Source organism: Nuphar pumila, chromosome 3 (genome assembly GCF_984573655.1).
Source record: "Nuphar pumila chromosome 3, dmNupPumi1.hap1.1, whole genome shotgun sequence".
Classification (NCBI taxonomy): domain Eukaryota; kingdom Viridiplantae; phylum Streptophyta; class Magnoliopsida; order Nymphaeales; family Nymphaeaceae; genus Nuphar; species Nuphar pumila.
This window is the reverse complement of record NC_143251.1, coordinates 29,516,926-29,589,014: the sequence shown is the minus strand read 5'-3', so window position 1 is coordinate 29,589,014 and position 72,089 is coordinate 29,516,926. Positions and strand designations below refer to the sequence as shown.

Here is a 72,089-nt window from a genome sequence, read left to right as displayed (position 1 = left end):
GTAATGTTGAATGATGAATTCTCTCTTTCTCTTTGGTAACAAAAAAAAATTGGAGATTATTGTGACGGGTATGGTTGTTTTCAGCATGGTGGGTGATCTGGACTGAAAAAAATGATATTTTTTTCACGGGCATCAAATTCAATTTTGGAAGGCTACGTGAGCGGGTCAGCAGGTGTGTATCTGGCTCTTAAATTACATAGTAGAGGAGGGGGGAGGTTGGATCTACTTGTACTCTCAACTATGCACAGTCACCACCTACATGATGGTTGTCTTACTCTTATTTATGTCTCTCTCATCCAATATTCTGTTGGATGTATTTTGGTAATGTTGAATGATGATCTCTCACTCTCACTCTATCTCTCTCTGGTAATTTTTGTACATGGCACCAAATCTCCCTATTCACATACACATAAAATAAAAAATAAAAAAAAGGAGGGTAAAAGGGGGGCAAGGTTTCACAAAAAAAATTTATGCATCTTACTAAATCAAGTTACATTACGTCATTTATCTTCACTTTTAAAAGGTGATAGATAAATAACTGATACTAGACAACTAGGTTAGAGTTATATTTAAGAGAAAAATAGAGTTGGAAGAAAAGATGATATGCTTGTTTGGTAGGAGCAGCTAGTGAACGTCACCTTGTGTTGGGACGTTGCAGGTTCAAGTCTGCCTAACCCCATCTTGCCTATAAAAAAAAAAAAGGATGCTACGCTGTAAGATGGCTTTTTTGGACTAGGGCAGTGGGCAAATGTGCACGCACTCCTGCTCAGCCGACAATGGAGAGCCAGGTTACGTACATGACTCATGTATCATACATGTTTGAATCCCCTTGGTAATATCATGATATTTGCGGCATCAATCACATTCACACCTTTTTATCTCCCATACTTCTTCTGCGTGCCATGGGCAAGGATGGTAGGAGAACGAGCAATCATGTTTCCTTCGATTGATTACGACATTTTGTGTCACGTCCAAATTAAACGAATAGTAATTTACATATAAGTGCCGAATACACTGTGAATTGACATTTAACTACTTTAGGTTTTGAATATCCAAGGGAAATGCCACACTTTTTTAATGATTGTTCGTCTGGCAGCTTTGTGTTACTTTTAATTCTTTGAAATTATTTATCCGCCATTAACTCTACCCATAAAAAACAAGAAATTATAAAAGGTAATATCTAATAACTAAAAGAAGAAATTATCATTTTCAAGAGTTAACTAGAGTTGCATGAATCAAGAAGTGATTGAAGCGGTGATCTGAACAGTTTCTTTAAAAAAAAAAATTAGGTTTTCATTTTAAGTACTTAAAACATGAAATGAGTAAACATAAATTTATAATACGTTAGGTGCTGGTTCAAGTGTCAATTATAGGGATGGCAGTGGACCGGGGGAAAGCGGGACCCGCCCCGTCTCGCCCCGTTTGGACCGGGGATGAAGGGTATGAAACGAGGATGAAGGCGGGGACGAAGGTTAAAATCCATCCCCGTCTGGGGGTGGAGGCAGGGATGGACATGCACTTTTCCCCATCCCGCCCTGTCCCCGCCACGATCCCCGCCCCCAACCACCTTTCCCCGCAATATCTCTGCCCTGCCCCGCCTCATCCCCGTTTGAATTGGGGATGGAGGACATGAAACGATGAAGGCGGAGATGGAGGATAAAATCCAGGATGAAGGCGGGGGTGGAGGATAAAATCTTGAGGTGGGGCGGGGGTGGAGACCTTATCCCCGCCCCACCCCGCCCCCACTGCCATCCGTAGTCAATTAATAAAAAAAAAAGAAAAAGAGAAAAAATGACATTTTGTGGTCCATGACTATAATACACCCTCCTCTTTACACAGCCACAGGTTGGGATGTCGATGAACCAGATTTGATTCCATTTAATCGCATTTGTTAAGCCAAAACAATATCTTATTATAATCTGATAAATCCAAAAAATATCTGAATTTGACAGATATTCGAATTTGTTTACATGTAAAAAGCATGCATGAGATTGTCACCATCCAATTTTTTATTCCATTTCGAATCCGTTTAACCAACATCTGGCTACTAATTGAATATGGTATTAGCCACACCCGATCCTACATCAGATCCCTAGCCACAGGCCTGCAGCAATCCGTGCACATTGCACGCATAGGTCACGCGCGTGAAACACGCGACTCTTCGCACGGTTCACATTAAATCTGCGAGCATACACACAGAATTCCTGGAGGACATGGTGTCATCACGCTGGACTATGGTCTACAAGCCATATATTGCTGCACCGACGGTCCCATGTGATCACATGGTATCAAGGACATGGTTCACGTCAATCTGTTGGTTCCAAACTACCAACATTAAATGTGATACACATGCAGCGAAAATATATATATATATATATATATACCAATGGGGAATCCGCTTGTCGGGTAGGAGCAGTTAGTGCACGATCACATGCGTTTGGAAGTTGCAACTTCAAAACCCAATGGTATCGACTGTATAACTTGTGGGGTCTGCCTAACCCCAACTTGCCAATAAAAAATAACATCTTAAGCCAAAAAAATTTGGCCTTCATATATGAAAATTAAGTTATCTAAGCAAACAAAAGCCCAACAAATGCAAAAGAAATCTACCACACAAGAAATTGAACTATTCTTGGGTTCCGATGCTATTTAGACTTTAGGACTTTCGAAGTAGCTAGTGGTGCAAATAGATTGGGTTTAGTTGGATACCCCATCCAAACCCAACACATTATTTTCGCATAAAGACCTTAAAAATGAGATACATAGGCGTCCTAGTCTCGAAGTATATATATGCCGCCAGCACGAAGGCCGTAGGTATAGCAAGCTAAGCCAGCAAGATCAGCTCTTCCTGCTGGGTGTGGCTTTTTCGGATTATAAATGAAAAAGTGTGTGTGTATATATATATATTCCATTGCATTCGGTTTTAATTAAATAATTTTTTTTTTATACCGGTGGGTAGTGGTTTCTGTCAATTTTATAGTCCCATAACCTTTGTCATTGTGAATAAGAAAAACCTGTCAATTACATGTGAAAAATGTTAAAAAGCTTGATGATGGGCTATTTGTCACCTTCTTTGCACTTGAGACTAATAATGAAGTCACGGGTGCTTGTCTAAATTCAATTTGGATCGTTGAAAAGAAAAATAACGAGTAATATTTGCCTAAAACCTTTTTTTGGTGATGATAGGGTTGTTGGATCCTGGTATTGGATTCAATGTTTCCACAGGATTTCATAAATAGAATCCCAAAAGCCACAAAATGGGAAGATCATTAATATTATTTATGCTATTTAATTGTGCAATTTAATATTATTTTATGAGTTGCATGTAACCTAATGAGTATGGGTTATGGATAAGGGTAGCCGTTTTCAAGAGCCTTCTAACAGATGTATGTTCCTAAATCCAAATCTGCAAGGATTCATACAAAGATTAACACATATTAATACACAATATATATAACGCCCCAAAATCTTAACTAAACAATACATAAAAAAAAATCATTTAAATATGAGGTCCCATCTATGACATTGTTGTAACCGAACTAAGCTTTAAGAAGTAAGCCTACGCAAGTACCAACATTTAATAGTTTCATATAACCAAATTCGATAAGAGGCATTCAATTGATAAAACCTGTTATTTTGAAATCACATCGAAATTCATTGTACTTAAAATCAGTTAAACATTTTGGGCGAGTTACATGTATTTAAAACAACGTTAACAACCTATAAACTAATCTAATCATTAATCACATAAACAAATAGTTCATATCAAATGTTCAGAGTAAATATCCACGGATCTAAATAAAATAAATGGTTTGCATGGCACCCCCTGCAGCATCCTGAACCACTCCTCGACTCTTTTATTCAGCATCTATTCATTATAAAAGTAAGGTATCATAATCTAATCGAGTCTCAGTAGGAAACACATTAACATTGTATGCATGCACAATACTAAGCATCTATCAACCACAACAAGCAAAATATATTATCAAGTGGTGTACACTTTGTCAATGTATTTTTAAGAAGATATTTTGATGAAAGTATTTATGAAAGTTTGTCATCAAATTTTAAAAATTCAACTCTCACAAGTAGTGAGAACCGGGATCAAACTCGAGGAACGGGTTGATAAAACTTTGTATTCCACTCAAAGCAAATTTATTTATTGCCTTAAAAAGAAAAAATAAACTAATTAAAAGTAATTACAAAATAAAAATTAAAAATTTTTTACAGACTTTAAATAATGTTAAAATTAAAATTAATTACAAAGCTTAAATGTGGCCAAAAAGGCCCTAATTAACTAGGAATTGAAAATGCTAAAAAAAAATTAAAAATAGAGTTTTTTCACTTTAACTTCAAATCCACTTCACTTCAATAATATGGAATCAGCAAATGGCACCATTTCCTATAAAAACAATAACAAAAACACACGAAATGCAAAATCTACACTAATTTAAATTACTACATGAAATTACAATTCTACCATGACTTATTACAGAATTTCTTGTTAGAGCAGGTTTCTGTAATTTGACAGAATCATATAACAATTAAATTTAGGTCCTTTTCAAATTTTCCAAATATGTTCTCAAAACATGAATGAAGAGAATCCAATTTACAAAATTATAAAATTCAATGTATAACCCGATTTATTAATAAATGAACACCAACTTCGAAAACTCTAGAAATTGCTGCCAAATTTTCTAATAGCTTTCGGTATTTAACAAATTCAGTCTAGCAAAACAGATTAAAAATGAATAAAAATTTTATATCAAAAATTAGATTCATTCATAAATCCAATCCATTTTACGGATTTGGATTTGGCATCCGAAAGATCCAGATATATCAAAAACAAAAATAGAAAAAATTTAGGAAATAAAATTTTGTAGAACACAAAGATGTCAGAATATACTACCATAAAAAGCTCATAACAGCCCATCAATCAAAATCCGATCACGCTAAATTTTTGAAGAGAGTAACTAAACTTAAACACGAATCAGATCCAATTTATGGATCATAATTTGGATTCCGAAATCTCTATTTATGACAAAAACAAAAAACTATAAAAAATCAGAAAAACAAAATTCCAGAATTCCAGAATTTCACACTTTGATCTATTGCATTAGATCAAAGAATGAACACTTCTAAATTCATAGAATAAGATCTAATTACTTAACTAATATAATTCTAAAAGATCAACAAAGAAACAAGAATTGAAATGTAATAATTGAAATCTAAGCTATGAGATGTATTGATCTAATGCTCTAATTGAATTGAGATCAATCAAGCATATATCCCCATCTTATTTTTGAATTTTCTCAAAAACAAAAGGAACTTGATCTAAAAAATTTTTTGCAGCAAACAAAGCAATTGCAAAACTTAAAAAAATGAAGAAATATCAAATTAGAACAAAGAAAAATTAAAACTAAAATTACATTAATTTTACAAAAAGAAGGGTAAAGAAAACTCACTAAATCATTAGATCCAATGAATTCGAGGAATGGAGGTGAAGAAGAGGGGCCTTCAACGAATTGGATGATTCCAGATTTCTTCTGAATTGGATTCCAATTAGATCTCCCTTGTTAAATGAGAAAGGATAAAAGAAGAGAAGAAGAAGAATGGGGAAAAGAGCAAGAGAGAGGCTAAGAGGAATTCTTAGAAGGGGTAAAGAGGAAGAAGAGGGCTGGAGTGAAATGGGTTGAAGACCCCTTTCACTCCAGCCCTAAGCTTTGTATTTATACTAAATTTTTGGTTAAAAATTATTTATAATTAACTGCCTAAAAGTTTTCTTATTTATAAATTAGTACCTAACTAGATTTTGCAAAAATATGATTCAGAGCCAATTCAAAAGGAGTTTCTAAAAATTATGAAGTGGGTTTGAGTTTAAGTGTTTGCTGAACACATTAGTATTGGATCCAAGATTCAATTAATGTGTTTTGGACTGGATCATGGTCTGAATTACCTTGGGATTCGCTCAAAACCCATAAATAGTCGTAACTTTCTCATGTTAACTCTGAATCGCACGAAATTCGAACCATGGCTTCTTTAACCTTAAAACATTATAAGTATGAAATGAAAACCAATAAAAGATGCTTAAATGCATGATTTTATGTATTAAGAATAATGCATTATCATCAAGCATTCAATTGATTCACTACAATAATTAAATTCAAGAAATACATTATCAAAACTTGTCATTATTAAACATCACATCACCAAAGGCATGCTTTCAATACAAACATATAAATCAACATAACTGCATAAATATAAAGTATTCTTAATTAACTAATTAATTGTTTCTCTTGCTTACATTCATGTAGGTATGTGCAGGCTCCGTTATCATTTCAGCTGAGACCACTCGGAAGTTTATTATGCTCTGAATTTTATTATAACCTGAATGACTAACTGAATCGGCAACCCAAAGAGGACGTTCCATAACCGAGAGAAATTTCTCAGAGGCACAAAATTAAGTGGATCGATACAAAAAAGAGAGACTCTAAAGAGCAAGGGAACTACCACTTAAGCCACACGGTAATCTCGACCCCTAACTCCTAGGACTGAGGACCAAATGAGATGTCATTGCTCTCAAACAACATAAAATCCAATGGAGTTTTGTACTACCCACCTTCTCCAAGGTAGACCAAGGAACACTGGTAACATACACCTTCAAAGGTGTACCTAAGTCCAGCATATCTAGTAACATACACCTCAAAAGTATACCCAGAATCTGCGGATATACCCAATAACATACACTCTCCAAGTATATCCAGATATGCCAACAAGGTTGTTTTTATTAAGTCCATAAGTCAATGATATTCATTCACATTTTGGCACATTATCAACACCTCATGGGTTTTCAACAACTCCTTACTTTCAATTGAGTGGTTTAGTGTGCTTGCATGTCGTACATGCCTTACAGCACAAGAATATCATTTGGCATCATCCACATAATCGTGCACACAAGATACCTCAGTGGTTTCTTGAACCATTAATTAACATGTGCATGCATGTCTCTCCATGTTTTACAGCACATTCACATAAGCATATGCAACACATCAATTTATGCTTTCAAAGCACTAATTGGTTCTTTGAACCGTAAGCTCACTTGTGAGCATTCAATCATGCATCATGCAATTCATGTATCATAACAACAATAATTAATCATCATGATGCATACCCATAAATCATATCATAAACATATGTTGCATATTATACTTATTCAAGCATATAAACATAGCATGAATACATTTAACTTTATAATTAAAATTCAGAATCTACATAATCATCATATTGTATATCATAAATATCATTAGAAGTACACGCTGGCCTCTAATAATTGGGGTGTCCATCTGGTTCAATTTTGAAACCAAAACATATCCAATTGGTCCACTTTCGAAACCAAGACACATAGATCACAAGATAAAAGAAATGAGTACTTCCATTTGCACATCATGTTACCAAACTTAGAGTAATTGTATGAATCATGTTGATAATTCAAGTATCCTATCATTTAATGAATATTTGATTGTGTTTTGTGTATGTTTGCATTGATCACACAATTCACTTTTGGCACTTGATCTGTCTCGTAAGTATAAAGGGGACTCGAGGCACCTTGTAAGGACGTATTTGTCAGTGAGACTTGTGGAATGCTAAAAACTTTGTGGCGAGTTAGTGTAGGCAATGGACCCACCTTGTGAATTGAGCTCACTTATGTCAAAAATGTGCAGTTACTCATACTTTCTTTCTTATGAATATCTCATGCAATATAATTCTAGAGAGGTCTTCCTTTGGTTAGATAATTAATAAAATATTCATTGTTGAATGCTAATGTTAATCATGTTAGTCACTCGATCACAATCGCACTGCTTATTTTGATCATGATGCAAGAGTTGCACCTTCCTTGCTCACTTGCTTATATGATTGATGTACCTGCCTAAGTATGTTGGTGCATGACGTTGTCGTTTATTACTTAACATTATTCCTTTACTGCTTCTTTACTTGTTGCAATTACACTTATTTAATCACTTCAATTATGTTAATTGTCTCACCATGATGCACATATATGTTCACTTGTACATATGCATTGCTTGTGATATTTTACCCATTCCGTCAGGATAAATTCAATTGTGTTGTTACTCTGGTTAATTATGTTATTAGATGCATATCATGTTATAAATGCTATGATTTACGTAAATGGATTGTCGTGAATGATTTCTCACCAACTCGCAAGAATATTGACTCCGTTTTATGGAGATACAGGTGTTTGCTTGCTTCCCATGGTGTGATGGAGTTCGATATGCAACGGAGGACTGAACTCACACTCTAGAACATTGAAGATCTTAGCAGTTGTCTTTTGTAAAGGGAAATATTATATCATTTTGTAAACAGTATTAATAAAATGTTTCTCCTTGTTGTTTCCTCTGTAACCCGCCCAGAGTTTCTACTTGTTTTCCCTTATGTTTTTTCGCCTTGCGCAATGTGTTTTCAAAAAAAAATACTCTAAAAATCTAAAAGATTTTCTAAGTTGGAATTCTGGTGCATTACAATTTTGGTATCAGAGTTGTGTTTTAGAAGTGTGGTTCAAGACTCCGCATGCATCGACCATCGCATTGTAAGTATGTTTAATTTAGTAGAATTGTGTTTCAGTTGCTGAATTTTTTTTTTTATGCTAAGATAAATGTGTATTTTTTTTATTGTCGTCTGATGCGAGACACAACCTGATGCTTAGAGCCTTACAGAAATTGGATCAAGGCATCGAGAGCTTGAACCAAGCGGTTCAGACTATTATGCGAAGCATGCGAGTGGTTGTAAATCAAACATTTTCTGGTGCGAGCTGTAAGATAGAACACGTGGGGCAAATCTGTCCCCGTGAACTGAGTGTACGCGCCTATTGTGGTCTGAATACACTTAAAGATTAAGCGCCAGTTGAATTTTTGTGTAGAGTTCTCAAATGGTTTTGCTTTTATGCTTGTGAATGTAGTTTCCCAAGCTAATTCGTGTCAACTCCTGTGAGAGTTGAAGTCGTTGATCTAACCTAGAGACCTCTTGCGTATTTCACCTTCTTGTTCCATATTACTTTAATGGAGACAATGGATGAATCGTAACGAGTATTGAAATTGTTACACCAATCATGTTGAAGACGATGTGGTTTTGATAAGAGTCATCTGATGAAGCTCTAAGTTAGTGTTTCCTTCTTGCATTCCAACTATATTAGAGATGTTCATGACCCTGTCATTGATGAAGGATGTGTTTTCGATGATCTTTCAGACAGAAGGCTAAAGCCTTGTCTGTGCTAGTTGATCTTTGAGTTTCTCGTTGGATATTGTTGATCCCCAATTGTTCTTGGTGATGAGAACGTAAATGATGTTATGCGTTTAACAAGTGGATTTTGTGTTGCCGATGATGGCAATTGACTCCTGAGAGGGTCGTAGATGGGGACAACATAACATTGAAATTCAGGGTGTTATTGCTTTTGAGAAAGCGTTATGGAAAATTCTTGTTTCCCAGCCACAGTCAGAAGGGATTGTGGTGAGATGAGTTGGCTCAAGTGGTGATTCATGGTAGTGCCAGCATTGTCATTAGGGTGGTGATTCCCTAATGATGTCATTAGAGTGGTGATTCTCTAATGAAGGTTGTTGGAGTGGTGATTCTCCAGCAATGCCATTAGAGTGGTGATTCTCTGACGATGCCGTTAGGGTGGTGATTCTCTAACGATGCCATTAGAGTAGTGATTCTCTAATGAAGGTTGTTGGAGTGGTGATTCTCCAGCAATGTCATTAGAGTGGTGATTCTCTGACGATGTTGCTAGGGTGGTGATTCCCTAACGATGCCATTAGAGTGGTGATTCTCTAATGAAGGTTGTTGAAGTGGTGATTTTTCAACAATGTTGTTAGAGTGCTGATTCTCTAACGATGTCATTAGGGTGGTGATGCTCTAATGATGTTGTTGGGTGATGATTCTTCAACAATGTCGTTAGAATGGTGATTCTCTGACGATGCCGCTAGGGTGATGATTCCCTAACGATGTCATTAGAGTGGTGATTCTCTAATGAAGGTTGTTGGAGTGATGATTCTCCATCAATACCGTTAAGGTGGTGATTCCCTAATGATGCTGTTGAACTGGTGATTTTTCAACAATGTCGTTAGGGTGATGATTCTCTAACGATGCCACTTGAGTGAAGGCTCTTTGTTTTGTTGTCGGAGTGGTGATTCTCCATATGGTGTGTTAGAATGGTGATTCTTTAACGATGATCGTTTAGAATGGTGATTTTCTGACGATAGCGGCCTTATGTGGTATCGCTTGGGTTTGTTCGAAGAACATATATATAGATTGTATTACTGCATAATTAAATTGTGATGTGGCACTGCTTGAATTGTGTGTAGTGCGCTCATTGGCTTTTGAAAGATTGTTGCGATCATTATTTATCGAGCTTAGTTGTCAAACCAATCTATTAATCATTATGTCTTTTTGTCCTGATAGATGGCATGGGAGGCCAAGTGCGATGATATCATGGGCACTGTGAGCAACCTTGCGGAGGTTGTGCAATAACAAGTGGTTGCAATGCAACAGTTGGGTGGGAACCTTCAACACGTAGCCCAAGGTGGGCATAACATAAGTATGGTTACCTATAAGCGCTTCATGAAATTGGATCCTCCTGCTTTTGAGGGTAAGACAGACCCTGAGGCTGCAGAATCGTGGATACGTGAGATAAAACGTATTTTTCATATTTTGAATGTTCTCGAGAAACAGAAAGTGAACTTTGGTACCTATCGTTTGAAAGGCCACGTTGAGAAATGGTGGGACACAATCTCTTCGGTTAAATTCAAAGACAAAAATGTTACGTGGGACGAATTTGTCAAAGTTTTTAACTCGGCGTATTTTCCTAAGCATGAACGAAGTAAGAAAATGCAAGAATTCCTATACCTACAATAGGGGATGATAACCCTGGCAGATTATATCACTAAGTTTTGTTGTTTGGAGCGATATTGTCCAAATGTTTACATCGCGAAAAAGGAATGAGCAATAAAGTTCACTCGTGGTTTGAGGCCTACTCTGAGAACCAAGGTGTTCACTAACGGGCCAAAGTCACTTGATGAGGCCATTGAAGTAGCTACTCTACTGGAAGAAGACGGGATCGAGGAGCAAAAGAATCAACAGAATGGAACCGGATCATCGATTATGATGCATGTGCGTACCAGCGAGAAGAATCCTAGTAGGAAGGAGTCCTCACCACCTACTAAAAAGTGAAAGCGTTAGAAAGGACATCAGAACCGCTAACAAAGGCAATTTCAGTGATCGAATGTCCAGCGAATGTGTCGACGATGCGATAAAGATCATCCTTTCAGAGTTTGCCCTCTCTATGATGACAAATGTTTCAATTGTGGACAACTGAGGCATATTGCCAAGTTTTGTCTGAGGAAGTCTACTAGAGACTTAGTTGTTGCCGATTAGGCACCCTCAGAGGAGATCTGACCATTTTGTCGTTGTTTGATGTTTGTGATTTCGAGGATGAAATCTTTTTTAAGGAGGGTAGAATGTAAGACCCGAGATTTTTCTGAGAAAAAGCAATGCATGATTTGATTCATTGATGGTAAATTGCTTGTATTAATTATGAGGTTTTCGCATATAGTTATGCATTATACATATGTATATGTATATAAGTATGGATATATGAGATCCTAAATTACGTAAGTAAGATGTACGACATGATTGAGGGCAATCTATAATACATTAATTTTTGAGAACTTTAAATTAAATTCATAATATATTAGATTAGTCAATCCTCGAATTTGAGGCCCAAACGAGGAAAAAAACTCGTTATTTTATATGAATTACTGAAAAGCATATATCGATAGAACATGAGTCATGACGAGAGCGATTTTTGCAAGAGATGAAAATTTAAAGATGTGCTTTGAAAATTTACTTATATATAGAAATTTAAGTTTATATGTGTTTACATGGATCTATATATGTATACGTACATATATGTGTATGAGTACATATTTGTATATGTATATACGTACATACAAAACCCTAGAATATAGGTATACGTATACATATATCGTAGTGATATTATGTCAAACAATTAAGTTTTATTAAAAATGCATAGTGGCATTGGTTTTGATTTAACAAAAGTGTAATTGCCTAAATTCAACACATTTTGAGAAAATTAAGACAAGAGAATTATCAAAATTTGGGCTTTTCGGTGATTTAGAGTGATGTTTTCTAAAACTTAGGTTTATTTTGAATAAGATCAAATAAGTATGGTGTTTCCACTCTAGGGGGCATGTGGGGGCATTTTTTAAACTTTTCCAAACCCTAAAGGGGGTGTAGGGCCTTGGAGAGTGCCATTTTTTAAAGGTTTCTAAAAAAATTCAAACGAAATAAGCCTATTGGGCGTAGGAAAAGTAGAACTAAAATATTACAAGTATGTCATTGCCTAGAAGGGTGTGGCATACATCTTAGCCATTCATTTCTAACTTTTAATCTCGGCTATTCACTTAAAACCCTCGCATATTTATATCTTTTGAGAAGAGAGAGAAAGGCATTCTCTCCTCTTCTTTTGCACTCTATCTCTTCTTTCTCCCCTCTCTCTCTCCCAAAATCGTGGGGCTCCCACCATAGCCGACGGTGCTTCTCACTTCCTTCTCTCCTTCTTGCTAGTGTGTAGGGTTTGGTACCATGTGGGACTCCACCCTACACACAACATGCAAGAAGAGATCCCTTCATTGTTCCGGTAGCATCGAGGGTGAGTTTTCTTCCATCTTTCATTTGCAAATCATTTGTTTTCGTTTCAAAAAAATATATGTGATTGTATCTTCTTTCTTCATGAAACCGGATTTCATAAATGCATGTGTGTGAGTTGCATGTAGATTAGATTTGTGTGTTATTCTTTATATTTAGTTCATAGCACCTATGTGAGATGCATCACGTGAATACACACATGTTTCAAAAAAAAATATAGTTTTTGCATGCATTGGAACTTTCCTAAATTGAGAGTTGTCAGAGACACCTCTAATAAACTAACTGTATCTCCTTGGATACAAGTCGGATTTCTGTGTTCTTTAATATTCTGGAAAGCTTAGACTCAAACCTCTAACTTTGTAATTAAAGGTTTGGCCTGATTCGGTTCGTAGAATCCTCTAAAATCTCTATCAAAATATAGTTTTTGCATACATTAGATCTTTCTTGAATCTACAGTTATCAGAGACATCTCTCTTTTTTTAGCTTTTTTTTTCCCACTTGCATGATTTTTGAAAGATGAGTGATAGAAAAAAATCATTTTTAGATCGCAGTCACAACTTCAATAAATTGATAAAGGAATTTCTCAAAATAAGAGATCTAAGGTGAGGAAAATCAATCCACTCCACTCCAGATCGAGCATCCCGTGCAAATTTACGGCTCGCTCAAAAACTCATACCAGTGGTGTGACAACAAATATAGGAAAATTATTTGGGTTCTCCAAACGAGTAATACAGAAATTCACGTAGGTTTTGAAAAGATTTGCACAACATAATAAACTCATATTTTCTCACTGTGTATTTCTGAGATAGTCGAGTAATGCATATATAGCCATACAATTCAAAGTACAATAGACAATAACAACATTATCATTTTCGATAGTGCTCAGCAGAAACAATAATTAACAGATTATTACATGACTCTTTAACGATAACAAACTAATATACACAAGTCCTCATTTGGACTCTTTAACAATAACTGATTGGTGTACACGATAATTGATTGGTGTACACGAGTCCTCATTTGGACTCTTTAACAATAACCCACTAGTGCACACGATAACCGACTGGTGTACACGAGTCCTCATTTGGACCGACTCTTGTATATGGTTTGTCTGAAGGAACTTTATGTATTTTTTAGAGTCCATGTTTGCTTGAGTCTATATTGATCGAGAGTTCAGGACTTCTTCAAACTACAGAGTTCATATTCAAAAACAGATTCTTAACACGCCCTTGCAAGCTCATCGTGGGGTCAACTACATTGAGCTTGTCACGAAGAAAGGCAAACCGAGAAAACGGATGCGGTTTAGTCAAGCCATCAGCCAGATGATTAGAGGAGTGAACGAACTAAACCTGAAGATGTTGTTTTTACACATGATCACAAACAAAGTGAAAGTCGATTTCAACATGTTTAGTATGAGCATGGAAAACTGGATTGGCAGCGAGGTATAGAGCTCCTAGGTTATCACACCATAGAATCGGTGGTGAAGTGGGTTTACAACCAAGCTCATGCAGGAGGGAATTAAGCTAAAAAGATTTGATGCAACACAGGCGTGAGACTTGTATTCGGCTTCAGTGCTAGAGCAAGCAACAATTCTTTGCTTGCGGGATGACCAAGAGACTAAGTTGGTTCCTAGAAATATGACAAAGCCACTTATAGACTTATGATCATTGGGACTGCCAACCCAATCAACATTCGAAAAGGCACTAAGTTGACGAGAAGAGGATCATGAGAGCAACAAACCATGATGAATCATGGCTTTGATGTAGCGGAGTATGCGTTTAACAGCGAACCACTGAGCAACTGTGGGTTGGTGCATGAATTGGCATACTTTGTTAACTGCAAAGAAAATGTTGGGTCGTGTGCTAGTAAGGTATTGAAAGCCACCCACAATGCTTCGATAGAACGAGAAATCATGGAATAATGGGGAATCATCTTTAGACAATCAAGTTGTGGAGTTGAGAGGTGTTGAAACTGGTTTTACATCAACCATGGCGGCACGACAGAGTAGGTTGAGTGCATAAGCACGTTGAGAAAGAAGCAGTCCTGACGAGCCATAGATAACTTCAATGCCAAGAAAATAATTTAGACGACTGAGATCTTTGATGGAAAAGGCAAGATTGAGTTGTCGAATTAGTTGTTGGATAGCAACAGTAGAACTTCCAGTAATGATAATATCGTCAACATAAACAAAGATATATAGAGTCAACTCGCGATCTTGAAGAATAAACAACGAGGCATCAGAGAGAGAGCTTTGAAACCTGCGAGACTGGAGATAAGAACTAAGATATTGGTACCAGGCATGAGGAGCTTGCTTGAGACCATACAAGGCACAATCTAACTTGAACACACGACGAGGGAAAGCAGGGTCTTCAAAACCATGTGGTTGGGTCACATAGACATCTTCAGACAGAAGGTCGTTTAGAAAAACATTATTAAAGTTCAACTGACCATCTTGACGAAACTGCGAAGGCAAGAACAACACAAATAGTGGTGGGCTTGACAATGGAACTAAAAGTCTCAAAAAAATCAGCACCTTCCTCTTGATGAAAGCCTTTAGCAACAAGGTGAGCCTTGTAATGAGCCACAAAACCATCAGCATGTCATTTAATACAGAAGACCCATTTTGAGCCAACAATGTTATAATGAGATTTGAGGGGTGCAAGATGTCAGGTGTGGTTAAGATGAAAAGTGTGAAACTCTTCTTTCATAGCCTTGCGCCATTTAGGATCAAGGTTGGCTTGTTTGAATGTAGTGGGTTCAGGAGTAAGAAGAGCAACACTAGAGCAAGAAAGAGACAAAGGATACCGGGTGGTGGTGAAAGCATGTGGTTTAAGAGAATTTATCATAGAATGGGTGATTATGGGGTGGGTGTGATCAGGCGGATGAACGATCAAATTGTCAGAGATAGGAGAGGGGCACAAAGGAGAGGAAGAAGAAACATGAGGGCCAGACATAGGCACCTCGGGAGAAGAGAAGTCTGAGGGAGGGAGGTCAATAGGAACAATCGGTGGTGAGGAGGGGGTGGAAGAGGGTCGGGATGGGGTAAAATGACGGGAGGAAGAAGAACCAACGCCGGAGGGGTAGAGGAAGAGGGGAGCCCAATTACAAAATTAATCAAAGCGAACATGACGAGAAATATAAAGACGAGACTAGACGGGATCAAAACAAATGTAGCCTTTATGGCGAGAGGCATAGCCAAGGAAAATACAGGGGGTAGTCTTAGGCTGAAACTTGGTAGAGCGGTAAGGGGTTAGAAGAGAATAACAACGAGCTCCAAAAACACGAAGATGACTATAGTCGGGGGTCGTGCGGAAAAGAACCTCATACAAGATTTTGCGGTTAAGGACAAGAGTTAGGAGACAGTTAATAAGCTAGTTTGTAGCTCAAAAGGCATCAACCCAAAAGGACTCAGACAGTGAAGAGCTGTGTAACAGACTTAGGTCGATTTCGACAACATGTTGATGTTTGCGCTCAGCAAGACCGTTTTGCTTAGGTGTGTGAGGGCATGAAAAATGATGAAGAATACCACTATTGCTCAAAAAGCTTTCAAAGTCATGGCTGGTGAACTCTCCTCCATTATTAGACTGAAAAGTGCGAATAGAGAGTTGCAGTTGGTTTTTCGTAGTATTCTTGAAGTTCTTAAAGCAGTAAAAAACTTGGGACTTAGTTTGTAAAAGAAAAGACCAAGTAAACCGAGAAAAATCATCTGCTAAAAGAAGATAAAAGTGAAACCTTTCTCTTGAAGATACTGGAGCTAGCCCCCATACATCAACATGTAAGAGTTCAAGAGGGGATGAAGTAGAGAAGCACGATTTTCCAAACGAGAGTTTGTGAGCTTTACCAATAAGACAACTCTCACACTCTTTTATTTTATCATGCTTATTGAGAGAAATAAAATATTTAGAATGTAAATAGGAAACAATCTTTTTATTGGCATGACCAAGACATTGGTGCCAGGTCTCGAAGGACGCTGCTTTACCCGCATAAGCTGCCACCTGTAGTGTATCATCAACTTTTATTGGATAAAGTCCTGCACTGGATTTTAGTCCCCGGAGACGAATCTTGCATGTTTGTTGATCCTTAACACGAAATTCCAAAGGAATGAATTCAAACAAGCAATTGTTATATGTAGTAAACTGGCCCACAAACAACAAGTTTTTCGTGATAGCAAGAACATGAAGAACATTGTTGAGATCAAAGGAAGAACCATGGGTGTTGAGTGTAAGATTACCAATACGTGAGATATGGAGCATCTTACCATTACCAATCATGATTTGCTCACTCCCTTGATATGGTGATTTTTTAGAAAATTGAGTGTCATCCATGGTGAGATGATTGGTGGCACCAATGTCAGGATACCAAACATCGTCAGTAGGTTGCTGAAGAGACATGGCTGAGAAGACTTGAGGGATATCTCAACACATTTTGGCCACATGCCCACGTTTTCCACAATATTGACAAATAACCACTCCATGACCATTGTGAGTCTGGGGCGCAGGGTTATTGTTGGACATGTTTGGAGAGGAACTTCTCCCTTGTCCTCTACCACGACCACGATAGGAGCCGCAGTCCCGTCCTCTGCCTCAGAACGTAGAAAAGGTAGTTTGTTGATGTTCTTGAGTTTCAGAAGGCTTGATGCGGGTAAGAAGAACACAACGTTCTTGATTAAGGAGTAGATCATAAAGATCCATGAATGTGTACACGACAGAACTGGTGGTAACAGAGGTTACAAAACTTTCACATTCATATGGGAGACCGTTTAGGGTTATTTGTACTAGCTCTTCGTCTCCTACCGGATGGTAGGTGGCAACAAGAGAATTGGCAAGAAATTTGATGCAATCCAAATAAAACATGTACATGCTCTCTTTTTTGATAAAAGAGAGGTCTTTCTTCATAAGCATAAGTCGCAAAGGAGATTGAGACCCACATGCTTTTTCTAGAAGAAAGCAAGCTTCTCAGGTTGCTTTGGTTCCTATAATTTATCGAAGAACCACTTTAGAGACAATTGCTTTAATCCAATTGAAGGTCAGCTGATCAAAACGAATCCAAATAGTGTAACTTGGATTTTTTATTTTACCTCCATCTTTGATAATAAAGGGATCTAGTTGTATCAACGAATTTGAGAAGATCCTAACAAATTCAAGTTGGGATCTCCAACATGTAGTTGTCTCGATTCAATTTTATCGAGATAAGGCTAGTGATGGCATTCTATTGAGTCATGGAAAATGAGAAATACAATGAGTCAGGCATGAATAACTCATTAGAAAAGATTGGCTGAGATACCATGAAAAGATTTGCACAATATAATAAACTCGGATTTTCTCACTCTGTATTTATGAGATAGCCGAGTAATGTATATAGAGCCATACAGTTCAAAGTACAATAGACGATAACAATATTATTGTTTTCGATAGTGCTTATCAGAAGCGATAATGAACATATTATTACAGGACTCTTTAACGATAACAAACTAATACACAAAAGTCACAAGTCTGATATACACAAGTCCGCATTTGAACTCTTTAACAATAAATGACAGGTGTACATGAATCCTCATTTGGACTTAGACTCTTGTATATGGTTTGTCTGAAGGAACTTTATGTAATTTTGAGAGTCCATGTTTGCTTTTGCTAGAGTCTGTTTTGATCTAGAGTTCACAACTTCTTGAAACTGCAGTCTGTATCCAAAAACGGATTCTTAACAGGTTTGAGGACGATTTTTTAGCCACCACAGAAAATCAAATACCCCATTTGAATTGGGTTTTCAAAGAAAACATTGGATTTTCGAGATGTCAGTGCCGGAGAACCCACAGAAAAAATGGGTTTTCTGGAAAAGTTAAGATTCCTCCAATGGAGTTCAAAATCGAGATTTTTAGCCAAAGAAATACACACCTCTTTTCTTATCAGAAAAACTCGAGAAAATCTCCGTTGAAAAAATCTTAAACGGTGTCCATCTTAGGCACAATGAGGTTCACGGACTCGCCGGTGGTGGAGCTGAGGGTGGGCGGCAGTGCCAACCACCTGCTGATGATAGAGCAGGACAACGACCCTCCCAATGCCTCCCCTAACCCATCTCCGGCACCTAGCCACTGCAGCACCACCCATCTCTGGCAACACCACCAACCCATCATTCTCGGCTGTGGCCATCACCACTGGCTCCCACCCCGGCAACACCACCCATCTCCGGCACCTGAACCAGATCCTCCTCTGGCTCCCCTTCCCTGGAGATGCATTTTTTTAAAATTTGTTCCCCCATCCTATTCTTTTAGTAACAGGGGAGGGGGTGAAACTAAAATAACTGTGTTTTATGGGAGGGTGGTGTATGTTCCCCCCGATGATTCACTGAATCCCACGTCTGTGTTCGGGGCTTTGAATGAGCACCACGTATACAAGCACATGGAGCTCGTATTCCCGTGTATGTTGACATCACTAAGCATTGGAGTCTGGTGTGGTTGCAAAGACTTCAGTACCCTTTCTTGTTATTCTTCTCATAAAGTGATGGTTTGAGAAAATGACAAAAATGCCCTTTATTCAAAAAAGAAAAAACAAACAGTTCAAAAAAAGGACAAATATGTCCTCCATTCAGAAAGTAGAGGATGATGTTGACTCTTCAAAGTCTTCTTCTTCTTTCTTCGTAAAACACTGTAAAACCCTCTCTCTCTCTAGAGAAGAAATCAAGGGAGGCAAAGAGTTCTCCCTGGAGAAGGCCATGAACATCAACCCTCTCACTCTCTCTCCCTTATCTCTCTACTTCTGTACACATCCAACATATGATCCTACATTGCTCCATCAAATACCAACTGACCTGCACACTGACTGTAGCATCGTTAAACTTGATGAGTTGTTGAGCTTGATTCATAGTTTTTGCCCTTACAAGAGGGGGTTTGGGGGCTCCTCCCAAGCGTGGATAACATCATTCAACTTGATGAGTTGTGGACCCTGATTTAGAGTTTTTGCCCTTACAGAAGGGGGGTCCGGGGGCTCCCCCCCTGACGCGGATCCCGCTGCGCGGTCAGCGGACGGGGGTCAGGGGGGGCGCCCTTGGCGGGGGGCTCGGGGGGTAGCGCCCTCCGAACCAATTTTTTTTTGGGCCTTCCAACAGTGATTTGTAGTATTATCGAGCTTTCCTACAACGATTTGTAGTATTTTCGGGTATCTAACGAGCCCCACAATGATTTATATTGTTATCCGGCTTTTCAACAGCGATTTGTAGTGTCTTCCGCAAATCGCTATAGCGATTTATAGTGTTTTTGGATCTCACTATAACGATTTGTAGTGTCTTTCGCAAATCGCTATAGCGATTTATAGTATTTTTGGATCACACTATAGCGATTTGTAGTGTCTTCCGCAAATTGCTATAGCGATTTATAGTGTTTTTGGATCTCACTATAGCGATTTGTAGTGTCTTTCGCAAATCGCTATAGCAATTTATAATATTTTTGAATCTCATTATAGCGATTTGTAATGTCTTCCGCAAATCACTATAGCGATTTGTAGTGTTATTCAATAAGCAAATCGTTGTAAATCGCTATCCGAATTAGGACCAACTTGTCAGGGCCATATCTCCCTAACCGGAGGTCATATTCCAAATCTGTAAAAAGTGGTGTCTTTGTTATTGAGTCTAGTTTATTCCTGTAAATTTTAAGCAATTTCTATTGTCATTTCATTCATCATTTTAACTAAAAACTAGACCCTTATTATTTTGTGTTATTTGAGTTGCACAACACCATTCTCGCTTGACATCCACATCTTGATTCTGGCATGCTCCTTGTTGGATTTTCCATTGATTTCTTCCAACCTTGCTTGGAACAAACATATGTCTTTTTCACCACGACACCCTGTGCATTTTTTGACCACGACACCCGGGACCCGTGCCGGGAGGGGGGGAGCCCCCGGACCCCCTCCTGTAAGGGCAAAAACTCTAAATCAGGCTCCACAGCAAATCAAGTTGAACGATGCTACCCACGCTAGGAGGAACCCCCAAACCCTTCTCTTGTAAGAGCAAAAACTCTAAATCAGGCTCCGCAATGAATCAAGTTGAACGATGCTATCAACATTGGGAGGAACCCCCAAATCCTCCTCCTATAAGGGCAAAAACTCTAAATCAAGCTCCACAACTCATCAAGTTGAATGATGCTACCCACGCTGGGAGGCGCCCTCAGACCCCCCTTCTGTAAGGGTAAAAACTCTGAATCGGACTCCACAACTCTTTAAGTTGAATGATGCTACCCACGCTGGGAGGAGCCCTCAGACCCCGCTTTCTGTAAGGGTAAAAACTCTGAATCAGACTCCACAACTCTTCAAGTTGAATGATGCTACCCACGCTGAGAGGAACCCCCAGACCCCTCTCGTATAAGGGTAAAAACTCTGAATCAGGATCTACAACTCATTTAGTTGAATGATGCTACACACGCTGGGATGAGCCCCCAAACCCTCCTCCTGTAAGGGTAAAAACTCTGAATCAGGCTCCACAACAGTCAATGTGCAGGTTAGTCGGTGCTTGATGGAGCAATGTAGGATCTTCTGCTGGATGTGCACAGAAGCAGAAATAGAAGGGAGAGAGAGAGTGAGAGGGTTGATGAGCCCTCAAACCCTCCTCTTGTAAGGGTAAAAACTCTGAATCAGGCTCCACAACAGTCAATGTGCAGGTCAGTCGATGCTTGATGGAGCAATGCAGGATCTTCTGCTGGATGTGCACATAAGCAAAAATAGAAGGGAGAGAGAGAGTGAGAGGGTTGATGTTCATGGCCTCCTCCAGGGGAGATTTCTTTCCCGGATAATCCTGCAATGCAGAGACGGGGTCTTAAATAATCATGTTCGGGCACTTAAGTCTTTACAACCACTTCTTTTCAAGAATCATCATTTTTTTGGCACTAATGGAGAAGAGGGTACTTAAGTCTTTGCAATTGCATCAAACTCCAACGCTAATTAATGCTAACAAACATGGGGATACGAGACACACATGCTTACATACGTGGTGCTCTTTGGGACCCCAGAACATGAGATGTAGCTAACTCCCCTGTTGGGGGGGGGGGGGGCATATAACCTGCTTCGGTGTTTTATGGATGCAGAGAACGACATTATGCGTGTCCGCTGTGTCCAATGTTTATTAAAAATATGTTATTTTTGTGATTTTCGTCCCGTGCAATGTGCAGGATGTGCAATCAAACTTACCCTAGGAGAACAACGAGCAACTTGCCGGTGAATGGTAGAGAAAAGCAGGAAAAGGATTCTGGGGTTCCTAAGCAGAACAAAATGTTTAGAAATAACAAAAAAGCTGATGTAAAAGTTTAAAAAATATCACTTGTGCATGATATTACAATGCACCTAACACATCACTATATATATAATTAGCTAGTTGATTGCATGTCCTTAGGGACACGAGGCTGACTCAGACACTGACACATATGACATTATTTTAATGTTTAAAAACATTTTATTATATTTCAATTTTATTTTAATAAAAAGGCATTTTAAATGTTAAAATATTGAAAAATAGTTTTTTATTGATTAAACAATGAAACTGTCCTCGTGTTCCACATTTGAAAAAAAAAATTAACTTTCGAGTAGAATCCGAATCCTGAGTCCTCCAGCCCCCGAATCATTGTGACAGGGTTAATCGAGCACAAATTTAGGTGTGCTTGTAGATAATGGGTATTTTTTTATTACTGCAGAAACATGTTGCATGTTTTAAAAAATTTCCCCTTTAAAAAAGAGGAAAGGATAGCGCTCCCTGCTCTCTCTCTCTCTCTCTCTCTCTCTTGGCGACATTATTCCTTCCCCGCCCTGCGAAGCCCGTTATCTTCGCGCCACTCTGCGGTACGGCTTCTCCCCGTTCCTGTTCCGAAGTCGACGTCGGACGGCACCACTCTCAAGGCCAGCGCATCAGACCCTTTCAACCTTCACCGCATTCCGCTTCGCCGCTTTGTTCGTCTCTTTCCGGGAACTAATTTCCATCCGTCCGATTCTGGTGAATGTTTGTGCGATTGCTGGAAGAAGCTGGTGCTGTTTAAACCAGAGGACCAGAGTTTACTATTGTTTTTGGCAGGTGCGTCTTTAGCTTGGAGGGAAAGAGATGTCCATTCCGATTCAGTTGCAGTTTCCGCCTAGTTATGCACGGAAAACTTCGGCTTCTTCACCGCGAGTGCTTCTTAAAGAATTTTCCAGACCGTCAAATTTCTCCAAGTTGAAGGTATTGTTTTTCTCATTTCTGTTGGAAGGTATGCCTAACTGTCACGAGTTTGTTCTTTGTTTTCACCAAACCGTGTCGACCTATCCTTTTCAACGGGTGCGGTGAGTGTTGCTCTGTTTAGCTTGGGCTGCCATTATTGAATTCTATGGCTGCATTATACTTAAAAATTTAATGCTGTTTTAAGGTGCATAACGCATAAGAATCCAAGCTAAGATTTAGTCCCCAATGGGATTTGGATTCGAACCTGAGATGACTCGATTAGCTTGGTGCAACACCCTAACAAGCTTTTCTAGTAACAAAAATCATGGTGTTTGGTGCCAAACCAACATGGTGGCATTTGAATATTGGCTTCTTCCAAGTGTGTTTGGCATGCTTTTAATGTTTCAGTTCGAGTGATATGTAAATAAAGCTGCTGTTCTATCTAAGTAGCTGGAATTGACACCAGAAAAACGGTGAAGGAAAGCACATCAATTGAAATCACGCAAAATGTCAACACCAATAAACATTGCAAATCATTAACGAAGAAGAAAAAGTTCTCTATTGGTAGGAGCCACTTATATGGAAACAATGACTGCAACGTGATCTATAAATAATGGAATGCTTTTCTTGTACTGGGGAACCATAAAGAAATACTTCAGTAGTTGAAATGTCAAGTTACATGAAATCATTTATGGTGATACTCTATTGTTTTATTTTGCCAATATTTGACAAAAATGAAAGATGGGCTTTCAATCTTGAAACCCAGATGGATAAAATTGTTCCTAACCCCATGTCCCTACAATAATTTGTGTCCACATCCAAATGTTTGGTACCATTTTAAAGCAACAAAGCTGTCATAGACTTTAGACCTAATCTTGGACTCAGAAGCATGAACTGTAATAAGTAAATAAATCTGTAATTCATATGTTGTTGTTTTACTCACAAAATTTCAAGTTAAAAATGCGAGAATGTTTAAGTTCTTGATATCCGGTCTTAACAATGAGGTTGAAATTGTACTTTTCTCTTGTCTGAGATTATTTCTTTGTTCATCAATTTGTGGCACTCTATACTGTAGCGCTTGACCCATACAATGAACAGATAGAAATTTACATTGGTCTCTAGAAGTATATATGTGTTTTCGAAAGATGTGTGGTAACTTTGCAAAATGGTTCTCTAAAAGGATTAACTATTTGCTTCCCTGGCCTTGGAAAATCAATTTGTTTTGATCCATTTCGATGCATTAAAGTTCTATGATAATTATCTAGAAGATAGTTGTATTTGAAAGAGGAAAGCCATAAAGAATGCTATTAAACAGAAGCACCCCTTGAGAAAGTTTGATGTGCCAGTCAATCAATAGTTGAATTCATGGGGTTGTATGAGGCAGCTGGATGGATAAGGTCACAACATCATAACTGAGGCATCTCGGCCATGGTTATGGAAATTTCTAATGTATCGTACAATGCATTACAACAGGATCTTTAACAGTCGAGATCTGACATCGTATACCCCTCAAACTAGTTTCGGGGGTATACCGGTCATGTATTGTATGTATTGTACGTAACTGATTTTTAATTTTGTAGTTTGCACCAACAGTCCTTTTAAAAATGTTAAGACATCCTGCTTTTTGGGTAGACCCTATAAATACCTGGGGGTCGCTTTTGACCTCTTTATTTACATCTTTTGTATATCTGAGAGGCTCTGGGTGGGGTTTTGAGCTATGTCACATGGATCCAACTACGGATACGGGGATACAGCCATTTTATGAAGTTTTTCAATATGACTAGATATAAGGGAACATGACATGCAGGCCAAAATGGAGTATCCACGTGACAGATTTTGAGGGTTTCAAAAGTGGAAGATTGGAGGGTTTTGAAGTTTTGCATGTAAGAGCATGATTTTGTGTGGGAAGGAGATTTATTTCTGTCTAAAGAAGATGGAGAATGGATCAATTTGGAAGGGACGACATTGGTGGACAATGAGGATAATGCATGTGGGAGATGATATCAACAAGGAGGTGAGAGATGAAGAAGAAGAAAGTGAAGATGATATCATCTTATATTTTATTTAGTTTGAATTTTAAAAAACGTGGTTGTAAAACATAGTTCTAAAGACACTGGTTATTGTATATGCTTATCTAACTTATGTTGTTTTGCGAATCTTATGAGTTGTGACTGATCTAAATTGTTTTCCTTTCTTGATATTCATAGTATTAGATCAATTGCATTTTTCTTAATGTCCTTGATTGCTTATTATCTTCGTTCTTAAAAAACCTTCAAGTTGAATAAACCTTAAAAAACTCTTAGAGTCCTCGATTCCCACCTTCACTCAGAAGTACTGGGTGGCTCTTTCATGTCAATGCAAAGCCAACAGACTAGTTGAAACATCTTGGTTAGTTATGCAATGAAGAAAAGAAGCCTTTTTTATGACAATTGAACCCTCATCGAGAAACAGGCCACTTAATGGGCCCGCCTCCCTGCGATGTAAAACTCCATGTTCACGAAATGACCACCCAACCTTACGTGCCCCAACCGTGATAAAAGAATGGCAGCCTCCATGTGCCAGCGAGATTTGATCCTGGGCCTTCAGCTTGACACAGGACCCTGCTGATGACATGGGTAACCATTGTGGAGGTGAAGAAAAGAAGCAGAGTTATTATCATTACTTTGTTTTAATAATTACACATAGTGAATATTTGTTAAAACTTCCCAACACATATGTTTTTTGTCCCATTTGGGCATGTGTATGCAGGTTTCCAGATAAATAGAATCCATATCCATGACAACTTATGTACAAGATATCATTGATGTATCTTTTTGTGGTTTAGACTATGGTTTAAGTTGGAATAATTTATTCATTCTACTCAATCTAGATCTTGAAACATGTGTTTTGTGTACCACTTCCATAGCCTGATAATTTACAGCTATTGATTTTTGTTGATATTGCTTCTCAAATTTTTATACTGTTTATGTTTGATGTTGTTTAAACTTTGCAATCTAACCTGTTGAGAAGCTTGAGAATGGTTTGTGGCAAGATACTGGCTCTCTTTCTGAATAGATCATAAGTAATTCTTAGAATGGGAGCATGGCTTACTGTTGTTCAAGCTGTTCCGATGTGGAACAAAGCCACAATTTCCATTTTCTCTTTTCTTGTTTCTTGAAATTTTTGTTTGTAACAGTGTCATTTTTTTAGCTTATTGAAATTTCATTTTCTTTTCAGCATTCAAGTGGATACTGTCTGCCCTGGAGATCTACAAAGGTTTTAGCTTACTATGGTTTAACAACTCCCCCATATAGACTAGTAAGTTAATCCACCCCTCCCCTTCTCTCTCTCTGTGTGTGTGTGCAGGTATGAGAGAGTAAGAAAGAGGACTTTTTCTAGTCATCTATGGCATCAGTGTGTGTGTGTGTGTGTGTGTGTGAGAGAGAGAGAGAGAGAGAGAGAGAGAGAGAGAGAGAGAGAGAGAGAGAGAGAGAGAGAGAGAGAGAGAGAGAGAGAGAGAGAGAACTTTTTCTAGTCATTTAGTGCCTGATGCCATTTTATGTGTTCCATAATAAAAACATAGAAAAGAGTTGCTAGCATCCTGTAAGCTTGTTGGCTTAAGCTGCATGTGCACAATTTTAGGATCCAAAATTTTGTCTCTTCATAATATCAAATAAGTGCATCATTTATATGTGGGCAGCTATACCTCAAGAAGACAGAGACCATTTTATTGGAATGCCATTTTATTGATGGGCAGTTTAATGGTAGACTCATCCAGTTACAGTACATTTGCTCTAGCCTTTAGCTTGTTGGTTCATCAGAATGTTTTTCTATGCCATGTCAAATATGAGACAAGGCTTGCTTCACATCTAGTGAACCAGACTTATTTGATGACGTAGTCCACTAACTTGGCTGTCTCATTTTCACCTTATGTCCAAACGCACACACCTATTTTTGATAAGATATTGAGATGAAACCCTAGGTTTCAAGGATTTTACATTTATTTACAATTCATCTATAAAACCCTTAGTTTGTTCACAATGCCTTTTCAAGGTGTAACCCTTAGTGTTTTTTTTTTTGAGCCTACTCGGTGGATATTACAGGTTAATTTTCAGTGTGTGTGTGCATGTGTGCATATTTCAAACTCACATATGAACAAGGGTTAAAACATGCAAAAGCACCCATATATGATCAACATGTAAGCAAATATAGAAGAAAGATAAAAACACATGAAGAAAAATGCCTTTACTATAATGGAAACTCAACATTCCCCTCAAACTCACATAAGAATCAAACAAGTGTTTTTGGTGAAAATACTTCCTAATAGGCATAGGAGCACAGGGGTAAAAAAATATCCTTTTAAGCATAAATGTCAACTTGGTGAGGCTTAAGAAACAATCCCTTTGAGCATACAATTTCCCTTTTTCATAGTAAAAGCATCATTTTCAAGTACCAAAGATGAAGATTGTAATGAATAGCATATAGCTAATGACTAAATGTGTAATAACATCATTTCATCATGAAATGATTAAATCCGGAAAAAAAAAATCTAATGATATGGAGGTTAAGTTCCATATACACGCTATAAATTTTAACTAGTCTATATACATGTGTGTGCACATACATGTAATCTTTGGTATGGATGTGTATATCATGTCCATGAGTAGATGTCCTACTCATGGATTTTCTAGTAGGTTGGGCCATAAAGGATGGTTTATCCTGTTTCTTAGTACTAGTCATGCTTCACATCTAGCAATTTGGATTGTCATTTCAATTTGTTGACAATTTATTTTGATGCATTTTGGCTTATCCATTTTTTATTTTTTGAAGTATAGTTTAATGTTTACATTTATTGAGCCAAAGCATGTTCCATGCTAAATGAACCATAATCAACCCATCTATACTATTTGATCCAAGGTTGTATGTATCGTATCGTGGCGTGTATCGTTAAGGCCCAAAATAAGATATGTACGTATCGTGAAAAATCATAAATTTTGAAAAAAAAACTAAAATTTTTAAAAGAATCATAAACAATCAGCAAAATTTCTAAAAAATCATAACACACAAAACAATGATGAAATGCACAAAATGCAACCATAAAATAACATGTGAAGCATTTATGTCTCTATGAGCTACATAACACATCATCAATCATCAAATCTCACAAGAACATTGCACAATAGTAATATCTTCAATTAAGAACATGTCACATGATTCATCAAAAAACAAAAAAACCAAGTTTATGAATACTTAACAATTACAAATCAATTGATTTTAAAAACATGGTTCCTTTGGGGCAATAGATCAAAGTCCTCGACTTTTTGTTTTTCTACCCATTTTCCATGATGCTACACCCAGTCTCTCCATGACTGTTTTATCTCATCACAATAAGTCTTCACTTCATTCACGTTAACATCTAGAATCTTTCCTCTCAAAGCATGATATAAAGGCATCTTATATCCGGGCCCAATACTGGTTATGACATCTGCCATGGCCTGAAAATGAAATGAATTTGCCACATTGAAGGGAATGCATGCATCATAAAATCATTTCCCAACTGCGACATTCATCTACTTGACTAAATGCTGAGGAGTCATAACAGTACGAATGTCGGGTTGTGCCCCATGGGCATGTTAGAGCAGCAAGATCGTGGGCGTACCTGGTTCAAGGCTAGTTTGGATTTGCGGAAGTGGCAACGATGATGGAAAACACGCTGAGTGGCTTTGATCTCAAAGGCTGCAGCAACAACCCATGCATGAATCTGTTTAATATATAATTAAGCCTCTAATTAGGGCTATCATACAAAGGACTAAACAACCCTTGATTATACAACCAATTACACATCACATTTAGGTCTCAGATCCACATCAAACTCAAATCCAAACCCAGGACAATGCAATAAAAGATGTAACATCTTAACAACCTCCCTCAAGATGAGCATGCATTTGAATCATGCTCATCTTGCCTTTAAGAAACCAAAATCTTTTGATTGTCAGCCCTTTAGTAAACAAATCTGCAATTTGATTCTCCGTTCCAATATATCTGGCTTCTATTTCTCGATCCTCAATCTTCTGCTTGATGAAATGCTGGTCTATTTCAATATGCTTTGTCCTTCCATGATGTATAGGATTCAGTGAGATCTTTATAGCACTTTAATTATCGCATAATAAAATAGATTTTGGTAAAAATTCTCCTAGTTCAACAAAAAGATGTCTAATCCAGGTTAATTCGGATGTGATAGAAGCCATAACACAATATTTTGCTTTTATGCTAGATCTGGCAATAACCCTTTGCTTTTTATTGCTCCATGAAACTAATTTTCTTCCAAGAAAGACACAATAACCAGTTACTGACCTTCTTTCATTTGGATCTCCAGCCCAATCTGCATCTGAATATGCCATTAACATTAATGTATCATAATTTTGGCTTCTTTTCTCATATACTAAGCCGTCTCTTATTGTACCTTTCAAATACCTCAAGATCCTTTTGACTGCCTCCATATGTACAGTTTTTGGTTCATGCACGAACTGAGGCACTTGATTCACAGTATAAACTATGTCTGGCCTAGTGAAGGTCAGATATTGAAGCATACTGACTATGCTCCGATAATTGGTGGCATTTTCATATATGTCTCCATCCATACTACTTAACTTTTTGGTGGATAGGAGATGGCATGGCCACTGGTTTGCAGTCCTTCATCCCGCATGTAGCAAGAAGGTCAATGGTATATTTGTGTTGAGTCATCATTAACTTCTCTTGTCTGTCTACTTTAATACCAAGGAAGTACTTTAACTCTCTAAGGTCTTTCATTTGAAACCTGTTGCTAAGTAACCTTTTGATATTTTGAATGTGTTCTTTTGAGTTCCCGAGCAGTGTTATGCACTCTCTTTTGTAGATGAATAGGGAATAATCAAGATATGAATGAACAAATTCATGCCTCTGAATTTCTTGGGAAAAACTTTCAAACCATGATCGTGAAGCTTGCTTTAATCCATAAATGGATTTCTGTAATCTATATACATAACCATTTGGATCAACTTGAGTATAACCTTCTGGTTGTTCTATATACATTTCTTCTTTCAGGTTGTCATGAAGAAAGGCGTTCTTAACATCCATCTGGTTGAGTGTCCAGCCATAATCAATAGCTAAAGACATAACAATGCGAATGGTACCCATTTTTATCACAAGACTAAAAGTTTCATCATAATCCAATCCATGCTCTTGAGTAAATCCTTTTGCCACAGGTTGTGCTTTGTATCTCTCCACACTACCGTCAGGCCTATACTTTATTTTATAAACTCATTTGGATCCAACAACATTCTTATTCAAAGGTCTTCAAACTATTTCCCATGTTTGACATTTATGCAGTGCTTCCATCTTTTCATTCATCACATCAATCCATCTCTTATGTTGATAAGCTTGATAAAAATGTTTGGGTTCTTCTTGGGCTTTTATGGCAACAAGAAAAGCTTGATGATCGACACTAAAATTTTCATAACTGATCCACTTCTCTATAGGATGACATATTTGTGTCGACCTTCTCAAGGTTATGGAGTTATCATCTGTCATCACGAATTCTTTCTGTTCTGATTCTTGAGGCATAAAACGAGATCTCGTACCTCTGGTGTAAACATGTCTCTCTATAACTTATAAGAGACAAGATTTTCAATAAATTTATGACTATAATCACCCAACCAACTGTGCCAAAGATTTGCATTATTGATAAGACTGCCGGCGAAAGCAGGGGACTTCTAAGGAGTTGAAGTTGATGATGAGGAAGAACACTTTTGCAGTGGATTTTCCTTGAAGATGTACATGTTCCCACGTCACTCCTCTTCAGCTTACGTTGTCTTAGTGCGAAGATCCTTCACATACACAGGAGTGAAAACAACGCAAGAATTAGTATCATCAACAAGTTTAGAAACAAACACCAGATTTTTCTTGATATTGTGAAAACTGCTCTTTTAATGTGAATATCGAGAAGGGGAGGAGGAAGAGAGGAGAGAGGAGAGAGGAGAGGGAACTTTCTTGGAATCGGCAACCACACGTTATTTTCTGTGTGACTGCACTAAACATCATTAAGGTAAATAGGTTTACAAAGTCTTTTTACAATGGCAGGATTACCCCTAGTTAGTAATGAATATTACATTATAATATAGCATACACGTGGCCTATATTGGTATGGATCCTCTACTGGATCCATATCCGATCTGGATTCTAATACCCTCCCTCAAGTTGTGCATGGGATTGGACCATGTGCAACTTGTTCTTCAGATACCAAAAGCGGTTACTTGTGAGACCTTTGGTGAACGTATCAGCAACTTGGTCTTCTGAAGACACATAAACCGGTTCAATCTCTTTATCTGCTACCTTTTGTCTGATGAAATGTTGGTCAATCTCAATATGTTTGGTCCGACTGTGATGAACAGGATTGAATGCAATTTGTATTGCACTTCTATTGTCACACATGAGGACTGAACTGGAGATACTCTCTCCCATCTCTGTAAGGAGATGCCTAATCCAGGTTACTTCTGCTGTGGTAGCTGCCATAGATCTATATTCTGCCTCTGTGCTAGATCTTGCCACAACTTTCTGTTTTCTGCTACTCCATGAGATAAGATTACTTCCAATGAAAACACAGTATCCTGAAACAGACCTCCTTTCATCTGGGTCCCCTGCCCAGTCTGCATCTGTATAGGCCAATATGTCATGTTTCAGTGTTACCCATGAAGATTGAGCATATTTGAGTCCATCACCCACCGTGCCTTTTAGATATCAGAGAATACGTTTGACTGCATCCATATAACCAATCATTGGTTCATGCATAAACTGAGATACTTGATTTACAGAATATACAATATCTGGTCTAGTAAAAGTAAGATACTTTAACATGCCCACTAAACTGCGATACTTGCTTGCATCAGGGTATAACTCGCCATCACAAATGTTGAGTTTTTTATTGATAACACTGGGTGTAGGCACAGGTTTGCAATCTGTCATTCCTGCTTTGGCTAAAAGATCAAGAGTGTATTTGTGTTAAGTTAATGACATTTCTCCATCCTGTCTGTCTACCTCTACACCAAGAAAATATCTTAGCCTCCCAAGATCTTTCATCTTGAATCGCATACTCAACAAATCTTTAATTTGCTGAATATGCTCTGGAGCATTACCAGTGACCACTATATCATCAACATATATAAGTAAGAAAACCACAGTGGTTTCATCCCTGTATATGAATAAAGAATGATCTAGTTGGGAACGAATAAAACCGTGGTTCTGAATCTTTGATGAGAAGCTTTCAAACCATGACCTGGAGGCTTGCTTTAAACCATACAATGCTCTGGTTAATTTACATACATATTCTTTTGGGTCTCTCTCTGCATAACCTTGAGGTTGCTCCATATAGACCTCTTCTTTTAAATCCCCATGAAGAAAAACATTTTTAACATCAAGCTGACTAAGGCTCCACCCATGTTCAATGGCCAAGCCAAGGATAATACGAATGGTTCCCATTTTCACTACTGGGCTGAAGGTCTCATCATAGTCTTCACCATATTCTTGGGTGAAACCTTTGGCAACAAGACGTGCCTTGTATCGTTCAATGCTCCTATCCGGTTTGTATTTAATCTTATACACCCATTTTGAGCCAACATTTTTATCTGGGGGGCGGCCAACTATCTCCCATGTTCGACACTCATGAAGTGCCTCTATCTCCTCATTCATCACTTCAATCCATTTGTGAGATTGAACAGCTTGACAAAACCCAGGTGGTTCCTCATGTTTTTCAATCTTAGATAGAAAGATCTAAAAATCCATAGAGAAGTTATCATAACTTACCCATTTTTCAATTGGATGCCTTGTCCTGCTTGATCTTCTTGGTGCCTCTCTGTTATTGGGTAATGTCATGTGTTCTCCAACAGGAGCATCTGTTTGCTCTCTGGGTCTTCTGGTGTAGACATTCCCTTTGTATCTCTGACATTCTGTTTCCGATACCTTATCTGAAACCGTCTCATCATGTATGTTTTCAGGAGCCAAAGTGGTACATTTAGCAGCATGTGAAATAAGTTCAGCACTGAGCCATGGATCATACCAATTATCAGCCATATCACCATGTTCACGATCATTGCTGGCTTTATTTTCCAGAAAGCTATTTTCATCAAAGACAACATTTCTGGAAATTTTGATCTTCTTATTGATAGGGTCATAACACCTATACCCCTTGTGTTCATCTGCATAACCTATAAATTGGCATATAGAGGCTTTGTCTTCAAATTTGTTTCTCATGGATTTGTCAACATGTACATAACATGTGCATCCAAATACTCGTAACTCATCATAATTAGGTTGTATACCAAAAAGAACATAATAGGGAGACTGATTTTCAAGGATAGGCATAGGAAGCCGATTTATCACATGGGTGGCCGTGTGAAAGGCTTCTGTCCAAAGGTTGATGGGCACATTACAATCATGCATCATACTCATTGCACTTTCCACAATATGTCTGTGTTTACGTTCAACAATTCCATTTTTTTGTAGAGTATACAGGCAAGAAACTCTACGATGTATCCTATTATCTTGGAGGAAATCTAAAAACTCTTTGGAGGAATACTCACCACCTCCATCACATTGGAGAATTGATTTTTAACATAGGCATGAAAGTGACGAAAAATAAGAAAGACCTCTGATTTGTGTTTCATGAAGAATATCCAGGTAAAACGAGAGAAATTGTCAATAAAGGATACATAATATTTACTTCCAGAAGAAGAAGGATTGGGAGCTGGACCCCAAACATTAGAACATATTATTTCAAAAGGAATAAAAGCTCTTTTATTTATTTGATGAAAAGGAAGTACATGATTCTTGCAAACTTGACAACTGGGACACATTTTATTCTTTAATGAAAGTGAAACATACTCTGAAAGAAGACCATTTGACACTAACTTTTCAATAAAGACTTCACTACAATGACCAAGACGAGAATGCCAGAGATCTGGCTTATTACATTTGGATAAACTTAGGACATTTTTAGGAACATGATCAGACTTGAGCTTCAAGATACTGGAGGCTGGATCTTCATTGAAGACATACATGTTTCCACGTCGCTCTCCTTTAGCGAACATCTCCTTCGTTTGAAGATCCTTGACAAAGACAGAAGTAGGAGTAAATTCCACAGATGAATTGGTAGAATCAACAAGTTTAGATACAAAAACAATTTTTTTCTTTATATTTGGTGCATGAACAACATCAGATAAAGGAATAGATGACTCAAACAAAGGAATAAGGACATTGCCTATGTTTGAAATAGGGTGGTGAGTCCCATCTCCAGTTACAATATTAGATTTTTCAAAATAGGGAACCAAAGTAGAGAATTTACCTGCATTCCCAGTGACATGAGCCGCTGCCCCTGAGTCTACGTACCATATTCAATCATCATTCTGCTTCAGGTTTAGGTTAGCCATAGCAGACAAGAGAAGATCCTTAGCATCATCATTGACCCGAAAGGTACCTGCAGTTCCTGGTGTAACAATGTTTCTATTATTCTGCGCTCTGTTTCGATTCTGCAGGTTGAACCAACAGTTGGCTTTGATGTGACCCCGTTTATTACACTGATAGCATGTGGGAACATTCCTTGAAAAATGGCTGTGGAATTTGGTGTAGGTAGTAATCCACGTCCACCCTGGATGGCAGATCCCCTGCCTCTGCCACGTCCTCCACGTGCACGATCAACTATCATCCCTGTGGCAAGAACCTCATGTGTAGATGATTGTCCAGTTGAAGCATCAGACATGCTCTTCAGAGTCATTTCGTACTGAAGGAGTTTGGCACGTAATTCTTCAAAACTGAGTAATGTAGGTAAGCATAATAAAGAGGTTACAAGGACATGATATTCTGAACCCAGGGCATTCAATGTCTGTTGCACCTTTTTTTTATCTGATACTGGACATCCAACCATGGCTAGTTAGTCTGTAATGATTTTAACTTGATTTAAGAATTCAATAATGCTCATTGCCCCCTTTCTTAACATCTGAAATTCGCGTTTGAGAAACAACACTTTAGCCTCTGATATCTGAGAATATGTCTGAGCTAAAACCTCCCACAAAACTTTGGATGTGCAATCATCAGGAATGAAAATCAATATCTCTTGTGATAGTGTGGAAGTGATGTATGCAACAAGGGCCTGATCGCGCTTCATCCAAGAAACGAATGCAGGATTGCGAATAGTACTCGGTAATCCTCCATCTTCTTTGGCATCAGTTATGATAAATTCTGGAGGTATTGGACTAGAGCCATCCAAGTGGCCTGAAAGGTCTTGACTTCGAATAAAAGGAGCAATTTGTCTCTTCCAAGTCAAATAATTGTTGGTGTTTAGCTTTTCAGAAACTAGCTGCCCCAGAAAGTTGGAGGAAAGGTCTTGATTAGCTGAAGTATCCATTCACAATTTTTGTGCAAGCGAACAAGAAGAATTCAGCTGGTATTAAAAGAAGGAAGAGACGTGGGCAGATCCACGAACGGGAAGGACTCAGCTGGTATTATGCTAGGGAAAAAAATGTGGTATGAGACTAGAGAAATGTGGATCAAGGGACTCGACTAGTAAAGAAGTAGCAACTGACTTTGAAGTGGCAGGGAATAACATCAGACTTTGAATAGTAGCAGTAGAGAATACCAAGATGAGAGAATCGGAAGATCGTGTAAAATCGTGTATGAAGAAAACAAAATAAGAAACTTGAATCGTGAAACAAGAAATAAGAAAGAATCGACCTGCTACTTGAATCATGAAACAAGAAACAAAATAGGGAGGGTATTAGACCTGCTTAGAGGAGAACACGACCTTTGGGTTCAGCCTGTTATGAGTAGGAAGATGTACTCGACTGAAGGATGAGGAGGAGGACTCAGCGACTGACGAGAGATCAACCTGCTTAGGGGAGAACTCAACTGAAAAGGAAAGATCGAAAACATACGTGACTTGTTTGTGATCACGACTGAAGAGGAGAAATAACAGGCTTGGCTCGTCTGATTGGAAAGGAACAGGCGTGACTGAAGGTGGATCAGGCGCGATAGGTCGTGGAATAGGCCCTTTCACGTTCCCTGATGAAGAAACAAGCTCGGTTCTGGGTGGAGAAGACTCGATCAGACTCGGCAGATCGTGGCTGAAGAAACAAGCTCGGTTCTGGGTGGAGAAGACTCGATCAGACTCGGCAGATCGTGGCTAGGGCCCCTTCACGTTCCTTGATGAATGCACTTTTACGCCCAGATCAATTGCTGCTCTGATACCATGTGAAAACTGCTCTTTTAATGTGAATATCGAGAAGAAGGGGAGGAGGAAGAGAGGAGAGAGGAGAGAGGAGAGAGGAGAGGGAACTTTCTTAGAATCGGCAGCCACACGTTATTTTCTGTGTGACTGCACTAAACACCATTAAGGTAAATAGGTTTACAAAGTCTTTTTACAATGACAGGATTACCCCTAGTTAGTAATAAATATTATATTATAATATAGCATACACGTGGCCTATATTGGTATGGATCCTCTACTGGATCCATATCCGATCTGGATTCTAATAGATATTGGGTGCACAAACGACATCAAAATGTTTAATAGACCTAGACTCAGAAGAGGGAACAAAGACATTTCCAACATAAGTGATGAAATGTTTAGTACAGTCTCCCGTGACAACACTGCTCTTTCTAGAATATCCAATAGGACTTAAAAATTTACCTGCATCTCTAGTGATGTGACTAGCTGCTCCAGAATCAACATACCAAATTCCTTGATCATCCTGCTTTAGATTTAGAGAGTTTAGGGTTGTAAGCAACGCATTCAGATCATAAATATTTCTCTCTCCTCAGCAATTGACCGGTTCATAGTTGGTCTAACTGGATTGCCTTTATAATAAGTGGAGTTGTCCTCTGCATTATAGTTGAGATCATCTTTATGATAACAATTAACTTTTACATGCTCAAGCTTTTTGCATATAAAACAGACTGGGACCCTTCTGCCCCCAATATTAACACTGTTGGTATTTGAAGCATTAGGAAAAGGTAAAATACCTCTACCTTGTTGAATTCCAGCTCTTCCACGACCATTGTCGCATCCTCGGTAACCTTCTCTTCCTCTTTCCCTATTTGTCCCTATAAACAACACCTCATGAGAGTCATGTAATTGCCCAGAGTTTCCTGTGGCATGCTTGAGATAAATCTCAAATTGAAGTAATCGTGGCTTGAGATCTTCAAAAGATGGGAGAATAGGAAAGCACTGCAACGTAGTGGAGATAACATGATACTCATCTCTCAGGCCTGTTAGTGTCGGTTGGACTTTGTCACAATCCGAAACAGTTTCTCCAACCAGAGCTAACTGGTCAGTGATTTCTTTCACTTTATTCAAATATTCCATAATACTTGAGGATCCCTTCTTGAGGCTTTGAATCTCTTTCTTCAAATACATAACTCTGGATTCTGAAATTTGAGAATATATCTTGACTATGTTGTCCCATAACTCTTTAGCTGAACAGTCGTCCGAGATTCCAATGAGGACTCCCCTTTAACCCATGACACATATTCAGGATTTTTTATATAGACCACATTCACTGCTCCTTTGTCTTCTCTCTGCTCCTGCATGATGAACTCTGATGGCATTTTAATTGATCCATCAAGATGGCCAGATACATCGTGACTTTTAATAAAGGGGATAATCTGCCTTTTCCAAGTCAGAAAATTACTGTTATTCAGTTTCTCTGAGACAAGTTGATGTAGGAAGCTAGAGAACAACATGGGTTGTGGAACATTAGTATCCATGAGAAGAAGTGAAGAATATGACGATAGAAAAGGTAATGACAAAAAATGCTGAAAATAAAATCAAGGATGATGGCAAACTACTGTTGAGAAAAGAATGAAGAAGATTGTTGTTAAGAAACAAAACAACAAAAAATGATGACATAGAGTGCTAAAATAAACTCAAGAATGAAGAAGACTGCAAAAATAAGGAGAAAATAGAACAAGAATTTTCACAACGTAACAATTTGAAATAGATCCACGACACAGATATTAAGAAATCAATTCACGATACCAGCATAGACAGAGCCAAACCAGAAATAGATAAATTAACGACACATGAAATGACACAGAGATAATATTCACGACACAAAAATTCTAACAATGAGCAGACAAAAAAAAAAAAAAAAGAAAATCAGTCTCGTTATACAAAAAATGACATTTCTGGTCAGATATGCGACACATAGAATAGCAACCAAGAAAGAATCCGTCAACACAAATATTCACGATCCAGAGAATGTTCAGATTCGTGATCAGAATATAACCATTTTGATCAGAAGAATGATACAATTAATAAGAACTAAAGGAAAGCAAGAAAAGAATAACTCAATATGGAAAACCTCGTTGTAGATCTGATTATTGATCATCGCAGGTCTCAAGACGAAGATAGATCACACCCAAACTGATATGATCATGTTGGAACATGCAGACTGATTACGCCAGCTCTAGAGATTCAGATAGATCACACCCAATCACGAAGGAACACACAGACTGATTACGCCTAATCACGAACCTTGCTCTGATACCATGTTAGAGCAGCAAGATCGTGGGCGTACCTGGTTCGAGACTGGTTTGGATTTGCAAAAGTGGCATCGATGATGGAAAACATGCTGAGTGGCTATGATCTCAAAGGCTGCAGCAACAACCCAGGCGTGAATCTGTTTAATATTTAATATAGCCTCTAATTAGGGCTATCATACAAAGGACTAAACAACCCTTGATTATACAACCAATTACACAACACGTTTGGGTCTCGGATCCACATCAGACCCAAATCCAAACCTGGGACAATGCAATAAAAAATATAACGTCTTAACAGGGCAGTCCTAAGAGGAAAAAAACTCATAATAGAGCCTCTAACTTTACCTCCTCTCTGGGAACTCTCTCATGCTCCTCTTTCTCCTTCTTCTTTTCTTCTTTTTATGCCCGTGACACTAGTACTAACACCAATCACACCTTTTCCCTTCATTGCAGAACTTCTTACTTCTAATGCTATGCTAGGGGCTCTAGGATCGGAAGTAGGGAGCTTATCTTCGTCCTCCTAGGGTTGTGCATACCTCATTTCTGCCTCACTCATTTTTTTCTTGTTCTTTTCCTCTCAAACCAGTAAGTAATTGTTGGCATTGCCATTTCATGGCATCCAACCGAGTCCTTAACGTGCAGGCCACAACATTTAGATGTGTCCCAACTAAATGATTCATCAACCGTGAGATACCACCTGAAATAACAATATGGCAATAGTTGCACTCAATTTTCAACTGGTTTTCACTCATTATTCGAGTGCCCCATTGTCGTGCTAGATCATTTGATGTCATCTTTCCCCAAAAAAGTTCAATAAGAAGCAAATAATAGGGTTTTTTACCTTAACCCACTTTATTGAGTGGAAAATGGTGAAAATTCACTCTTACTCGATGAACTCGTAAAATCCCTCTCCCTTGCGCACTAATCGGCCCCCAAATTGCTCTCACGAGTCCTAGGGTGCGTGGATACCTTTGTAATGGTGTAAAGTCCGTAAAATTTCTGTGTCTAATTCCAATATTTTTATGAAATTCATTGACCATAAATAAATCGATGAACTTTTAGATGTTAAAAAGGTTTGGAGCCTAATCAAACACATTATGGATCTGGATATCGGTAGAAGACCCACACTGATTGACATCCATGAAACCCAATTTTGAGGGTACTTTTTACACTCGAGTGATTCACTGAATCTCTGGGTTTACTATGTTCGAATCCAGTATGGATCCAAGCTTATAACAAGGACTCAGACCCATTTAGTGGACCCGATCCAGGTTGAGAGTGTATATAAAAGAGAGAACTGAGCTCTAGGGAGATCCGGAGCACTCAAAAACCAAAATGGCATAAGTCTCGATCCATGAGGTAGTGATTCAACCTCAAATCATCTTAGATCCAAAAGAAAATCCATATTGAATTGGAGTCTAGAATTGGACCCAAACCAATTAAAAACACAAATACATGAGTTGCTATCGGAATCTAATAGTGACCCGATCCAACTACAAACCTCTTCTTAAAAACTTTCTTTTAAAGTTGTTTTTTATTTGGATCTTCGAAAGATCCAAATCCAAAACACCCTTTTTTGGCTTTTTGGATATATATATATATATATATATATATATATAGAGAGAGAGAGAGAGAGAGAGAGAGAGAGGATTGAGTTGGGTCCTATTGGACCCAACCTAATCCAAATTTGGGTCTCAAACCTAAAGCATTGGGTTGGATCCAGGTTGGATCCAACCGGATCCGAGCAACGTTGTCTACAATTGGATTAACGAAAGCTAAACTAAGGCTAAGGAGAGACAGTATAAGTAACTGGGAGGTCTGTAGTAGGCTAATATGAGGTTGGTCCCACACATTTTGAAACACGGACACACGATCTGCAATGCAGAGATATCACTCGACTCGCTCCTCAGTATGCGGGCCAACGACGTAGGGAACTCACTTTTGAAGTGAGAGATCAGGTCTTCGTGAAGGTGTCACCAACCAAAAGCGTTTTCCGATTTGGCAAGAAAGAAAAATTGAGTCCTAGATATGTGGGACCCTTCGAGATTTTGTAACGGGTTGGTGAAACAGCTTATCGAGTAACTCTACCTCCTCAGTACGCCCAAATTCATAATGTATTTCACATGTCTATGCTTAGAAAGTATATTCAAGATTCGTCCCACGTCATTCAGTACGAGGATATGGATATACGGGAAGACTTGACTATGGAAGAAAAGCCAGTGAAAATTTTGGAACGAAGTGAACAAGTGATGAGATCCACGACCATCCCTCTCGTCAAGGTTAGATGGCAACATCATGGCATCGATGAAAGCACATGGGAATCTGAGGCCAGTATGCGAGAAAAGTACCTCAGTCTTTTCGTGTAATCCTTGTATGAGAATTTCGAAGACGAAATTCTTTTTAGGGAGAAAGGATTTAATACCTGTGAATTTTATGGGATAAATAAACTTGAATTTCATATTCATAAGTTGATACAAGGATATTTTCATTGTTTTAATTTCTATTCTTAATTGGATCTTGGACACCATGTTTGGATTTTCGATGTTGGATCCCGAATAGACTGTTCGAATCTTCGATAATGGATCCTGATGAATATCTAATTATAGGTTTTAAATTTTTGGTTTCGGATCCTTGATATTGAATCCTCAATATCATGGTTAAATTTGACATTGGATCCAAAATATATTATGCGGATCAACGACTTTATAAGCGGATCTTGAAAAGGAAAAAAAAACTTATATATATATATATAAAGCCCATAACATTCAGAATCCTAAAACCATATGGTCGAAAGAGTTGGATCCAAATTACATTATTTTGATCCATAGTTTCAAATCCTAGTAATAAGGAGAAATTTTTGGATCCTTGGATCTGGATTGGCTTATATGAATCCATGAACAAATCGAACCATGGATCCATACCACATTGGCACCCATTAGGGAATGTTTCAAAACTTTAAGGATTCGGATCCTTGGATGGATCCGAATAGCCCAAACGTGGACCCCCTTTATAAGTGGATTGCGGGTCTCGAGTTTGGACGATCCAAACTCAGGCACGTATGTGTGTTAAAGAAAAAGGAAATACACTTAAAAAGGTAAGAAAGGAAACATACCTTATAAGTTAAAAAAAATGCAAGAGAACGTTAAACCCTAAAAGGGGTTTACGCTCTTAAGCAAGGGAGAGGAGAGCAGCTGCGTGAATGCGTTATTCATGCAGCTGTGAGGTGGGTAACCGACCCATGATCTTCCCCATTTTCCCCACGATGCCCTCCGATCCTCTCTCCCTCGCATCTCTTAAACCCCCCCTCCTTACTCTCTCTCTCTCGTTCATGTTCGTGGAATCAACATGAAGAGGGCTCGGTTTCACGATAGCTGAAAGGAATCAACCGCTAAAAGTGTGGGGGATCTGCGATTCACAGGTAGGATTTCACTGTGATTTGTGCATATGTGCCGGTTTCAGGCATGCAATGTTTTGCCGTAAAACTCATCGAAAATAATTGGGGATTTTCGGTTCAAAGGTAGGTTTTTCCTATGGTTTCTGCAGAGTACTTGTCTCAAGCATGATATTAGGTACTGCTCAGCCCATTTGAGTGGGTTTAACCTATACAAGGGCAGAATCTTAGTTCTGCAAACGTGCTCTACACAGATTTTTGTTGGTTTAAGCACATATTGATTTTGAGAAAGTCGGTGGGGAAGCTTCTATTTTGTCTACATCGGGGTTGTAGGGTTTTCTGTGATTTATGTGTGAGGTAATTGGTTTCAAGATTGTAGATTTCTAATCGTTTTCATTTAGTAGTCAAGTGGTAGTACTTGCCGTAAAAGTCTAATTAGTCTTTCTTTTAATTTGATACAGGAGGTCTTTGTTCAATCAGTTATGTGAGTAAATTGATTTAAGTATATGCGTGTGAGAGTGTGGCTTCATGAAACATCAATTTTTTCCGTATTGCTAACTTCTGAAAAGTATTAGTTTTAGCTACAGTGTTAGGTGACATTAATAGGTGGATTGTGTTTGATGACTTTCGATTTTTCTTTTTAGGTTATGAAAATCTTGCTTTGATCAGCCCGGTCAAGGGATATCAAACATTGAACTGTTACTGTTTATTCCCTGCTAAAAACCATGATTTGTATATTTTTGAGAATATGTGTTATGATTGGAAATCAAAATGCTTAGTAAGTTCGTCAATTGATTTATAATCGATGATATATGCACTTAATCATAACTGTGTGGCAGCATAGTCTGTCTTGCTGAGACGGAAAGACAAAATTGTTTTTTTTTTCTTGAGAAACTGTCCAACTGGTGTATATTGGTGGGTCACCCAGAAAATTGTTGACAGGTGAATACCCACAACATACAAGTATCCTGCTGTTTTGATATGCAGTTTTTATGCATATGAATACCAACAACATAGTTTTATTCTGCAGTTTTGATAGGTATTTTTGTTTCTTTTTTCTGCATGTGAATGCCAACAGTACGAGTGTATTATGCATAGAGATTAGTATTGTTATTTTCCTGCAGCTTAAGTATATTCTGATTTATTTCCCTGTAAAAATATCGTGGATCTTGATATTTGAATGCTCAATTTATGCCATGTTCGGAGTATGATTCCATGGTCACACTACCATATGTTCTGAAATGTTAAATCATAGTGTATGCAAAGAAATTTTGGGTTTGCAGTTTGCACATGTCAGTGTATAAGCATGTACAGGATATACATAGGTTAATTCAATGTTAATAAGTATATGTTGATAACTCTATTTGTTATTATATGTACATAGCTGAGTTATGAATATTTAGTGGCACATGTTAGCATGCTTGTATTCTCTGCATTTTTTCTACTTAGACTCGATTTGCAATTGGTTCTGAAATATTGACCATGCCTGCGATGTTTTTACCTGTTAAGCTGCATATTTTTGATGCTCACATGCCTATTAAGCTGTATATATTCTGAAATTTTATTGAACCACCTAACATTAGCTTAAATTCTGTTTATATTTTGAAAGTGTATCGATAATGTTAGGAATGTTGTCATAAAGGTATTGAAAATGAATTCAGTGGTGGTTAATTTCTATAATCGGAAAATCTGTATTTTTAATTGAACTACCATGTTAACTAATATAAGATCATTATTCATTAGTTATCGACTTTTACCATGTGGCAAGTTATGATTTTCATTTAAGAATATGGACTAGAAATTTTGCACTTAGAATCGGTTTAGGGAAATGGCCATAAGCGGTAAAAACAAAGGTACAGATGGTCTGGCCATTTACGTGAGTATGAAAAGGGTAATAACTAAATTCTTGCCATTGAGATACCCAGTTGGTGATTCTTGCACACTGCTGCATTACACACACAACCGCTCAGTTCATGTCACACTCTTGTTGTACCCGTGGTGTTGTATGAATACTACTCATATAAAGTGTTAGGCCTAGGATTGGGTAATACTAATATGTTGCTCGATGAAATGACTATTAGCATAAAACTTTATAATTACTCTTTCATGATTTAATTGGAAGAGTTACTTAAATTTATCAAATAAAGAACTCATGTCCGAGCCTGCAGGTCGGATGTTGCTGACACCTAAGATGCCAAACAAGAGATTCGGGAGTCCAGATTGGGGGCCCTAAGCTTATACAATTAATATTCAAGAAAATGCAAATTTAATTTTCCTGCCTGACTGGTTTGAAGGTATCGGGGCATTCGTGCTTGACGATTTAAATGTATCGGAGCACTCTGGGTGGGTCTGCGCAATTTAATGGATAAAGGTGGGTTAACATATTTATTTAAGGTATGAACAATTGTGGACCTACTACTACTGTAGTGTGACTAAATTTTTTGGGAAAACTCTAGTATCTTTGAGCTACTGGATTCAGACCAGGAAAAACTCTGATAACTCTGGAAATACAAATTAATAAGATAGCAACCCACTCAGATTCGGGCTTACCTTGCAGAGGGTAAGTTGTACACAACTTCGAAGACATGTGCTTCTTGCTTCGAGCGGCAATGGCTCGTTGATCCCCAGTTCTCAGAGTTAGAAGACCCGGACTACCAATTTTGTCTTAGGCAGTAGCTCCGCGTTCTTCTGCAAAAGATAGGGATGCATCCTATTGTTTTGGGCCTTTGGGAAGTTCTCTCGGATATTCAACCGCTCTCTTAGGATTTCAGTTTCAGTTAAACATTTGGATTAATAAAACACCAATGCATAATAAACTCTCGAATGTTCTCTTCTGTTACGGTTGCCTTAGCCTGTGAGTACCCGCGGGATAATTCAAGAGAAACATTAAATTTAACTTCTTATCACTCAGACAAATGATTATGCGTTTTATACATGAACATGTTGACTTGTGATTAGTTAATTGCGTATATAATTAATTGTTTAAACCTATGATTATTTATTTGATTAGGTAATGATTCATGATATGCTTTTTCTTAAGTTAGAATTGTGATATGTAATAAATTAGTTTCCTGTTACTTATTCATCTATGTCATGCATAGTATCATGCTTTACTGTCCATAGTTATTCCATCACATTGCATACTTGTTACACAATACTTCTGCAAAATCATAGTATGCTTCTACGCTGATTGGTTGTAGTCTGACATAAATTATTTTACTATTTTTCAGGAGAAGAGTAAAGGATAAAGAGCGGTTGCGAGATGATGTACGGATCAGGATATATGATCTATTATGTTCTTGGGATATTAAATTCTAATTTGGTTATTATAATTATGTCATTCAGATATTCCAAACTCTGATATTATGTTTTAAACTTTTATTAGAAATAAAATGAGTGTTAGTTGCTTTGATGATTCCTGTAATGTGCCTGAAATGTTTAACCCGGTTAATTTGAATCTTTTCGTTGTTATAAAAAAAAATCCTCAAAAAAATTGGGTTAAATTTCGGGATGTTACATTTTGAAACACGGACACACGATCTGCAATGCAGAGATATCACTTGACTCGCTGAAAGAGCAAAACGCACGGTCCGAGCATTGGGGGGAAGCTCTAGCTTCAATGAAGGATTGGGCGTCCAACCTTCAAGGTTTGATATACAGTGGGGTCCAGGGAGTCGTGAGAGAGGAGAGAGAAAGAAGAGAGGAGAAGAGAAGAGAGAGGGGGGGGGGCACGATTAGAAAGAGAGATGTGAGACTTTACTTTAATACTGCAACACTTTATCTAATTAAGAAAAGTAAATAACCCATCGAAGCTAGGAATCGTATTCTATTGACTCCACACTAATAAACTTAACTAATTAAGGACTTAATTAAAAATCTATCTAATTATCTTCTAAAGGGGGAACGTCCTCTGAGACTCTCTGGATTCTCTCCCCGCACATTGTGAGGCCCTCTCAGCTAATTGACTTACTCTCTGGTGATGCCATGTGTCTGGCTTCTCCTCTTTTAACTGGGATTCTGAATCAATTAGTCTTCCTTTAATTAGAGAAGCCACCTCAGCTTCCATATCGCCTTTCTGAAACCCACACACTGTTGGTCGACCCCCATGGGTCTCTGTAGGTGGCGTCTAGAACCTGGGTACTGGATCTGGATCCTCTGTCATATTCTAGACCGTAAGAGACCCACCACGCTCCGATGCACCTTGTCTCTAAGGTCCAAACTCTGGGAACTTCTTCAGATCAAACTCCCACTCTCACGGGACACCAGATCTGGCCCCGATTTTTGGGTATGGTATCGGGTCCGGACCCGAGTCTAATCGAACCCACCATAAAAGAAACCATACTCGGACCCAATAAGAACTACATGAACCAAACTTCGCCCATACCCGGTAAAATACTATTTTTTATTATTTTTACATTGAAAATTTGCGTCTCTTAATTGGAACTCCGGTCGGGCCCGAGTTTGGTATAAAATTTCATAAACATACCCAGATCCATGTGTTAATCGGACCTTCGGATCCAAACTCGGGTCTTCTTATTTATCACCATACCCGGACCCTATAGGGTTTGGTACGGGTCGGGTCCAGGTAAACCTGACCAGTTGACACCCCTACTGGGTACGGGTTTGGAGGGTATGACATGGCAATTCCAAAAAATGTGGGTACGGGGATACGGCTATATATATATATCTAAAATATATATTATATATTGAAAATATAATTATGATTACAAATTGAATACAAACTTGTATATGCGGAGAGTAAAATAGCATGTGCAGGTGTCGATACAAGTACGGACTACGAAGGGCAAAGTGGTGTGTCTGTATGACATAGCCAACAACTATATTGACAAAGACAAAACTGAATATAGTTGTATAGCTGTTGGAGATTCCCAACAATTATATTGACTAAAAGACAAAACTGTCCTTTACAAAAGTGAAAATGACAATAAAACTAAAATAAAAAAGGCAGTTCTGCCCCTAAAGGGCAGAGCCTATTGCATGTACATAATTACCAAAATACCCCTAGAGGGTATTACCCATTACAAAGAAGAAAGACATATGTATATATATATATATACACACACACACACACAACATACTTTACCAATGATTTAGCCTTAATGCTTCTCGTGGACGTTAAACGTATGTTCATTATGCTGGAGTTCTCTTATACTTGACTCAAAACTATATTATTGATGCTTATATATTTTGTCATGCTAACTTCTGTCGCTATCTTAATCTAACAGGACGCTTTGGAGCCTTATATGAGTCAAAAGACTCTCGAAGTGCATTGGGGAAAACACCATCAGGGTTATGTTGATAGCCTGAACAAACAACTCGAGAATAGTCCATTATATGGGTATACAATGGAGGAACTGGTGAAAGTTGCCTACAACAATGGGAACCCATTTCCAGAATTTAACAATGCTGCCCAGGTTGTCCTAATTATTGGCCCTTTGTTGGTCCATGCTTTTTTAATATGTTGAAACTTGAAAGTTTCCATTTTTTTCAGTTTTTTCAAGAATCTTATTTAGTATAATAATACTTGGCATTCTTATGTGAAAACATGGACAAGGTCTTCTTTATTCATTTCCTTATATCCATTATTACAATTATACAGTTCAGGATACTTTAGTCATTTGTATTCATTTTTCTCATTGTAACCCTAGTAAGGGCTGATATATATGTATATGCCCTCTCTTAATCAATAGAATAATAAGGCTCATTTGAGTCCCTCTCTCTCATTTGTTGCTTTGTTATGGTATTAGAGCCTAGAAGACAAAGGGGTAAGACTTGTTTTTGAGTGAGAGGAAGGAAATAGGTGGTAAGTTTAGGAGATTGCATCTGAATCAAGTGTTTTTGTCTGAGCATCATTTATCCTATTCATGTCATCTCAAGTAGGAATGCCTGATTGGATTTGAGCCTGGTTCATGTTTGGGTCACATGGTCGTTAAATATGATTTACAAACCAATTCCAGGTGATTTCGACAGGTACTGAGTGAGATTGCAAAACTGTTAAAGATTGCTGTCTCTATCAAGGAAAAACAGGGCCTAGTGTTTTTTGAGGTTTCTTATTTTGGAGTCATTTCAGTGCTTACTGCTCGGTTTTGCAGTCCTGCCTCCAAACTCGTGACAGTTTCATGCTCTCCATCTCAAGTTTGAGGGGGACTGTGAAGATAGTCACTCAGGGCATGGTCGTTACTTTTCATTTTCTTATATGCATTGCTGTAGTTATAAAATTGAGGATAACCTTACTAATTTGGAATTAATGGAGAGGGGAAATGGCTGATTGAGGATCTTTTCTTCATTTCTCTTATTTTTTTTGAAAAGCCTCCTCCCTTCCTTTTGGGGTTCTGTGAGAAACAGCTGCGAGAAGGAGCTTTCTTCTTCTCTCATGTTTTTTGGTCTCAATCATTTGATTTATTAAAGAAAAGAAAATGGCAAACCACTTGGTCTGCATGGGCAAGAACTCAAAATTGAAGGCGATACCTTGCAGATTAAAAAGAAATTTCATTACAACCAGCATTAAAGTTGTGAATCCTTTTATGTATTTCCATATTCCAGTGCTCCTACATCAAAGTAACCCTTAACATTGAAAAGTAAGCTAAGAAATTGCTGAAATGCCACTGCCCCAAGGTTAGTTTGGTAATTTACTACAACTAGTTTAATGGTACCCTTTATATATATATATATATATATATATATATATATATATATATATATATATATATATATATATATATATATATATATATATAGGATAGCATTTGCTACCCTCGTGGGTAAGGAAACCCTTAGTTGGAACTCATAAGGGGAGGTCGTTTTGACCAAATCTGACCTCATATTCAGCATGGTTAAAATAGTAAAAATCGACCCTTGGATCATAGTTTTTTGACATAAAAATATGTTTTTATGAGGTTTGAAAGTTTGGTAGTACATTATAGGCCGTTGATTTTTCAACTCATAAAATCTGATATATACATCTTGACAACATGATCCAATGGTCAGTTTCTTCTAAACTTAATATATATATATATATCACATATAGTGTCAGATGTGCCAAAAAACTGAAAAAAATGAACATGTAACAATTTTTAACTTGGGGCTTCTTTACCCATAAACTTAATATATATATATATATCCTTGCTAAATGAAACATGTTAAATGTGTTTTTCGGCATTTCTAGTGTATTTTTTTTCAGAGTTCCAACCCCATAAATGTGTTGGGCATGGTTGAGTTTACTAAGAATCCACACCTTGATCATGTGTTTTCAATGAAAAAATGCTATTTGAGCCTCAATATTTCACAAAGATTTTGGTCCGTTGATTTTTCGAACCTTATAAAAACCCCACCCATGTGTCGGAATCGAACACTTCAAGAGCTGATCCATTTAAAACCAAGTACATAGATCATATTTGTACGGTCAGAAATTGAAAATAAAATGAAAAAAAGCATGAAAAACTCATTTAGCATCTATGTCACAGGGATTCGGCTAGCAGGGTGCCGCACCCGCGTCGACGCGACGCGGCACCGGGTGCGGTCAATGCACCCAGGGTAATTTTAGTCCAATTTTTTGGACTTAAAAAAAAATGGCCAAGAAATTTTTTTTGCCCTATATGTCACAGGGATGGTATACCTATCTAGGCTTGGAAATGCTTGGGAGAGAAAGGTTTAGAATGGTTGACAAATCTTTTTAACAAGATTTGGCGGACAAATAAGATGCCTAATGAGTGGAGGAAGAGTACTTTGGTGTCTCTATATAAGAATAAGGGTGATATACACGATTGCACAAACTATCGTGGTATAAAACTCATGAGTCATACTATGAAACTTTGGGAGAGGGTGATTGAGTCTAGGTTGAGGAAGGTTGTCATGATATCGGAGAATCAATTTGGTTTTATGCCTGGAAGATCAACTATGAAAGCTATATTATCTTCTTAGATAACTTATTGAGATAAATAGAGAGAGGAACAAAGATTTGCATATGGTTTTTATTGATTTGGAGAAGGCATACGATAAAATACCTAGGGACGTTCTCTGGTGGAAAATGATGAAGAAAAGTGTTTCTCTCAAGGACATTAGTATAATTAAAGATATGTATGAAGGAGTAGTAACCAATGTCCTGCACTTGTGGAGGGGTGACAACCAATTTTCCTATAACGGTTGGGTCAGATCAAGGATCTGCTTTAAGCCCTTTCCTATTTGCTATAGTGATGGATGAGCTTACGAGATCAATTCAAGAAAATGTGTCGTGGTGTATGTTGTTTGCTGATGATATTGTTTTGATTGATGAGTCTAGAGTTGGGGTTAATGCTAAGTTAGAATTATGGAGACAGACATTGGAAGCAAGAGGTTTTAAGTTGATTAAGAGTAAGACAAAATATATGGAATGTCGGTTTAGTACGCAACGAAGTAGTGATGGGAGTATAGTGAAGCTTGGTGAGCAAGAAATACCGGTGGATGACTGTTTCAAATATTTGGGATCTATCATTCAAAAGTATGGAGAAATTGATGGAGATGTAAATCATAGGATAAAGGTTGGGTGGATGAAATGGAAAAGTGCAACTGGAGTGCTGTGCGATCGTAGAATGCCATTGCGGTTGAAGGGAAAGTTTTATAGGACGACTATTAGGCCCGCTTTACTATATGGTACGGAATGTTGGGCTGCCAAGAGACATCATATTCAAAAAATGAGTAGCTGAGATGCGTATACTTAGATGGTTGTGTGGAAATACAATAAAAGATAAGATTCAGAACGAGGAGATACGTAAGAAGGTAGGCGTTGAAAATAAGATGAGAAAGAATCGTTTACGGTGGTTTGGACATATTCGGCGAAGGCTTAATGATGCTCCAGTTAGAAGGATGGAGAAATGGGAAAATATATTAGTTAAAAGAGGTCGGGGTAGGCCTAGAAAGACTTGGATGGAGATGATAGGAAAGGATAAGAATGCTTTGAACCTCACCGAGGACATGGCATTGGATAGAAATGATTGGAGGAGAAGGATTCATGTGGAAAACACAAAATAATTTTCTTTGTTGGTTCATATTGCCGACCCCAATTGTTTTGGGATAAAGGCGTAGTTGTTGTTGTATATGTCAGGGATTCTCCAACTAAGTGCCGCACCCGCACCCGATGCAGTCAACCTGACCCTGGGTGCACTCAACTCACCCAAGGTCATTTATGTCCAACTTTTGGACTTTATATATATATATATATATATATATATATATATATATATATATATATATATATATATATATATATATAAAATTTTTTATATTTTTGCCGCACCCCCGCACCCGGATTTTTTGTAAGTGTTGCATCCCCGCACCTGCACCTGCACCCATGTGACATAGTTTAGCATGTTTCATTTAGCACAGATGTAGTGTTATCAAAAATGCACCTTGAGGCGCGACCTCTGTGCCTCAAGGCGCAATTTTTTTTTTTTTTTTAAACAAGATTTCTGAGACATAATCAACAAAGTTTTTGTAGGTTAATCTCATATATTTTCCAGTTATTTCAGTTATGTAATAAGTTTCTTAGTATATTACTATATTTTAACTTTTGTTGGTTAATCTCGTATATTTTTCAAGTATTTCAGTCATGTAATTAGTTTCTTAGTATATTTAAACTTTTGTTGGTTAATCTCATATATTTTTCAGTTATGTAATCAGTTTTTTAGTTACTTTTATATGTTAATCTCATAATTTTTAGAATAATCTCATATATTTTAACTTTTATATGTTAATCTCATATTTTTCAGTTATTTCAGTTATGTAATCAGTTTCTTAGTATATTTTAACTTTTGTTGGTTAATCTCATATATTTTCCAGTTATGTAATCAGTTTTTAGTTACTTTTATATGTTAATCTCACATTTTTTACAATAATCTCATATATTTTAACTTTTGTAGGTTAATCTTATATATTTTCCAGTTATTTCAGTTATGTTATTAGTTTCTTAGTATATTTTAACTTTTTTTGGTTAATCTCATATATTTTCCAGCTATGTCACATGGGTGCGGGTGCGGGGATTCGACACTTCCAAAAAACCCGGGTGCGGGGGTGCGGTAGGGGCAAAAATGTAATATATATATATATATATATAAAGGGGGTAGGGGAATAGGCAAGTTTTTTTTTTATTTTGCAGCTGTCAGAACAGCTGCTGCTGACAGCTGCAGCAGCTGTCAGCACAGCTGTTGACAGACAGCTGCTGACAGCAGCTGACAACTGCAAAATAGTATTAATGGACCTTAATGATCCTGTCACCCGCATAATTTTTTTAAAAAAAAATTTCGAAGCCCATTTGGGCAATTTTTTTTTTTTTAAAAAAATGGACCTTAATGATACTGGGTGCGGTCAACGCACCCAGGATCGGGTTGACCGCACCCGGTGCCGCACCCGCACCCGCGTCGACGCGGGTGCGGCACCCTCCTAGCCGAATCCCTGTGACATAGTTTTCCAGTTATGTAATCAGTTTTTTAATTACTTTTATATGTTAATCTCATATTTTTTAGAATAATCTCATATATTTTTACTTTTGTTGGTTAATCTCATATATTTTCCAGTTATGTAATCGGTTTCTTAGTATATTTTATCTTTTGTTGGTTAATCTCATATATTTTCCAGTTGTGTAATAATTTTTTAGTTACTTTTATATGTTAATCTCATATTTTTTAGAATAATCTCATATATTTTAACTTTTGTAGGTTAATCTCATATATTTTCCAGTTATTTCAGTTATGTAATCAGTTTCTTAGTATATTTTAACTTTTTTTGGTTAATCTCATATATTTTCCGGTTATATAATCAGTTTTTAGTTACTTTTATATGTTAATCTCATATTTTTTAGTACTTATTTGAGATTTTCTATTTCTTATTGGTTGTTATTTCATCAATAAAGCATTTCTTTATTTATTTGTATTTTTAGATATTTTTTTATAATTTTTTTGAAGTTTTCAAAAAAAAATTGAGGCTTATGCTTTATGCCTCGCCTTAGTTTTTGGTGGAGCGCCTCGCTACGCCTCAACGCTTTTCACAACACTGCACAGATGTATTACCCTATATATATACACACACTTTAAATAAGCAACAAAGTCTCCTTGTTTTTGTTTTTGAAGATGTTTTCCATTTCTGTTTCCCTTCCTCTTAACCTTGGGTAGGATTAGGAGTACAATTGGATCAGATCTGATCTGGCCCATATTGTCAATTTTTTTGAAAACCTTTTCAGTTTTGATTGGATTTGGTATAGGCCTATCTAAACTTGCCATATTTGAGTCAATGTAAATTGGACCTAGATGAACCCTAGCCAATAGACTCAAAACCAGAGTTACTAGAAACGTCTTAGATAGGTGGAAAGCTCGCTTTCCGGAAACTCACTTTGGAAGCGCGATACTCTTCGCTTCCGAAACTTGATGAGAACCTCGATTCCCCCACGCTTCTCCTATGCTTTCCACACGCTTCGTCTATTCTTCTTATATGTTCTCTTACTCAACTTTTCATGTTTTTTGTGTTTTCTCTCACTCTTCTCACTCACTTCCATGTGCTTTCTCTAAATTGGTAGTCATCATTTTTAGATTTTGTTGAAAATTTAATTTTGACACTAAAAAATCATGAAATTTAATATTATTCACTTTTATTTTAGTTTTTATTTGTGTTTCATTTTGATTCTCATTCAATTCTTATATTTATTTATTTTTTATTCCTTGATTCCCGCTTCCTATACATTTTAAAATGCATCGCTTCTCGCTTCCACTTCCTGTATAGTTTCCCGCTTCCGCTTCCTAGTCTGGCAACCTTGCTCAAAACTGAGTTTTTTTTTGCTTGTTACTTGCATAAAAGCAATGGAAATAACCTGCATCCTGCTCCTATTTGACTTATCTTGCCATCCAAGTTCTGGATATGTACCAGTATTCCAGCTTGGATTCAGATTTGAATCTGGGTCTATTGTATTAATATTTAGTAGTTAAAAGTGTTCCTAGGTGGTTGCCACCTAGGGACGTGACCTAGACACTGGCTCAATATCTAGTCAGAACCTAGCCAGTTTCTAGGTCAATTAACAGTAAACTATTATGTTTTACTATAATGCTAACAAAGTATAAAAATATGTTTTTAGTAAAATTTTCAGTTTTTCAATTTTGTTAATTCTCAAGTGTTTAAAAACTAATTTTTCTTTGGGTTTCTAGCTAATACATGATTGCTGCTCAGTGTCTTGAATACATAGACATAATGGTCAAATCCTGCCATGATTTAAACCATACCCAACCTATTTTCATCTGTTTGCAAGTTCTGAGTATGACAGGATCTGGACTTAGGTGTGCTTAACTAATCCAAATCCAGGTCCAGTAGTTTAGGGCAAATCTTTTATATTTGAGTGTCTTCGGTGTTAAAATTTAGAGTGGGAAGTTGGGAGCTTGAGTTCCATATACAGGATAGAATGCAAGTTAGAGTTATATACTATCTATCTTCATTCCTCACAAGGTTTCTCCCTAAAACATGCATGACATATTTTCATGACCAACCTCCTTATACAATTTCCGGCCAAGTTTTAGAAAATTGAGGAAGGTGGATGGTTGGATGGAGAAAATAAGCTAAGGAAGCCTTGATACCATATAAGTTGAAGGTGATAAGTGATAACCAGGTCCATAGAATTGCTACTTTGATGTGGTTGGGCATCTATCCAGTTTCAGTTACTCCGGCTTGTGTTGTTATTTTTTCTGCATTCTCTGCGACTACTGAAGTACATTAACTATGTCTCATCTTTACATAATGGGAGGCCTTATGAGAAAAAACTTTTAAACTGACACCATGTTGATAAACTACTGAACTCATTACATTCAGGTATGGAATCATGACTTTTTTTGGGAGTCCATGCAGCCAGAGGGTGGTAAGCTTCCAACAGGGGGCCTTCTTGCTCAAATAGACAAGGACTTTGGATCTTTCATCAAATTTAGAGACGAGTTCCTGGAAACAGCTCTTTCATTGTTTGCTTCTGGCTGGGTGTGGCTTGTTTGTAAGTTCTCACAAAAACAACTTTTTCTGCCCTTACTTTATTGCTTTGGATCACACACATGGTTATTTTATTCAAGGGAAGGGCAGATTCTCCATGTTGACTGAAACATATGGAAATTCTTGAATAACTTTGTCGTCTTTATGTTTAGTCATTTCATACTGTTGCAAAGATGCATTAGATGAGTTGCAATGCGAATTGCAAAAATCTTTGACGTAATTGTAGCATTCAAAGTCTTAGTTTGCTGCATGAGACTTTGTTACCACAACCAATTTATGCATGCTTTTCTTTCTAATAAACCCTATTTTCATGTCATGCTTTAGTTATGCAATATCTATCACTTAACTGATGTAACTTTTTCAATAAAGCATTTTAAAACAATATTTTCAATAAAAACGTTTGTGCAAACCGTGCATCAAATCATAAAAACCGGCTCGCACGAGTGATGGAGTCCGGGTCGAACTCAGGGAACGGGAAACAATATTTTGTATTCCACAAATAACTAAACTACTCTTTATTGCCTTGAAAATAAAAATAATTAAGTAATTAACTAAGAGTGGACTCCTGTAAAGGGCTTAAACAAATAAATAAATGATTTTATTACAGATCTAATGAATTAAATAAATAAAAACCTAAGCTAAAAAGAAAAGAAAAGGTCTTCAGTGCTTGAGCTTTTAGTCCATTCTTTGTTTCTTCAGTTGCTTATTGTTCTTTCTATATTCTGAGGGCTCCCTGAGGGGCTCTTTGAAGGCCTGAAGGGCCTTTTGAGGGGACAACCTTTTAGGGACCTCAAAGGGCTCTTCGGGAATACTTTCGAGGGCTCACCGCACGTCTGCAAAAATCAAACGATGAAACACAAACAAAATGCAAAAACTCACAAAAATTCAAAGATAGTTTCAGCCAAAAATCACAAAAAACGTGAATCTAACTACTTAATAACACACTCATTACATGTAACAACTATGAACCATCATGTCATGAGGCTTATATTCTTCAAAACCACTTAAATTTTCTAAAAAGGGTATATTTCTATAAACATATAGTTTATCATTTTTGACATCATAACACCTAAATCCCTTTTGTGTTTCCGAATATCCAAGAAATGCACAAGAAATGGATTTGGGTGAAAGTTTATTATTTTTGTCGGTATGAACAAAACATTTGCATCAAAAAATTCTTAGTCTATTATAATCGGGTTTCTTTTGATACATGGTTTCAAAAGGTGATATTTTATTCAAGTTCTTTGAAGGAAGGCGATTTATAAGATAGACGGATGCAAGAGCCTCCTCGGCCCAAAATTTTTTAGGGATTTTTTGATAGATAAGCAAAGTTCTATTGGTTTCAACTATATGTCTATGTTTTCTTTCGGCTAAGCTATTTTGTTAAGGTGTTTTGGGACATGATTTTTTATGAATGATTCCATTAGTTTCAAGATAATTTTTAAAATTATTTAAGAGATATTCTTCTCCAGAACAGTCCTAAGAATTTTTAATTTATCATTAAATTGATTTTTTATCATGTGATATGTCTTAAAAGTCAAAAATACCTCATGTTTATGCTTGAGAAAGTATATCCAACAAAATCTAGAATAATCATCAATAAAAATGACATAATAAGAAAATTCTCCTTTAGATACAACGGGTGCAGGTCCCTATACATCTGAATGCATAATTTCAAAAGGTTTAGTTGTAAACATAGTTCTTTGTACAAAAGGCAAGATTCTCATTTTTCCAAGAATGCAACCATTACAAGTGAAGTTATCTTTATATAGATCTTTAACAAAATGCAAATAAAAAAGCTTGACAATATTGAGATGCCCAAGACGCTTATGCCAAACATTTATATCTTTATGTTGGGCAATGTTACAAAAAGAGTGTTTTGGAATTTGGAGAAATTCCATGTAATATAGATCTTCTTTCCTAGAGCCTTCCCCGATCAACTTCCCGGACCGGTGATTCTGTATCCAACATTTATTTGATGAGAATTTAATATCACACCCATGGTTCAATAGTTGAGAGACTGAAAGCAAATTTAATTTTAACTTAGGTATAAATCTAATTTTAGGAATAAAAAATCCTTGATTTTCAAAATTTCCAATTCCTTTAATTTCAAGAGAAGCACCATCCACGGTTGAGACAAAAGGAGATATAATTTTTGTGTATTCGGAAAGAGCAAAAATATTTGGAGTCATATGAAAGGTGGCACTCGAATTTAAAAACCAAGAAGTTTTACCGAGAGGAGAGAAGGTTGACATGATGACCTCAGAAATGGATCCCTTGAGAAGAGGTTGGAGAGCTTCCATGATTTGACTTAGTGATAAAGCTCCATTGTTAGAAGTGGATGAACCCTCCTCTTTATGTGGTTGAAATGTTGTGGACATGGCCGCATTTTTCTTCCATTTTTGACAAACCGGATTAATGTGACTCGGTTTTTTGCAAAAATGGCAAATAATTTTACCATATTCTCTTCCTTGATTCCTTTCATTTTGACCACCATCTTTTCTTGCTCCTTGATTTTGAAACTTATTAAAATGCGCGGGTTTATATGATTTCAAGTTGTTTCCCGGTTTAGAGCCGACGCACTTTGGTTTTATTCATTCTCAATCTAGTTTCTTCTCCACTTAATTTAGTAAGAACGTCTTCTAAAGGTGGAGAGGTAAAAGAAGATAAAAGAAAAGATCTAGCTTGCTCGAATTTGGGTCGAAGCCATTCAAAAAGTTAAAGAAATGATCTTCTTTCAATTGTTTATGTCATAGCTCAATAGCTTCTCCACTCCATTTCGGTTCAAGGAGTGCAAGCTCATCCCAAATGGATAAAAGTTCGGCAAAATATTCTCTAATGATCATTTCTCCTTGTTGAAGAGTAAATCTCTTTTTTTGAAGATAATATTTTTGAGATAGATCTCGTGAGGTATACATCCTCTCAAGATAATCCCAAACTTGAAATGCCTTTTTGATTTTTAAAATATTGGCATTTATTCTTGTTTCTACCGTAGAAAAAATCTATGAGAGGATTTTGTAATTATTCATCTCCCATTCCTCATGTTTTTTGTTATATTCTTCAAAGACTTTCTCTCTTTCTTCTCCATCAAGAACCTTAATTTCACCTTTTTCTATTATAGTAATTTTTTGTTCGGGTTCGGGAATCATACCTTTGACATAGTCATAAGGTTCTTTTCCCTTAATATGAGCTTCCATATTGCCGACCCAAACATGATAATTGGACCCATTGAGTTTAAATCTGAAGAAAAAGTGAGAATCTTTTCCCCCCATGGAGAGCTTTTATGAGAAGGAAAGAGTCTTCTAAATTTGAAAACTTATCACAATGGGTCTTCTTTGAGCTTTACTTGATGCATTGCACTTCACTTGAAATTGTTTGCAATAGCTTTTCATGCTAAAAAAATGAGAATGATGAATGGGCACGTTCTTCGAGGCGACCACCTTGATGACACCATACTCGAGCTATTCTTCTAAAGACCAAGCTTTGATACCATGCGAAAATGTCTTCAAAGATACTCTACACAAAAGCATTAAGTTTTCAACGTGTGATGTGTGCACAAAGGCACAAGAATAACACTTGAAACAAGTGTGCACAAAAGCACAGCACATACAAGAGATTACAAATGCACAAAGGCATAGAAATGAAATAAAATCTTTATTGAAATGGAGAGAGCTTTTGCTAAAAGCTTAAGTAATACAAAGGGGGTGAACCCCTATTTATACACAATGTGAGGCCTTGGAGGGACTTCACATATAGACATTGGAGCCCCTCCGTTCTGTTGGAGGGGCCCAACGTCTATAATGTGCCCCCCCCTCAATGGCTGGAAATAAAGAAAATAAAAAAGTAAAATAGAAAAAGAAAAAGAAAAAGAAAAAGAAAAAGAAAAAATGAATACAATCATATTCAAAGGAGAATATGCATAAAAATAGAAATGATAGTTTTACCCTTATCAGGTATTACAATATATATATATATATATATATATATATACACATATATAGTTTTACATTATAGCACACTCACATGCTATGTGAAAACATGGAAACAGGAAATTGATATGGCAAAATGAATTGGAGAGAAAAAAAAACAAAAGTTACTATGTTAGGAATCATTTTCTTGTTGATTTTTCCAATGCTATATTAGATATCAAAAGCACATCATGACTTATGCATTGTTACTGTAATGCCTCAAAATTTCAACTTGTGTTTTCGAAAACATTAACGAAAAACCTTTCAAAGATTAAAGTTTTTACTTTTAAATTGACAACGGAAGCAATTTAGAAAGGAGCACGAGTTACCAAATTCTGGGTACGTTAGCAGTAAAATCATCATTTCACTTGAAACAACTACTTAAAGGAAGTGAGGAAATAAAATAATAAATTATTAATAAAATCTGCAGTTTATTACAAAATGAGCATTTTCCCACTATCCAATAATTTAAAGAAAAACTCAAAACTCAGAGCCAAGACGCCAACAGAAAGAAGGGAAATCTTGAGCCATTTTGCATCGCGCCATCGGCCGCCTGTGAAGTCCTACTCATCACCTGCCTATGAAATGAGACAGTTTCATAACAAACTAGTAGTTGCACGAATAGACAATGTAGAATAAAATAAAGCAGGACATTCATGAGATAAATAGTTTATTACATTAAAAGCAACAAATACAATATGTAATCTACTCTAGCAGGTACAACATATGCAAAGGTCTATTGTCTTAAAACAGATATAACAACAATATTTCGAGTAGTATAAGTCTTAATCATCTACAACTTATTATGAAAATGATATTCTTTAAGTTCTGATATTAACTGACCTGTGGGTACGCACAGACGCGAAACATAGAAACAGTCGAGACCGATCCGGGGGTTTATTATGTCAGGTGTTTTCATTAACCCGGATGACTGACTGAGTCCGCTTCTAAGGGGACGGTCAGTGACTAAGAGAGTAAATTTCCAAAGGCATTCGTGGCCCATGAATACATCCAATTTCTGCAGAAGTGTCTGGGAGTTACCACCTTGGATAATTTATAGTAATCCCAATTCTCCTAACTCCGATGATTGGGGAAGCCGAGTCTTTTGCCCGTGGGGTGGTTGTTAACAACCTGTCCATCAGAGTTTTTGTACCATCTATCATCTCCCTTGATGAACCGTGAATGTCGAATGAGTACGACGGGGGTTTCTTAATCGCCGCCCCCATTCTACATGCTCTGGTCTGTTAGACCCGCTCGAGCATTTTGCGTGCGAAGGCGAGTTGTCACCATTTATGTGATCTCAGCATTGTGCTATATGCACACTTTATGGTTGACACAACCTCATCATACAAACATCGTAATACCCGTGTGACGCACTTGCCCAACAGTACGGTCGTACCTGCTTGAAGGTACGACTACGATGAGAGGGTCAACAATTAATATGTTGCAATTCATTTAGTTTAAACTTGACATGCATTGCTCTTTGAGCATTTGGCCTATGGAGACGAACTTCATTATTTTCACTTATTTCAACAGCGTGCTCATTGCACGCTTCGAGGTACTCAACGACCTCACATACTACTTATCGTAATATGTATACCGTACCTGTACCTAAGGTACAATTACGATAGCAGGTTATGGGTTTCCCGAAGGATAACCCATCACAGTATTTCATAGAATCAGTAGTATACTTGGCATGCTCAATCCCTACAAAACAGGAAATCTCAAACAAGTCTTGGGATCGCTGTGGATCAAATCATTTCCTCCGAGTATCAGACTCGGGGTACTTTTAGTTGCCTTTAGCAACGCGCAGATGAAATATTCATTTTAAAAGCAAGATTTCGTGCTCAAGAAGTCAATCTTGCACCAAGATGATCATCTTCTCGAGATTTTAGCGCATGTACCTAATTTTGCACCTTTTTGAAAGGCATGAAATATGGTACGTGCACCTGCACGCCCTGTGAGGCTTACCTGAGGGCGGAAACAAGATCTAGTAGGTAACAACAAACAAAGCATCTACAGTGCAATTACAACAGTGAGCAAGTACAGAAACACAGTAATAGGAATCACCGTAGAGATGAGTCTGAAAGTGCAGTAGGATCAAGGCAACGAGCACTAGAGGGGGGGTGAATAGTGCTTTTAAAAAATTGTCTGCGGAATATTGACGAATATTGCAATACGCAAAACAAACACACAAAGAACACAATAGTTTATCCTGGTTCGGTCTTTCTCGACCTACATCCAATCCCCAAGTAAAACCCGCTTGAGATTTCCACTATCAACCTTGTGTAACTACAAGATCATACAAACCAAATTCGGTCTCACTTTCAGTAACACACCTACTGAAAGCAAACAACTCCTTTAAACCAAGGAGTCCTTTCTTTTATAGAAAATAAGTAACAACTTACAATACAACCTATGAGCCCTTCTTTTGAATGCAAATGAGATGCAATTGGCTTTTGAGGTTGTTGAAATACTCTACTCACGAATTCACTATTTCTCAAAAGAATTTGAGTGAAAAACTGAAGTGAAAAATATCACGTGAGTGAGAAAATGAATATGAGTGAAAAGCAAAGAGTAATTGATTCAAATTGATTGAGTTGAAGTGCTTTTGAGTGTAAAATGCACTCATATTTATAGTTGAAAGTTTCCATACGATGAGGGTATGAAAGGGTGTCAAAACAGACCATTTTGAACGATCAAAACGTTTGAAAAATGAAAAGACAAGTTTCAGGAAAAACGACAAAATTAGTCGACTGAAACAGTAGTTAGTCGACTAATAGTTAGTTATTAGTAGACTGACAGTTATCGTCGGTCGACTGATCTGTTAATCGAGCCATTTGAAAATCTGAACTTTTGAAACTTAGTCGACTAGAGATAATATTAGTCGATTGATAATATCATCAGTAGACTGAAAAATCTTTCAGTCGACTGCTGCTAAAATCTTCTGAAAATTATACATTCTGTCCGGTCGACTAATAAAAGCATTAGTCGACTGTTGCTAAATTTCCAGAAAACACATGTTTTGTCCAGTCGACTGATAAAGTCATTAGTCGACTGTTGCTAAATTTTTCAGAAAACAGACATTCTGTCCAGTCGACTGATAAAACCTTCGGTCGACTAATTTGACAAAAATGACTTTTTAGAAAATATGACGCGAAAGGGTTAGTCGACTGGTGAGTCTATTGGTCGACTAATAAACACGAAAATTTAAGAAAAGAGTTTTCTAAAAAGATTTTCATGAGGGGTTCTTTTAGAAAAGATTTATATATATATGTGTGTATATACAATCTTAACAGTTTTGTCCCTTTGTCATCCAACAGCCCCTTAATTATTTCTAAAAAGATGTTTTTAGTTTAGTTTTGTTTTGTGTCACTTTTTAGTCAAACATGAAAGCTTTTCTGTTTTGAAATTAGCACTAACACATATTTCTTTATATGAATTACCAGGGAATGCATTAAAGTGCTTTATTTAGTTTATTTTTTATTTTTGCAGTGAAAACAAAGGAAAAGAAGCTTGCAGTGGTTAAGACATTGAATGCCGTTAATCCGCTTGTTTGGGGTGACATAGTAAGCACCATGTTTCTTTTCCTCCAATTTGTTTCTTTAATTTATGTTAGGCAGAAGTATTTCTATTGGTTTGACATGGGGAGTTGGTATTGTCACACCATAATTTGAGAAAAAATTTATGTATCACAAGTGTGTGACTCGTAGCAATGTGCATCAGAAGAATCGATAGAAGTATTTTTGCAGCCTCCAGGTTAGTCTTTCCTTTGGACACTTGGCTGTGATTGTTATGTTTGGTTTCCTAATCGACAAGTGGTTTTGTTTCTTGAAATGAAAGAAGCAAATTACCTACCTGGTGAAGCTAAATATGTCTTTCTTGGTAATACTGATCCTTTGTCCTGCAGATGCACCATTTTGACTCCCGTTTGATATCCCATTATATGCTAGTCATATTGGGAACTTCATTGAAAAAGGCCACATCCCTGTATCTGCAGCTAGGGCTGGTACTGAACAACTGAGCTTAGCTTGTTTTCATGGCGAGCTGACCGAGGTTGAGCTTGTGATTAGCCCGAGCATGAGCTGACTCATCTTATAAAAAAGATGCATCGTTTCAAAGCTAAAAGAAATGGGATTTGAACTAATTCTTTTGAACCAAGCTCGATCTAGCTAGTTAAAAAAAATGCATTGTTTTAAAGCTATAAGCAATAAAATTTCAATTTTAGACCTATTGCTTGCAATCCAAACATTTCAACTACTATTTAGCGAGCCCATATGAGCTGAGCCGAGCAGAGCACCTGTTGTTCGTGTATGGTTCACTAGGCCTATTTTACGAGTCCGAACAAGCTCTTTATTAGGTGAGCATGAGCTGAACCACGAGCGGCTCATCTTGTTTCCCAGCTCTATCTGCAGCCATATCCATGTGATATCATACTGATTATTAGAGAGGTACTAGTGTTATGGACTGCAACAGAAAAAGTTTGTGCACCACCATGCATGATTATCTTGAGAGGTACTAGTGTTATGGCAATGATGCTAATCCTTGCATCCATTAGTTCCAAAAACTTTCATTGTATGCTCATCATTGTAAGATAAGTTTTTTTTGCATTATCATATCAATCTTTTCATGATAACTACTGTAGAGCTTCGGGATGGACTTTCTTTCACCTTTCAAATTTTGAGTGCTCTAGTAACCTGTCTTGGTGCATCTACACCTATTTGGTTTATTTTTTAGTACTCAATTAGACAAACTTTTATTCACCAAGAGACTCCAAGTATGCCATTCTTTTAGAATTCAATTCTTACTAATGGTTTATTTCATCAGATTCTTTCTGAAGAAAATGTTGACATTTTTATGGCAGTAACTCATTTTTTTATGAGCTTAGATCTTGTCGTGAATCTTAGTTAAAATTTCTTGTTGAAAAGGTTGCTTTGGTTATGATCTTGTATATTCTGAAGGGTCAATACTTTGGGCTTAGGCTCCTTGATATCTTGAGAATATGCCAGCCTAAACTAGGGTGTCAAGCCTTTAGAGAGAGAGAGACAGAGAGAGAGAGAGAGAGAGAGAGAGAGAGAGCATGCAACAGTGAATATGTGTCACACATAAAACTGGTTAAATACTTGAGGTGCTCTGCATGATGCATCTTTTCCTTTGATTACTGATTTGTATATGACGCCCTTAATTTGTGATATGGCCACCACTTGTGTTGAGGTGTTTGCATTTGTTCAGAGTTGGCTTGCTTTGCCCTTTCGGCATATAGTGACTGCTGTGATTTCCTTGGTTTGGTTCAAATATGAGATTGATGCTGATATAACTTTTCTTTCACCAATGCGCTTGAGGGAAATTTGTGATTTGTCTTTGTACCTCAACAACGTGGAGATTAAATTAATCAATTTTGGTGGTTAGCTCATCTGATGTTGGTTGTCAGTTTCAAGTTGATGTTATGTTTGATATCAATGTCTGGCTTTCTTTAGACAGGTTTCAGGTAAATTCAGTAATTCGAGTGTTGCTAGTTTCTCTTCTGTGTACTGCCATGGAATATGGGAAAATTCTGACATACAAAAGGAAAAATTTTGTAAATAAGAGAATGAAACACGAAATAAAACTACAAAGCACAAGTCCCCAACCCCTTCCTTCAAAATCAGGGGTAAGTTCCTTCTCCAATAAGCCCAGAGAGCGCCTACCCTGGTTGCGGTTTAGTCTGTTGCTCTCCAGTCTACTCTGGCCCCTCATACCCTTCTAGTGCAGCTTTTATTAGGGTCTGTAATTCTATCTTTTGCATCATTTGCATGAGGGTCTGCATGGGCATACCAGTGTTCTGTCCAGATAACCGGCTGACATATATCTGCACTCCACGAGTCTTTGGACACACCCATGTTTTGTAATTAAGTTGAACATTTTGGCTATTTGTTGACATTACTTTTTTTTGCAGCCAATTGTCAATTTGGATATGTGGGAGGTAAGTTGGAAATTGGATTTTTACCTTTTTATTTTATATGCTGTTGGGATAGTCAATTTACCTTTTTCTTCTTATTTTGTGTGCAGCATGCGTACTTCCTCGATTACAAGGTAAATAGATCTGTGTTTACTCCCAAGAGCGACCAATTGCTTCCAAGGGTTATCATTTGTATTTGTGTTTAATGGTTTCTGTCAAAGACTTTTCAGAAATAAGTTTGAATCTGTTTGAAAATGGGTTTGATCCAGAAATTTTGAAAGGACACTGTCCTGTCATAATGAGCCAATTTTACCAATTTTTCCCTAATCCTTTGGACCATTATTTCTATGAAATTCTTATGTTTCGTCGTATACTTGAGCCACTGCTTGGTTTTATTTCAGCTATTTGTATTTTGGTGAACAGAATGACAGAGAGAAGTACGTCGTGACTTTCGTGAACCACCTTGTGTCATGGAACGCAGCAACGTCACGTATGATTCGTGCTGAAGCATTTGTGAATCTAGGGGAGCCTAAGATCCCAATTGCATGAAAATTTTCATGCATTTTTTCTTGCACTAATGCCGGAATGCAAGCTCGGTCGTTGTTATCTTGTTTGAAAACTTGAAAGAAGAAATCTTATCAGTTTTGAAGAATTAGGTTCATGAAAGGTGCTGCTGCTGCTCTCTCTCTCTCTCTCTCTCTCATACGTGTAACTCAGCATACAAACTACGTAAAAGCAATTTTTCCATGTGCACCACTTACATGCAGGCACATCAAAGTTCCAGAAATGAGGATTACACTGCAAAGCCTGGGTGCATGTCTTGTCATTTACTGGCTTGGCCGTTATGATATAGCACCAAATGACAGCCACAGAAAAACACAACTGCTAAAGCATGACTTGCTGCCTTAGTTTGTCACTTTACATTGTGTTGGGTTTTGGCATAAGACTCCAAGATTAACTATTTCATTGCATTGTTATGTCAATGCTGCTTTATGAAAATTTCAACACTAGAATGAAAACTTTGAGAGAAAAGAGAGAGAGTCTTATGCGTTTTGTTTATATATTTAATTTTCATTTTCCTTTTTTGGTTGTGGATTTTAAGGGAATGTTTGGAAGTGAGAAAGTAGTGGGAAAAGTGGAAGTAGGAAAGAAAAATTACAACTTTTCCTACAGTTCCAAATGAGAGAAAATTTTCGAAAGAAGTTTTTTAAAAAGTGATTTTTTGTAGGAAAAATTCCTCCAATCCTTGGTGGGGGAATTTTTCTTATCATTTTTTTTTTGCAGGCGGAGGAATTTTTCTTATCATTTTTTTTTTTTGCATTAGGGCAACCATTCACCTACAACACATCTCATTCCATGGGCTGCTACAAGAAAAACTTCCTCCATCTTCATCTTCATCTTCCTCCCACCTTTCATTATTTTCAGATCTTTCTCTCTCTCTCACTTTACACATTTTTTTCATGCTACACAAACAAGCAAAAAAAATTCATTTGAATAAGTTAGTAAGAACTTCTCATAGGAAATTTTTTCTTCACTTATGAGATTTTTTTTTAAACATTCCCTAAATCCCTTAGGAAGCTAAAATGATTAATCTTGCCAATCAAGTTTATCTTAATCTCACTAGTAAGGAACCTGATCACCCACTTAACTTTATATTTTCCCCTTGTCAAATCTTTTATGATAGCCAAGATAGTAGTTCAATGAAATGAGTCATACGAGCCAAGCTTGAAGTTTCAAACTTGGCTCATTCTTGTGATGAGCCAAATGAAGTTCGAGTTCGTAATGGGCCTTAGTCAAACAGCTTTTTCTAGAGCTGGCTCGTTTACAGAAAAATTATCATTTTAGAGATGGAAATAGTAGGATTACAAAAATTATATTGTTTAAAGCTGGAAACTATAAGATTAATGTCTAACCTATGGCTTGCAATCAACTGCTTCAATCATTTTTTTTACACTATGTTATATGATGTAAAATATATGATAAATGATCTTACTATCCTTTCAAAATAGCACGTTTCTTGAAATATATATCAATTTGACAAAATCCACTGCATATTTAAAATGGCTGATTCTTGACTTTTTTTAGGACATTTTTTTCCTTTGCACATGTGAACCAGTCGAGGTTCATGCGGTTTAAATATTTTTCAAGTAGCTATGTAAAAGTGTGACATACATTTGTACTTTGACTAGACATTCACAAATACAATGTCTTTCACAAGTATAGTATGATCTTTGTGAATATAACCTACAAACCTCAATTAAATAAATATTTCTCAAGGATGTTGGCAAATGTCTGTTCATATTCGCAAATACCTGTTGTGAATGTCATCAACTTTCTCACTCTTATTAGACCTTTGCAAATACAGTATGACCTTCGTGAGTAAAATATGTGAACTTCACTTAAGTAAAGTACTCTTCAAGGTGGTTCGCAAATGTTTGTTGATATTCACAAATACTTGTTATAAATGTCTTCGACTTTTGCACTTTGATTAGACCTTCGTGAATATTGTATGACCTCAAATATAGTATGACCTTTGAAAATAAAAATTGTAAATCTCACTTAAGTAAATACTCCTCAAGGAGGTTTGCAATTACACATGCCTGTTGTGAATGTCTCTTACTTTCATATTCTTATTACACCTTTAAAAATATAGTATGACCTTTGGGAATAAAACCTGCAAACCTTGCTTAAGTGAATATTCCTTGAGGAGATCTACAAATGTCTGCTGACATTCGCAAGAGATCCATAAATGTCTTTTGACATTTGCAACTACTTGCTGCAAATGTTTGTAACTTCGTATGCTTGTTGATTTATATATAAAGCCATTGCAGATAGTTTTTTCTATTTTTTTGTTTGTTTCCCGTTAAAACCCAAACCCTTTTCCCTCTCCCCTTTGCAATGATTCTTGTGAAATCTTCTAACAGCATTTTAGGCAGATTGTGACACCCTTTTGGTCAATTTTCTCGTCTTCTGCTTAGGTCTTAAAGTGAGTTTCATATATATATATATATATATATATATATATATATATATATATATATATATATATATATATATATATATATATATATATATATATATATATATATATATATATTTGCATTGTTAAGTTTTTTTAATATATATATTTAATAAAAAATGATCATACTGTATGGATAATTTAACCTGATTCTCTGAAAACCTTATAATTTTTTTATTCTCTTAATGTCCAAAATCACAAATTTTTGACATCGGTAGGACCTTTTTACCCTTTGCAACTTTGAATTGATGCCTTATTGTGTTAAAAATGTATCGCACGTCGGCTAGGTCTAATTTCCACTTAAATCTAAAATTGCAGTTTTCTTAAGCGAAACTCATAGACTCGCATAAATTTATTTAAATTTTTTTGGTGAAACTGAAACCACCAAATCTCAAATATCCTACGCTTTTGCATATGTCAATATTTTGCATAAATATATTTGTGAAACTCCACTTAAACTGAAACCACTAAAAATGCATATATCATACATATTTGCATGTAATTCATGATTTTACATGAATATTTTTGTGAAAATTCTTCTTTTTCAGAAATGAATTGGGTATTTATGATTTTAGTTATTTCAGGGGTTATGCAAAACAATAAGATTTTTGTGAAACAGTCGGATTTTTCTGAATCAGTAGTATTTTTGCAAATATATTTATGTGAATTTATGAATTATTTATAAAAAAAAGTATAATATATGAAATTTTAGTTGTTTCAGTTTAAGTGGGCATATATTTAAGTGAATTTATGGAGTATTTATGATTTTAGTGGTTTTAGTTTTTTAAGTAAAGTTTTGCATATAACAACCCAAATAACAGTGAATGTAAGCAAATAGACATCCAAATCATTTAAACATTCAAATGATTTGAAAACATATAAACTTATAAACAATGACATTATATACAAATTATTCAACAATGCTTTTAATTTAAATAGTAAAATCATTTAAACAATGATATTATATACAAATCAATGATATTCAAATGGCTTTATATAAAAATCCATTCATAGAAACATTTACATACAAATCAATGAGTTATATTGTTGTTCTTCGAATACATACAAAAAACAAAAAATAATCAAATGAATTTCTATTATTTAGGATGTTGTGATTGCCACGATTATAACTCGTCAATGACCTTATTTGTGTTCTCCAGAAGGCCAACTTGACTACATATCATATCCTCTTGAGTATGTATCATATTCTTTAGCATGCAAATTTCTTCAAGTGCAAGAGTCAACTCTCCCTTCGATATACTTAAAAACTTTTTGTGCTTCTCTCCAACTTTCTCCTCCCTCTGAAAGGCCATCTTTGTTGTTGAATAACATGCAACCTACTAGGCGGATACAAAATTGTTATTGGTGGCGTGTGCCTTAGATGACAATCGATGTTTTCGTTGCTTTCATGCCAGTCTTGAAATTTGGAGAGGAATACTGTGGGGTAATCCTTTACCTGATCCTTCATGTCCTGCGATAGAAATTTGCTAATTGTGCGAAGGCGACTGGTTGGTTGCTGAACAAACACAAATTGTCGAACAACTCAGCTGGACATTTGTCGCTCAACTTAATTCATGTTGTGCAACTAAATATCCTTCCTCATGATGACCTTTGACCCCCTAAGTAAATCAGCATTCTCCTTCTTCTCCAACGCACTTTCATTGAGGCACCAATTTACCTATATTTTCTTTATGGTTAGGCCTACAGACATGCATTAATTAAACAAATATATGAAATATCAACAAAAGTACTTATGTTTGCCCTAATCAGCCTACAAAGTGATGCAACGCATTCAACACTTGACATGCGAGGACCCACAAATCTTTAATTATAGCCCTCTTCATTGTATGATCGTCTCTACATTATGGCACACAGAAATTCATTGACAACATCGTGCATCTGGGACTTTTCAATGGAGATGTGCTTCTATATCCAAACCTGCATAACTATGATTAGCAAGGATTAATACATAGTATATATCAAAACATAGTACGTAAGTATAGGAATAATTATAAATCAAAAGATTAGGCACAATGCAGGAATAAATACTTTCAACAACAACACCATCCCAAAAAGTTTTTTTCTTTCGCTCCTTGTGCTACTCAAACTTTCATACAGGTATGCAAGTGCGACTGCTCCCCATGCATTTTGATCGATGTGATCTAGGTCTTCCAACAGTTCGATGTACGATGTATGGATCGACTTTCTACCAGTGTCGATGAATAAGCATGAGCCAAAGAAGTAAAGAAAGAATGCTCTCACAATCTTGTTCACCCTACTATCGCCCTTCCCTCCCAAACACAGTAGTTTTGCCTTTATCCTCCTCGCCTTATTGGGGTCATAATTTCTCCTAAGTCATGAAAACTTTATCTTATCAGCTTTAAACACATCATCATCTGCTTGCAAATAAATATTACACAGGTGCTTTAAATTTTTCCAATGTTGTTCACTAACTAGCTCTCCATGGCACTTCAATCTGGTTATTCGTGCAATGTCCTCCAATGTAATGGTCATCTCAAGATCTTCGAACTAGAATGCGCTTGTTAATGGATTCCAAAAGTGCACCACAACCTCTAAGAGGAGGTGACTAAAGTTTCATGGTGTGATCTTTAAGAATTAACGAAAATGCATTTGATCCAACAATTCCTTCGCTTTCTGCGTTAGTGTTAAAATTCATTAGTGTGCTTGGTTCCAGTAAAACTGGTGCATGCAGAATGTTGGTTTTTTTGAATCAATCGGTTGAGAATACTGCAATCCAAATTAATTTTATTGAAATCAATCAATTTTAATGAATTTCAATGATCGAATGTAATATGCATAGTAGCAATTTTAATTTTAATTTCAATTGCATTTATGGGTAGTAGCAATATATATATATATATATATATATATATATATATATATATATATATATATATAAATCAATGAATACAGATAATTTAATGAATTTTTACATGTTTCACACATGTATGATAAACTAATCAATTGCATTTATGGATAGTAACAACATTAAACTAACCAATCATTGAATGTATATATGTATAATATCAATTTCAATTGCATTCATGGATAGTAGTAATACATGTCCACGAGCACCGAACCTTTTTCTCGTTGCGATCTCTTCATCAGAGCTTGCACTTTCTCTTCTGCATAGAGAGCAGCATTGAACTCCTAAATGGTGTTCGCATCCGATCCAGCCATATAAATGTGACTTACATCTACTTCCTGAGGATGGTCCACATTAGCCTCAGCCCCTTGGTCAGGTACCTCATTTGCCTTCTCAATGTTGCCACTGCAGGTGGTCGTATCTCCAACTTCATTTATCTGGGCATTGAGGTTAGCAACAACCTCAATGCCAATCAATGGGTCACCCTCCCCCTCCTTAGATGCTTCAGAAATGGGAGATAAGATTGTGCCTACAAACTGCTCAATTTTTTGTGTATATTCTCCCTTAAATACAAGCCACTTTGAAATTTGTAGCTATTCATTGTACGACAATATAGGTTTTCCTTTTGTCTCACTATTTGAGCGTAACTCTAAATGATTATCAAGGGTGCATTTTTTGTGAAAAATGTCAGACACCCATATTTTTGGTTTTAGATGTGGCTCTCTTTCTACACACTTCTACACAATAAGTTGTGTTTCTAAATTATTAGGATGACCTAGTTCATAGTTCTTCATTAGCTTTTGTTGTTGTGCTACAATAATAAAAGATGATGTGGGTGTAGACCCCTTTGTTGTCTTCGTCTTATTGGTCATATTGTATTAATAAATAGATTCAAAGTTTTCTATAATAACAAGACAGAGAATATTGACTAAGCATTGCAAAAAACAAACAAACTATTCGTGTTTCAAAAAGTATTTCAACAAAAAGGAACATTGCTCTTACCAAAAATATTGAAAAAGCATTTCATTTCGAAAAAAAACAAAACAAAAGGAAACATAGTTTGATTCGGTCGTTAAACAAAAGGGAACAATGTTTGATTCAGTTGTTAAACAAAAGGAAAAACTATGCTTACTAGAAAAACATGTCATCAATAGTTCAACAGTAATGAAGTGCCTCCTATGAATAGTTGATGGAAATAGTTGTTGGAAGGAAAGCAGGTTGGAGACAAAAGATAAAAAAAAAACTCTAGATTATGCAAAAATAAACATGTTGGGGACTACAATGGGTTTGTATAAGATTCAAGAAAATATTTCACAAAAAATAAGAAATATCACATATTTGTCATAATTACGCAAATATTTAAGTATGATATTTGTGATATAAGGTGATTCACAAGTTACTTTATGCGAGATCAAGATATTGTGAAT

General features: G+C 36.9%; 1 protein-coding gene across 4 annotated transcripts; it reads left to right on the top strand.

Moving 5' to 3' along the window:
• The first annotated feature begins 22,488 nt into the window (after positions 1 to 22,488).
• On the top strand, positions 22,489 to 65,788 carry FSD3 (Fe superoxide dismutase 3). 4 transcript variants are annotated; one of them, XM_089999184.1, is made up of 10 exons: positions 22,489 to 22,661; positions 22,795 to 22,926; positions 26,122 to 26,202; positions 47,089 to 47,277; positions 54,683 to 54,854; positions 62,314 to 62,387; positions 64,754 to 64,780; positions 64,867 to 64,890; positions 65,180 to 65,423; positions 65,524 to 65,788. In XM_089999184.1, the coding sequence occupies exons 2-9, from the start codon at positions 22,810 to 22,812 to the stop codon at positions 65,303 to 65,305; spliced, it is 810 nt and encodes a 269-aa protein (XP_089855310.1). In that variant the 5' UTR covers positions 22,489 to 22,661; positions 22,795 to 22,809; the 3' UTR covers positions 65,306 to 65,423; positions 65,524 to 65,788. The 4 variants fall into 4 exon arrangements, with proteins under 4 accessions (XP_089855310.1, XP_089855309.1, XP_089855307.1 ...); XM_089999183.1 differs by having other exon boundaries at positions 22,489 to 22,704; XM_089999181.1 differs by having other exon boundaries at positions 22,489 to 22,704; positions 22,783 to 22,926.
• Positions 65,789 to 72,089: the final 6,301 nt, after the last annotated feature.

What these genes read in the sequence shown, in the direction of transcription:
- FSD3 (XM_089999184.1), top strand. Translation starts at nt 22,810, where the DNA reads ATGTCCATTCCGATTCAGTTGCAGTTTCCGCCTAGTTATGCACGGAAA. An exon ending in AATTTAACAATGCTGCCCAG is followed by an intron (nt 47,278 to 54,682) that starts GTTGTCCTAATT and finishes CATTACATTCAG; the next exon opens with GTATGGAATCATGACTTTTT. An exon ending in TGGCTGGGTGTGGCTTGTTT is followed by an intron (nt 54,855 to 62,313) that starts GTAAGTTCTCAC and finishes TTATTTTTGCAG; the next exon opens with TGAAAACAAAGGAAAAGAAG.